Below are 57,547 nucleotides of genomic sequence, written 5' to 3'. Positions count from 1 at the left end.
ACTTTAAAGACATGATTCAGTTCCCTGCTGTGCTGCAAATCTCCTCTGTGATCCTGGACAAGGTGTTTCATGTAGTTTCAAGTAATAGTCAGCCTGTAATCTACCTGTAAGCAAGATGCCATGAAAACAAGGAGTCCCATTCCCTCATTTTCCCTTTCACCAGGGTTGGATCCAGCAACACAGAGCTATAAGTGCCTAGATTCATTTTGCTGATCTGATGGAAAGCCTTCCAGTTTTAGTTGCAGTAATAGTTTTCTGCTGGCTCAGCAGTCTGAACACACTCACCTGCTGGCTGCTGCCTCACTGAGCAGTGAGAACATGGCCAAGGACAAAAGTGGGCAGAACCACCTCTTTTGGCAGACTCAATGATCATTTTAGCTCCAGCACAGAGCCCCGGGCTGCTGCTGTCACAAATACATTCCCAGTTAACCACTCCAGTGACAGTAAACAGAGAACTACCCTGCACAGAAATTGTATTACACTCTGCGGTGATTGTTTCCTTCTAATGCACTAAAACATCCTCAGCTAATGCCCTAATAAGATTTTGCAGGTATAAAGTGTATGGATGGCTCAGAACTGGAGAGACATAATAATGGGAGAACATTATGGAAGACTGAAAACAAATCTATTGAATTTGTTATTCCTCAGAAACATTATGAAAGACAATGAAGCATTGCGAAATGCTTCTCAAAAGCCCAGGAGCTGCCAGTACTGTTTTCTCCCCCAGATAAAACCTTTCTCTGAGAATCTTCAGCATCAGGAATCAGAAGGACATTCAGGGGGTCTGCCACTGCATGGAACAGGCTGTACTGGAGGACAGTGGTGGCCTGTAAGGAAGGTGCTCCTTTGATCCCATGTTGCAGCTGTATGTTAAGGATGGGAGTTTCCCCTCTCTCAGTTAATGTGCAATTTGTCAGTGCTGTTGTCTCATCAGGACCACCCTGGGAGAGGCCTGGGGAACTGGTTGTGCTCACAGCACAGCTGCAGAGACATTGTACTCTCCAGTTATCTTACACAGGCTTGTTGCATGCCCGGCTCTCTCTGCATTCATCCTGACTCTCACGGAAAGGAAGAAAGAGTGGCTACTTCTTGCCAAGGTGCAAGGCAGCAAGATGAAGCTAAGGGGCTTGGATGAGCCCATGATGCTCAATAAATCAGGTGTGTTTGTCAGCTCAGAGAGTATGAATTTCCAACAGGATGCAGTTTTACAAGTGTTTACCTTTGTGCTGACCTTGGTGTGTTCTTTGAGAAAGCACAATCCAAGCTGTTTTTTCCATGTGACTTCATTAGTCTCCCATCTTTTCTGGAATAAGTCAAAATATGGACCAGTGCCCAGTGCAAAGTGGTCACTGTGGTTTCTGTTCCTGCCAAAAAGAGGACGTGGAGGACCCAGACCAGGTTGTCTTCATCATATTGCAGAGCTGGCGTTGCCTTTAATCTTCAGGCAAGAAAGGGGTGAATTTAGAGTACAGCCAACATTACAACATATACAGTCATCAACTCCAGATGACTTCAGCAAAAAATAGTTTGCAGAATCTCTGATTTTCCAAACAAAGTAAATGTGAAGAGCAGTAGAAAGTAGTAGTGTCTTATAAGTTTCTGTCTCCTCATGTCTGAAAAACCACTCTGTCTCATAGGCAGTGTTAAAAAGATTTAGATAGCAAAAGATCAAGCTGGAAGTTCTTCAATGGGAGATGTTTCTTCTAGAGATCTGCTGAATTAAGAACACGTCATGGGATTTTCTTATATCAGTAAAAGCTTTAGGACAAGTTCATAGAATCCCATTCCCCCACCACTGTCCTCCTGTGCCATCCTGCAGGACAGAGCTCTCGGTGACACCAGAAAATGCAGTAATTGTGTGTTCCTTCTTTACCAAAGAATGTGCAAAACATAAAAGCTCCTGACAACTGAAAACTTTCCTGTGAAAATCTCAACATATTGAAGTATCCAAGGTGTATTTTGGCTGCAAGATCTACTACTTAACTTTTCCAAGAGATATGTTTTGACACGATGATGATGGTTCTGTTTCAGGACGCTAATTGGCAGCATTTAGAAATACATGACTAAAGCACCATTCCCTCTGAGACTTAGAAGTTTCCCCTAAATCCACGCTTTTTGCCATGGACTCTGGCAGTGATGTTTGCTTTCACAGGAGTAAGCTACAGATACAGCATTAGTCCACATATAATATCTCTTATTTACATGGCATCTTTAGATTATTTCATCATTTATCTGCTAGCTACCTTAAATCCCCAAGTTGTATAACTTCCTGCAGATGTCATATTGGCTGTGGTGCTATCTGAAGCCAGCACAGCCTCTTTTCAGTGGTGAGGAGAGGAGGCTCTGGGGTCTCTGGTCTCCTTTTCTCAGCACAGCTGTGACACTGCTGCTGAGGAAATTAAAACAGGAGCTGCTGAATGCTGCCTTGACTCCTTGCTGCTCCCTGTCTGTCATCTGTGCTTATAAGGACAAAAGCTGAACTCCTTTTACACCAGCAATAGGAAAGAGTTTTTTCTACCTCCTATCATTTCACTTCACTCCTTGTAATTTTTCTTTTCTGGAACCTTCAGCAGGGCAGGGGCTGCTGAGATGAAATTTGTTTAATATATGACACTTTCCAACCAGCTATTTCTCACCTAGCACACTGTAGTCTCTCAGCTCCTACTGAGACTTCCCTCTTTCCCCGAGGGGGAAATTGTAAAAGCTATTTTGAATGGAAATTTCATCTAAATGATTCCCCTCAGTACATGAAGAAAGAGGAAGAAGAAATTTTAAAACCTTTTGATTCAATCTAAAAGATAGGGTTCATAGCTGCTGTGTTTTTTAAATCTGATTGCTTTATTTCCTGTGGATGTCTCTGAAGCAAGGAGAAATCCATAGTGAAACCCACATTTTTTTTATTCATTTCTGTAAGATATGTTTCCATGTGCGCATAAAGCCATTGATTTTCTCCAGCTAATATGAGCTCTGTGAAATCACCTTAACATATCATTCATACAGATTTATAGTGGCTCCTCAGAGCATCCTGGAGAATGACCCAGATAATTTAGGACTATTTTTCCTGTGTTTTATTGTGCCCACATTTGTCTGTGCTTTATTCTATGAATTATTTTCTACACTGTGTCTTCATTTTTATGTTCAGTCAGACCCATAAACCCCTTTTTTTTTTTTTTCTCTAAGACTTCTGCAAGGAGTTTAGAATAATTTTAAAATGTCACATTGCAAAGCATGTTCTACTTTTCAACTCTTCTTAATCAGCAGTGAGGATGATAAATCAAGTCAAGCCTAATGCTAGATCGCTTTGTACCATCCCTGCAAATATACCTTACCTCGTTCAGCGAGTTTCCAGACGTGGCTGTGAGTTTTACTGAGATCAATTGAAATTAATTTGCCACACGTGTACGGAATGTTACAAAATAGCCAACACACAGCTGGCCATAGCACTGAGCACAGTAAAGGAGGAGGATCTAGATGCCAGGAGGTGCTCTGAAAGCAGATTTCCCCCTCAGGCTGTGGTACAGCACCTTTTTAAGAACCAGCTACCCCATCTCCCTTCTCCTGCCAAATGTACATATAAACACTTAAACTTGAGCTGCCTGATATTCCTGCTGGGTGTGGAAGATGAATGAGATCAGAATTTTAAGGCTGCCCTATCAGAAGGATAAATGAAGATATAAAAATTGGCAGTTTGTTAATGGTTACACTGATAAGTGAGTTACATGAACCTTACCTCTTAGGATGTTCAGTGGTGGGACACCCAAATCCTGCATGCTGTCTTGTAATTAGTCTGCAGTCAGCCAGGAACTTTGTGTACCATGCAGCCAGTAATACGAGTGATGTTTTGGGGTACTTGGACCCCTAAATAAAGCTCCACTCCATCTTCTGACTGGTGTTTCTTGCCCTGAACAAGCTTCCTGCAACTGGCTAGCTGCCTGTGCATTGGGGGTCTTTGCTATACCCTCTTAACACCCACAGAATCATAAACTCAGCCCTTACTGTTCTTCCATAAATCATGACTGTGAACTAATTTGGACTCAATAAAAAAACCCACAACAACAAACAAGGAAAAACCCCTAAAAAAGCCCAAACCAACAAGCAAAAACTCTTGGCTTTGTAAGATTTGCTCTCAGAGAAAGCACTTTCTTGGTAGAACTGATTAGACCAGACCTCTGGTTATGAGTTACTGTTAAAAGTAAGGTGTAATTCACCTCAACAATTGAGAACCATTTCTAACAGTGTAATTTCAGTCTAGAGAGACATCTCAAAGGACTGGGGGACAAGGGTGAAATGAAACTTGCCCATGGATATTGGAAAAAAGTTAAAGAGCTGACCTTTTCCTAGTTACAAGTTTTATTTACAACTCTAACAACGTGACTTGCTGATTCAAATCATGGTTCTTATATCTCCCACCATTTGATTTACACACAAAACTGCCTTAGTCATGTTTTTAGTGAAATGGCAAAGCTGCTCTTCAGACCCCGTGTTTGACATCTCTTGTGCTCCAATCACTGTGTGACAAGGCTTTTCTCATCTGCCTGGCTTATATCACTGGCTGCCACAAACACCCAAAGTAAACACAGTATTCCTTATACAGTTCTACTTTCAAAAGGTTGCCCTTGTTTTATTCTGCAGGGCATATGCAGCCCTACACGTCTCTTTCTCTCTCTCTTCCACTGACTATTTGAGTTCACAGTGATTTTTGCAGGTACATCAACTGTATTTTGCACATGTTGAAACTCAACTGTCTACAAATACCCATAAATCTGTTCTTACGTGACCCTCAAGTTTGTTGTTACTTTCAATTTAATTCAGCTGCAAATGTTATTAATGTAACATTTCACAATTACAAATATAATGGAGATAATAATATAAATATAATGAAGATAAAAAATAAGTGAGAAGATAACAACATTTCAGCACAAAGATTTTATGAGGAGGGATTTCCTTGTCTTGGATTACCCACTGTTCCCAGTTCAAGGCTGCCCTTACAGCATGGACTTAAATGCAGATCTCATGCATGATGACAAATGGTTCTTTAACAACGTGGTAAAGGAAGTGTGTGTAACACCAATTCAACTAGCAAATTATCTGTCTTTTTTAAACATGAAATTTCATTTTAGTACTGAAGAAAATCAGATTTCCTGTTCACAGTGCATTTTTCTCACCTGAAGGCATTTGGCAAATGAATGAATTAAGCTCTGAAATATGCCAGAGGCAAAACTTTTAATCAAAAGGAAAGTGAATAGCATTTAGTGCATTTTGGCTCATACTCCAGGATTACAATTGCTTGGATGAGCATCTTTTCTAGTTTCCCAAGTTATGTCTCAGCAGGCACTTGGTCAAGGCCCTGTCTGAAAGTAAGATGAAGTTATTCAAATGGAAAATATAAGAGTGTGACATAATAATGACAATAAATGTTCAAGATGAAGATTAATATGAAACTATTTTAATTCTGTTATAGAACCCAAACACAGCCATGGTGTGTCAGGTGAAAGTTCAGCCAGGCTCATGTTCTGACAGCATGTGATTGCAAGTGCCTTAGAAAAGTTTGTAAGAACAGTACAAATGCCAAACACTGTATTGTTATTAAATAACCCTAAAGTAATTTTCCTGCTGAAGATATATCCAATTACTTTTTGAACAGAAAGAGATGTTTAGTACAAATCCTGTGATGAGGCTCAGATTACCAACACAGCACGTGCAATGCAACCCCCTCTGGCTCTTTTGACCCATCTCCCTTTTTGTTGCATTTGTTACCTGCCAGATCATCCACAGGAGAGACAGCAAAAATTTCCTGTTCTTTCACCTCCTGTTTGTCCAAGAGTTTCTAAACTTCCTCAAATACAGAAATAGTTTCCACAAATGCATAGGCTGGTGCAACAGATAATTTCTTTTCTCCAAAATGTAATCCTACAGATGTTAGGTTCCCACACTACACACCAATGATTCACTGGGTCATTCCATGAAGCCTCCACAGGGACAGTTTTGCCTGGGCCTTTGAAACAAAACAAAAACAACTTATTTGAACAGAAGTGAAAAAAAACAACCCTTGCTTTTAATTTCTGGATGGATGCAGAATCTACCAACTACTATACAAGGCTGTCTTTGTCTCCAGTGTCTGCTTTTTCCTTTTGCCAGGGTAAATAGCTTCCCTGAGACTGGCATTTGTCCTGCTTATGGCTGTGGCACTAATATTGCTACCCAGGAGAGGCCCATCATGAAAGAGAAAGAAAAGCACAAGAAAAACATTAGCAGAGGATCTGGGTGGCAGACAACTTGTCAGTGCTTTCCTGAACCGTAAATTAGCAGAGCTGAGCACCATAAAATTAGGCAGCTCTTTCATAGCCATCAAAGTTAAATATTTTAGGCTTTCTGGATTCACACACTCCTGCTATCCTGCAATTATAAAACAAAGCAGCCCTTCTGCAGTTCTGTGACATGAACTCACTTTTAGCTGAAGCAATCACAGTGGTTTAAAAAGTAACACACCCAGTTGCACATATTTCCCTGGAACAGACACCTGCAACCTGATTTCAAAACATAAACCGTATTATTACGGATGACAATTCTATCTTAACTCAGAGACCTGAGGCTGTGGCTGACACTTGTTATAAATTTTTTTAAAGAAAGATAAGGTGGAGGGTTAATCACAGCAATTAAAAGAAGTTACAGCACCACAGCCATCAGCAGCAGGGTGTGCACCTTCGGGCCTGACAGCTCTTTGGTGGCCTAAGGCAGACACGTGCCATGGGGCTGGAACCTGTGGGCAGCCAACTGATGACAGATGACAATCAGGAGGGAAAACTGCACTTGAAGGGGCCAGAAAGCAATGGGAAGAACTGGGGACAGGGGATTAGGGAAGTCAGTTGAGCCCACCAGAGATAAGTGTGCTGTCATCCTTCAGCATTGCCCTGGGATCACTTAAACTCTTTCCCCATAACTTGCAAATTTCTCCACTGCCAGAAGTCTGTCTCTCCAGGAGCTAGAAGTATACAACTGAACGATCTCTAGGTTGTTTTGTACACCAGAAGCCCTCCCAAGCTTCCCAAAGGAGTGGAGGTAAAGCAAAGTTAATTTTATCAGATTACCTGAGTTTGTTTGCCTTCCTCCATCATCCTATTTCAAATCTTTATGGAATACATGGGTGTAAAGTGGTGCTGTAAGTTTCCAGACACATGTTACTTGCCCAGTTTGGCTGCTTGACCCACATGGACTAATCCATACAGGAGGCTGCACACACCACACTGGCTCCCCTGCTCAGGAAAAGCAAAACTGTTGTGCAAGACTGTCTGGAAACTCAGTCTCCAAAAGGGAAAGCTGGGGGTCTCCTGCTATTCAGCCAAATTTTCAGCAGACTCTTTAAAAGCAAATGTGCTCCTTTGTACCACCTGGTAGGGGTTGGTGGTCAGGGTCCTGGAGTGGCTGGAATGGGCAGCACATTAGCAGTTCTTTCCACCTCATGCCACTCCTGAGACCTGCCTGGACATGGGGAAGCGATCCATCAGTGGGACTGAGCACAGAGACAATGGATTCACTGTTCCAGCCCTGGAGCACAACCAGCTGCACACAGATCTTATGATTGAGCCTCTTCAGCAAGTGGCAAGATGATGAGTGGACAAAGGCAGTGAGAGGCACCACCTGTAAAAGGGTGTTGGAGATTAGGATTTTTCCTTTTTTTTTTTTCTCCCAGGGAATTTTGCTCCCATTTGTTGCCTACTTGAGACAAAGTCATCACTTGTAGGGGCCCAATAAATGGTGCCACAAATGGCACCACAAAGTCCCTCCCAAGTAAAGCACAGAGGACCAATATCCTGTGATAGCCAGGGCAAGAATGATTTGTTTTCAAAATTCATAGACAGACATCATATCAGAGGTAACCTGCAATTGTACCAAATATTGATAGGATTTAAATGGAAGGTTTATATTAAAATAGACACTTCATTCTGTTCCAAAAGAGTTGGAGATGGGGTTGCATTAAAGTGGGGCTGGTGATGAGTAGATCAGAGATGATCACAGAGTAGATCACCAGAGATGATATAAAAGCAATGTAAAATAACAAAATAGTTCCTCTATCAAAGGACATTTTGATGGCTCCCTCCTGAAAAAACACTGGTGATTTTTTTGAGCTCAGCATGGAATCCTCTACTAATACTTGTGCAGGAAAAAAAAGGAGAGAGAAGCTTGATGTCATCACATCAAGGTAAATCCTGAAATGAGCTTATATGGATAAAGGGTAAGTGGGAGTAAGAACTGAAAGAGGGCAAGGGAGAGTTGAATGGAGACCAGGAAGTGTGGTGTGGGCTGTAATGAAAAAAGTAAAGATTACAGAGAAAATAGAGACTGAGTGTTCAGGTAGCCCCTCGAGACTGCCTTCCAAAGCTTCTACCTTCCTCTGTCATGGAGTTAGCAGTGAAACTCACATGCAAAGTGACTCTCTCATCTCACATTCAATGCCTCATCCAAGCAGGATTGATAATGGGTGTAATTCTACATCTTTCAAAATAAAACAAACAATAAAAAACTAACAAATTGACAATATAACTATAATCAGGCTGCAAATTAAAATTGATAGTATTCACATTGATAGTAAACACCAAATTAAAGTTTCTTTCTTCCACTTTAGAATGACTTTTTACCTAGTATATGGGAGATACTTAACATCAAATTCAAATGTGAAGGCACCCATACTCAAATGTATTTTCCTGGGATTTGGGTGTTGGTTTGTTTTGGCAACCTGTTGACAAATTAAAGTGGTTAAGTTCAGGACATTAAAACCAAAATAGAACTTTAAAAGTGTGCTTTCTGCCATCAAATTACTTGAGGTCATCTGGCTACTCACAGAAATGGCACCTACTTGCTGAAATACTCTGAATTTTCCTGAGGTTTGCCCAGGAAAACGAGCATGAGGATGATTTTGCTGGGCTAGGACAGGGGGACACAGCATGGCCTCAGCTGGGAGCCACAGCATCTGGCTTCAAGTGCTTTCAGATGGGAGAATACGGTCAAGATCCCTGTGAGAATATCCGTGACTTGGACAAAGAGCAGACCAAAAAAAATATTGTTAGTCTGGATCTTGGCTTGCATCCACTTTCTGAATAGCTCTGGGTAGACTAATATCAATAGCCAGAAGGAGATTTACACACTTGAGAGGAAATTCACGGAGGTAAAGGTGGCTGTCTCATGCTGGCCTGTGGCTGCTGCAGCCTAGCGTGGGATGGCACAGACCCTGTAGGGGTGGGGCTGCAGAGTGCCCCCAAAAATGGGCTCCGTGCTGATCTTGGTCACTCCCTCGGGGAGGCGGAAGGTGAACGCCCGCAGCAGGCTGGCAAAGAAAATGAAGAGCTCGGTCCTGGCTAAGTGCTCCCCCAAACACACCCGGTGCCCTGCAGAGGAAAGAGGGGAAGGACAGTTAGTGTCTAGGAATTTTTCAGTTTCATAATCACTTCGTTCATTCCTGTTGAAAGCAGGGGTGAGTTTTGTTTTTTGCTCAAGGAGAACAACTTGAAGGCCATAGAACTAAAACTATGTGAATTCCCTTTCAAAAAGTTCCCATCCAATGTCCTAGGTTAGGAGACACAAAATAAAAATTTCAATGAAAATCCATGAGGTGCCAACATAATTTCTTTCCTGACCTGACAGAAAAAAAACTATTTTGATTTTACAGAAGATATTGAATTTCAGGACCACACACAAAAAATCTGCCAGCTATTTGCACATGCTTTAGTGAGTTGGCATCAGCAGAGCAAAATTACTTAGTGGTGGCATTTGCAGTTGAATAGAGGCTTGGTCACTTAATAGGCAAAGCATGAGGCCTACTGTTCATTTCCCAGGATTCCCATTCCTTGGCACCAATGGTCTGAGTAGAAAAGGTGAATATTGCATACACAAATATAAGGGAAAAAAAAGCTGTTTGAATTAAGAAACCACTTTGGTGTGGACATTTAAGTGACTATCAACAAACTAAAACCTGTCAGCAGGAACTTTGCTGCTAGGTATAATTACTAACTGTCTGTGCATCGTTACCTTGTTTCCTCCTTTTGCAACTGAATTTTCAGTTCTGTAAGCAAGAACGTAATCCTGTGTTTATCAAGATGCTTTCTGCTTTTCTTTCAGCTTGTTTCTTTAGAAGGTATTGAAATTAACTCCAGTACAAACAGGACAAATTACTTCTCAGGAAGATAGCTAGGTGTAAAGAATACTACAGACAAAACTTGTGTATGACTGCAGCATGCAGCCAGCTTGAGAGGTTCAGGAGTTTGAGTGGGATTCCCACCACAGTGCCCTATGAACAGTTTGGAGTCTGACAGCACAGAAGCCTCTCCTTTGGCAGAAACAAGCCAGGAATGTTCTTTAAAAGCAGCAAACAGCAGAGACAAAAGATGTTATCTGAGGAAATACCATGATCTCATACTTCTGTATTCATCATCTCATCTGCTGGGTTAGTTCAAACTGTCAATGCATTTACCTGCTGAGAATGGTAAGAAAGCTTCTCGAGGTATAAAGTTTCCTTCTTTATCCAGAAAATGGCCAGGGTTGAACTGTCGAGGTGTCTCCCACTGCTCAGGGTCATACAGAACAGATGCTATATTTGGTATAACAATGGTGCCCTGCAAAGAAGAAACTGTTGTTTCAGTTCCTACTACTAGTGCCTGTCACCCATCAGTTTATGCTTGATGGATAAAACTGTTGCTTGTTGGCATTTGGGCGAGTGCCAAGTTGGTCAGGAATGTCTTAACCAACCCCAGTGCTTTGGCAATCCAGTTTCTCCTCTCAGTCCATCCCCTGCCAAGCAGAGCTGGTTTCTGCAGTTGTGATGGGCAGGAACTTGAGGTCTCCCTGGAAGAGGCCTTAACAGGTGTGTGAGCATCTACATGCTAAGTAAAAGACTTCTTTCATTCCTGGTGCCACAGATAGTAGCTTTTCCCCAGGCACCACATTCCTGAGTTTAATGGAGAGTAGTTTATAGATGGAACACTGGCTACAAAACTGAAATGCCTCTCTGCCAAAGAGAGAACAGAAGCTGAAAATGTGTCTGTACCTTTTTGACAGGGAATCCCAGTAGAGTTGTGTTCCTCACACACAATCTGGGGACACCAACAAAGACAATGTTGCTGAAGCGCTGAATCTCATGAACCACAGCATTTGTGTAGGGCAGTTTTCTGCGATCCTCATAACAAATTAACTTGGAAGGACCCAGAACAGCATCCAGCTCCTCCTGCACTTTTGCTGTGGAGAAATATTCACCACTTCAGAGGAGAAAAATGCATAAAATACTTCAGGTGGTCACTTTTCTTGGAGCAACAGAAAAATATTATTTCAGCATCGTAGATTAGGTTTTTACCCTGTGATTTAGTATTATTTAATGCCTGAGTTTAGTATAGGATAATAAAAATAAACAGGAAAACTCCACCACTCTCACCTTGGATATCTGGATTCACCACCATATAGAGCAGTCCCCAGTACAATGTAGTGCTTGAGGTCTCTGATCCACCAAGGAAAAGATCATTTATGACATATACCAAATTCTCTTCATCATACTTGGGCTTGGCCCCCTCTTTAGACTGTAGATGGCGATAAAAGTTGAAGTTAAAGCATGAAAATTTGGTTATCCTGTATGCCCTCTGTGTGAGAGCTGTGAGACTTCCACAGCTGGCATGTGCACGAAGAATAGTCAAATTTACAGCTTTTGATGCATTCTAAGAGTTCAGTAGTTTCCCAAATAGGCACAGTAAGTCTGCATTGCTGTCTTTCATGAGGTGGATTATTCTTTCATCACAAAAAGGCAATTCTATGCTTGATGACTTAATCACAAAAACTTCAAAGCACACTACAAGTTTGCAGTTGGCCTAGAGTGCACTTACAAGCAAGTGCCCTACAACATGTCACACCTTGGCCTTGGTATCAAATGGTGCCAGCAAATGCCAAAGGAAAACGTTCAGGATCAAAGGGTTTCAACAGATCATTTCAAGAGTCATTTCTTTTCTCAGTTCAGGATAAATGTGAACTGATGGGCAAAAAGTACTTATGTATTTCCTTCTGAGTAATGAGAGAGTAAAATAAAAATACAACTAGAGAAAATACATTAGGCAAAAACATTTTCAAACAAACAGATGGCAATAAATTGCACCACTGACACTAGAGAAAGCTGCATTTTTGCCTCTAAAATGCTTGTTTTAGTAAATCTTGTCATACTCACTCAGATACTGAGTGTGAAATGGTGTATCAGCTCCTTTCAGAGCCCATGAGCCAACACTGTGAGGACACAGCAGCCTGACTAGCTGAAAGCTTATGACCAGAAGTAGAAACTACATAAACTTCATCTACCCTAGGAAAGAGATGCTTCTTTTACCTCCTGAAAAGTTTGAAACAGAAGCTGAAGTGCTCTTGGCAGAGCTTCTCTGTCTCAGTGCTACTTCCTACTATGGAAAATAATAGCCTGGGCAGGGAAGAAGATTAATGCTGATTATGGCATTGTTTGTGAAATTGTTTTCTAGGCTTTCCAATTTGAGTATGGGGCCAAGCCAGCCATGCCCCAAACAGTGGGGAAATTAGAGGTAACATAGGGATGATGATTGCCTGCCAAGGGAGAAACCAGACAGTTATGTGGCACAAGGAGAGCCAGGGTTGGAGCACACATACTGGATCCCAAAGAAGCATGCCTGCTATTTCAGGGCAGTGATTTGTGCATATGTGTTTAATCCCACTGTAAACATGAGCCTTGCTGTAGAAGATGAGGTGGTCTACCAAAGTTATGTAGCCTGCAGGAATAAACTGTCTCATATTTATTACAGGATTGAAGTATACTTGTGGATATTTATGGAAAGTTGATAAGAGCTCATGGGTTCACCCCCTATCATACCTGATGGTAATTCATTCATGTAACCAAAATACAAAACCGGATGCCTTTCTGAGACTTGTGAGTTAGTAAATGCTAAGATATTGTATTAATATTAAGAAGCTTATGAAATGTAAGAAACTATGGTGGAAGGGTCACACTGAGTGATTTAATGGTCTGTTTGACCTTATGCTTCATAACAGCATGATCAGCCAGAATGAACACTTACTTTCTCAATCTCAGCCAGGTAAAAGTCAATGAAATCCTGTGGTTCAGCTGGTATCCCTCTCTCTACGTGTCTTCTGATCTCCTTCCTTGCAAAAGAACTCAGGACATCATAGCAAGCCAACACCTTCTTATGAGGCCCAGGGAGGCGACAGAGCAGCCAGGGCAGGATTTCGTACATCTGCAGGAATGACACACAAGAGGCACCATGGATTCTCTGTCACTGACAAAGCTGCTTTATACATACCAAAAGGCTGAATTGTTCCTTCCCAGAAATGTTTATAATGGAATAAACAAATTAGCATTGCTTTGAGCAGACTTTTGCCATCACGTGGGAAAGCTTTAATAGAAATTTGACACAATTCCAGGGATCAAGGCAATTCTGACAACACTCTGCTCATGCCTCTAAGTTTACTTGGCTAATGAAGATCACTTTGTGACCTCACTCCTGCACAGTTGGAGACCCCAGCTCCCACACACTCAGAATGTAAGGACATCCTTTCTGGATACCATGGGGCTGCTAAGATTAACAGGTCTGCAGCTTCAAGTAACTGCTGGAATTTTTGGAGCTCACAAAAGGAATTATGGTCTGGGTACCACTCTAAGATAAGGGCTAATTTAGTTTTCCTAGACAGAGTCTTCATGACTGCTAAGGAGCAATAATTGTTCTGGTGGTTAACAATATTGCATCCTCAGCTACTGCTTATATTTACACACACATTTGTCAGCTCTAAGTACTGTCCTCTGCCTTGGATAGTTCTGTCTGTGCAGCATCTGCCATTCCACTCTGCCCAGCAAAGAGCAGTTCTGTCTCCTCTCTTTGTTCTTTCAGACCCAACAAGCAAAATCTCTCTAATTTTAAGTGACAGTTTGTAGGTTACTTCATTACCACTTCTCCACCTTTGTTTCCCTTCAGAATCACAACAAAAGATGCCCAAGACCCTAGAATATGTCTCACAGATGATTACACTTCAGAACCTGCTGTAACACTTCATTGGCTCTAAAAGGAAAATAGTGGTGGAAATACCCTAAGATCCTGTTGGCTTTTTTCCTCCTGTTATCTGTTAGTTTACACCAATCCCTTTCCTCTTAACCTTTCACTGAAATGTTCTAAATTCATAGTAAGTGAGCTTAGAATAATTAACCATATTAATTAATCTCATTACTTCCTAGAATGTCTTGTAATTTCAGTTTGTACTATAACCATCTTTTCCATTCTCATAACTCCAATCCACAGTGCTTAGAAGCTCTTGCAGCAGGATATCCTGAACCTCCTCTGTATGTTAAGGTCTCCTGGTTTTGGTCATCCACAAATTTAATCTACTTTTGTATTTTTAACTATGGGAAATTTGTATAGTGCTAGTCTCATATGACAGATTTGTTGAATAGCTTTACTGCCACATCAGCATTTTAGTCTGCCTTTTCCTATAAAAATCAAATGCCAGTTAAATTTGCTATGCCATCAGCATTCCCCATTACACACAGTTTGTCCCTCTTTAAGGGTCTAAACCACAAAGTCTAATTCATAAGGAATACCTCAAATGCACTGCAAGATGCTTCAAGTGCAAAGTTGGTCTTTATGGTGTTTTGTATGAAGGAGCTACAAAAAAAATCTCTGACAGGACTTGAATTGTGAGACTGTCAGAGAATGTATCTATTTTTTTTGCAATGTGTGAATGGTGAGCTATAACACAGTAAGCAAAAGATTCATAATGAATATTTTATCATTTGTGAGGTAGGGGAAAAATTTTCAGCATATGATTTGCAGAGTGATAAAAAATAGAAGAATGAATCCAATTATATACATTTTTGGAGGAGAGAAGTAAATAGAAGTGGGAGGACCAGCACAGCAGAATTCAATTATATTACCAACTCCAGTCTCAAATTAAATTTAGAGGTTTCTGTTAATAGTTTCAGAAATACTAAAGGACTTAAAGCTCTTAAGCTTGCAAAAAACCCAAGAGAGTTCTTAAAAATGGCCTTAAAACCAAGGATGCAGCCATCATAAGGTCCCTCCCCAAGGACACTTCTTAGCTCCCAGCCTACATTTGCCTGTTGTTCTGTATTTAGTGAAGACCTATTTTTGTATTTGCTCTTTCACTTTTGACCTATTTCAGAAAAAAAAACCAGCATATGATTTACTCACCTGATGAACAAAGCTGCCTGCAAACCTGAATATTTTCTCTGTAGCATGGATCAGTTCATGGAAGGTTTTGTCCTCATCAGAGAAGTGATATCCAAAAACCACAGCACAAATTACATTTGAAATAGAATGGAAAAGAGGGAAAGAAGGATCCACAGGTCTTCCTGCAAACACAATAATTGGAATTCACTCTCAGTGTTTTTTTCAGGTGATCCTTATACAGATAGGACTTGATGTTAATAAATATTTAATAAAATGTTCTCTTTATCCAGCTGGAGTGTGAATGAGGACAGAGATGTAGCACTAACATGAATTAAGGAAAATAAAACATAGTCTTAAAATAAAGAACACAGTTAAACTGTTTTCTCATAGCTCTAAAACAATTTCACAGCCCTTCCTCTGAAATAATGTTGTAGAGCTAAGATCAGTTCTAGGGTATCACATCAAATCTGCTGTCTTCAGCTGTGAGGAGAGAATGTGAGAAGTAGTACCACTGGACATGAACTAAGGGAAGTCAGCAACAGATATGTTCAAAAATGTAATAAAATAATTATAATGAAAACCTGGAGGAATGAGGGAAGGTTTAAGAAGAAGAATAGACAGACAGGAACTGCAAAGTAAATATAATGAAACTATTACAGTCTCAGCTGTGAGCAGTAAATCATATCTCTGTCTGATGATTTCTTCTAAAGCTATGAAACAGATATTCATAAAAAGTGATTTGGATAGAAATCATCCTATCATGGACTCTAGGATTAACCTGTTAATCCACTGAAGTTCCCTCCCACCTCCTACTGTCTTTGTTTCTCTTGCCAGTAGTTACTTAGCCAGATAGACATTAAAATAAGCAGGGCACCCAATGTCATTAAAATTTAAGGAAATTACTAAGCTCTGCAATACTGCTCAGTTACCCAGGGCAGGCAGCCTGAGAATGGTTTAGCTGTGCAATTCAGCAGCATCATGTCATTGCACAATATATCACAGACAAATTATCTGCCCATGGAGGTGGAATTTCAGAAGTTTCCAGCTTCAGTAGATGTAGGAAGAGCTATATAAGAAGGAAATACTTGTGATTCTAGGCTCTATCTGCTCTTGTGCTTTGGTAAGTTTGGATACATCCCCTAGAAGGGGTAGGTAAGTTGGCATACTGAAGATATGGATCCATATCCAGACTGAAAAGCACCTGATTTCTTAGCAGGTAAAATACCTTTGAGGTTCACAAAAAACTCCACCAGGTGAGAGGCCTCCTCTTGCACTCGATGCTCCAGGCCTTTTTTCCCCATTCCCAAATTGCGTAGAGTCATTATTCCAAAACGTCTCTGCTGCTTCCAGGAGCGCCCACTTGCAAGTATAATACCTGAGGGTGTTCCCTGGCATGTTAATATTTGCCACAGACATGGAACAATTAATTTAAATACATATTATACAATACATGGAATAAATCAGGGAATAGATTGGGATACAAGTATCTTTAGTTGAAATTATTGGTAACAAAAAATCATAGCCAAACATACCCAAACTATAACTAGACAACTAGACCACATGTTCTTAACATTGAATGTAGTTAATAATTGAAAAGAGCAATCTAAGGATTTCCTGACTGCACCATTTCTTGATGTCTTAAAAAACTCTGAAACACCTTAAGATGCCTTTTTAGGAAATCTGCTTTAGCCATACTCAAGAAATCATTCTCAAGACAGGAATAGTTGGATGAATTTCCACAGAGTAGATTTCGGGACAGGGTATGTTTGTGGAGGTATCAATCAATTAATGTGATGGTTGTAGGTTGAGGTGATGAAGGTGAAAGATAAGTGCCATTTGGGCTCTGTTGCTACCCTGGAAGAGACAGCACTCCATTAATTGTTAGATTGCAGTCCTGGTCAGCTGAAGAGTTCTGAACTGCTTCTGTGAAGGTGAAGCTTCATCCAGCTTTAAACAATCTGTGTCTGCTTTGGTCTAGCAACTGCAGGGGCAGGAAAAAAAATACTGCAAACTGCTGGAATACTCTAAAAATAAGTGGGTTTTCCTGTGTTGGAGGCACTCTTGCAATCAAAAGGCATTCACAAAATGTCCCCAAGTACAGAAATGTGAATTAGGTAGGGATTTATGGGTCTCTTACTCATGATGGAAAGTGTTTGGCAACCATAATGTATACAGTTACCAAACAAGCATTGCATTCATGTGATGTACAGCAAAATCATGTGTGCCACAGTGGATTAGTCTGTGATGAGGGCAAGATTGCTGGGTTCTGGGTTGGATCACATACAAACATCTTGAATACAGCAAAAAGGTCACATAGAAACAACACGGAGTGTTTCCTAGGCTAGGGAATGCTCAGTGCAAAAGGCACCATGGCAAACAGTAAGATATTCTGAAAAGCCAGTGGAGGACTTGAACAGTATCTGATGGAAGATCGTTCTGAATGGGAGGGCAGAGTACTTTTCAAGTCAACATTCCTTTACGCTATTAATGGCAGGAAAATCTCACCTTTTCCTTTGGCCAGTGCTCTGAAGAAAGGTGACACCAGCCTCCCAGAAACATCTTCAGGGTGTGTGGTCACACCATCCTTCACTGCTTGAAATCCATTCAGTATAATCACTGGGACCCACCCAAACCACAGAGTGTACATGTTACCATGAGTTTTTGCCAGCTGTAAGTGGAAAAGTTGCCAGAAAAAGAACAGATGAATCCCCATATATAGATCTCAAACAGACACTGCACCTGCTATTTGCCAGCCCAGTGGACAGTTTTGTGCTGAAAACATCATCTCCATGCATATAATTGTAGCTAGAAGCAGGAAGAAGCTGTTGTTTTGCTGAGAATAAGGCTTTCAGCAGCCAGTTTTATTTACCCTGGGGAGAAGTTATTTTCTTTTCAAAGCACATTCTGCAGCAAAAGAAAGAAAACTTTGTACTTTATGTTGCTGCACTTTATATTGCATCGCTTCCAACCCCAGTATTTTGTACCTTGTTAATTGAGCAGCTACACTGTGCACCACCCTGGGGCTCTGTGCCTCCAGCGAGTCCTGCCTTTGCAAAATGAAACAAGCTGATAAAACCTGCACCATCTGTGTGCTCCAGGAGAGGACATGGATACAGAAATTAGCCAACAGCCATGAAGTACCAGGGGGCTGCATTTGAGTCCAGGGTTTCCTCATAGTACTGAGGAGAGCACTTACCATTGGACACAGCAGAGGTATCCAAGCAGGGATGGGTGTATGGCAAAGGAACTCCAATCATGCAGAAAAAAAGCTTTGTACAAGTATGGACTCTGCTCTAGCACACCCACAATGATACAGAAAAGGTGTCAGACAGTGTCGAAGGTGCCATGACAATTACATCCAGTTGATCACACCAGACACTTGCTTCTCCTCATATTTCTTTAGATTCTGGCTTTCCTCCCCCTGCTAGAGCATCACAGCCTGAGACTGCTCTGCACACATTGGCCCATGTGTACTCTCGGGCATCCACCTGAACTAGGGATCACCTGCAAACCATTAGAGGAATTACTGCAGCTGTCACTAACAACAAACACTTTTCAGGAGCTGTAGAAGGTGGAGAGTAAATGCCCCTCTTGTACTACAAACATACTTGCACCGTATTACCCACAAATTAGGCAATGCCAGTGAGAATTTTAAAAAGTATCATGTAGGCATAGCAGATATAGCTGTCACTATAGTGGATACAGCTTCACATAGCAGTGCAGAATCATCTTTTAGTTTATTGGTATTCTCCAACTTTAATAACAAGTCATAAACTCTCTCCCCAGGTTGACTTGATTCTTAAGGGCTTTAACTTTCTCACGAAGAAGACATATTCCACATAAGAAAGTGGGTCAAATGTAGGAATCAATTGATCTTTATATGTCCATACCTTGTCTGTAACTTTCACAGACTTAAAACCTTCAATTAATCACAATTCTTTAAGTCATGGCTAAAAATAACCAATTAAGAGTATATTAAAAGAAATACCTCCATCAGAAGATCCCGATGAAACTGAAAGTTCAAGTGCACCAAGTTTCCAAGCAATGGGAGAGGAGTTGGTCCAGGAGGAAATTGCTTGCAAGCTTTTCGCAGCCTGAAAAACTCAACAATTAACAAAAAAATGACCAGGACTATAAAACCTTGAGTTATTGTTAACATTTCTGAGCTGATTTGCCAGCTGATTTATAGCTGTCTCTATCAAAAAGGAGGTACTGGAGCTAGGAAAAAGTAATCTTGCTTCTTGTTCCACCAGTTTTGCCTGCAGACTGAGTTCTACAAAGTCTCAGCTCCTTTTCCTCCCTCTGTCCCTCCCTCTTCATCAATGCCTGCCCTTTTCCTGCACCCCATCTATTTGCCATACTGAGACGTATCAAACTGATCCCTGACCAAAAGCACATCTCTCTGCTTTCAGCAAGCCTCAGTATCGGAATGTGGAATCACTTGTACTCAAGGTATTTTTCCTGAAGCTTGTGTCAGGGAACTGCTGGTGTCTGTTGGGAGATCTGGATTGGAGTGACTCCAGGTGAGAGCCCTTGCTCACCACTGGACATGAGATGAGTGAAACTCACTTTCATCTGCTTTGGGAACTTTAACAACATACTTAGTGATTTGCTTTACAATGACTTAATTCAGATTAAGAGTGTTACATATAGGTTAGACTACACAGTTATGTAGAATATAGTTACAGTAGTATAGAGTATATATTTACAATAGGTGAGATTGGATATATGGTATGCACTTACACTAGGTAAGATACTCCAGGCATTTTAGTCACAAGCATTATTTAAATGTGGTTGTAAATTCAAATTTGTCTGCCAGTACACACAGTTTACACAGGCAAAAACAAGTGTAGTTACAGACTAAAGATGCAATTAGAAGATGAGATTGCTACATGTGATTTCTGAAAAATTGGCCTTGAGCGTTCAAACCTTTTTTTCCATTAAATGGAAAAAATAAGCATTTCACCAAGTAAGCACTAATGACACAGTGCTTAAAAATTCACATTTCAATTACATAATTAAGAAAATCACAACATTACAATTTTCATATTCAAAAATAAATTAAATATGAAATTCCAATTCTTTTTATACTTTTTTTTTAATATAACCTAATTGAAAGCTTCATGTACCTTTTTTTTCCCCTACATTTTAATGTCAGTTTCAGAATCCTGGCTATTATTACCAGTTCTCAATAAATTTACAGGACACATTAAAAATCTGCCCTCTGATAATGAAGGGATTCACACTGAGTTTGAAGCACAGACGGGGGGAAAGCTCTGTGTGCCAGCAACCAGAGGATTCGATCTTGCACTGCAAAGAGTCTTCACTAAAAATGAGTTCAAGTCTGAACAAGAAACTGCTGTGCCCTCCAACGCAGACATAAATGTGGTGTTTTGCAAAGCTGGCAGCATAAAGTGATGTGACTCAGTGATAGCCATCCATCTCCTTCAGCTGGCCAGGCTTTGCTGCTTCTGTGGGCACACACATGCCTGTGTTATACAAAGAAGGCAACATGAGAAAGCAACATCTTTTATCACCTTATCTGAGCATATAATGGGCAACATGGTGGGAATTAGGCTGAGGTGGGTCCTGTGGCTTTGCTAAAACCAGTGCAAATTAGGTACCATTGCCTGTTATAAGGCTGAAATCAGCAAAACATAAAATTGGAAAAATTTGTTTCTTCAAACCAAAATATCAGTTTCAAACTTTAAAAATTTTTTGAAAAAAAGGAAGAAAGACAGTTCTGTGTGCAGACAACTGAAGCCAGAAGAAATTACATAAATTTTATGAATAGACTAAATGCAACTTAATGTTCATCTCTTCTCTGTTTAGTCCAGATTCCATTGCTTAATTTTAGATGTTTCATATTGGTATTGTATTAGTATTTTGATATCAGTAAATGAATTGAGTTCTTTCAGAACATGGGTCAGGTTTAACTGGAATCAAATCACCAGTGTCAGAAGCAGGACAAAGCCAAATGAACCAGCCAGCAATTTATCCTGCCAGATGTTACTGTTAGCTTTCCTTTTCCAGTGTTTTTAAACTTCCCCAACTGTCTGAAGCCAGATGCATGAATAGTTACTTCCACCAGTACCTGATGTCACTGGATGAAAGAAAATAATGATCTTGTGTTCACATGGACCTGTTCCTATCTGACGCATCTTCTTCTTGACAGACTATCACCAATATTTGCTGGGTTTGTATTTTTGGCAGAAAACTCAGCTTACCTGAAAAATGGTAGCCAAAAAAAAAAGGGCAGTTCAAAGAAGTGAATGCAGAGGCAAAACCAGCAAGTTTTAATGAAAGTTATCAGGAAGCCAAAGATTTTTAGTGGAGTTAAAATCACAGTGTGAAGTCTCAGGAAGATCAGCACAGTGCTTGCAAAAGTAAAGCTGTGCAGATAATGCAACAATCAAACAAGCGTGGTCCTGAAACACTTGAGCAAGCAAAGGTTTAATTTTGGCTCTGGGACATCAATATTTCAATATAAAGAATAAACTGTAACATGTTTGTCAAGAGGGAATGTCATAATGGAATTAGGATCTCTGAAGCACAGGAACTATTCATACACTGGGCACAAAGAATCAGTCAAGTGCCTTGAGTGAGGCTTCAAATAAATAATATTTAGAAGTGGAAATTGCACAATACATTACTACACTTTTTAAATCTTTGCCCACAGTTGTCTTCAGGAACTTGCAAAATTCACAAGGTGGAATGAGCCTAAAACCTGGGAGCAATTCAGTGGCACAAAGAGTGGGGGGAAAATTACATAATTGATGTTAATATCCAAAATAAAAATGAGAAAAGCAACAGAAATGGGACTGGTACCCCTGGTCCTAGTTCCTGCATGACCTTTTGTCACAGAGAGTTTGCCTAAGAGAAGTGTAATTTAATGTTCTCTGGGTAGATTACTGGGAACTGCATAATACCTCTGTGTACAAAATAGCTGTATGAGATTCTCATAATGCTGGAAAATGCAAAGTACCTGGGATCATCTCCATAATTTCTGCATAACAAGCTTGAGGATGCACACAAAATCCCTCAAAGGGTTAAGAAAATCAACAGGAAAAGACAGTAAAAAGATGTTAGAGGATATATTTTTAAGCCTGACATAAAGAACTGGTTTCTGTTTTCACAAAAAGAGGCTGAAATTTTTACATTAGGAGACTTTTTGTAGGGCAACAGCATTGTGTTACTCCTGCTAGTGAGTAAGGGAGAATGTACAGGGGGTATAAAAATAGAAGTTCAAGGTCCACAAATACCGTCTTTTCAGAAACATCTGAGAGAAGCATCAGCAAAAATATGGCAAAAAAGTGTAAAATGCAATGCTGATGTTATGAGCTGGAGCAGTTTATCATCTCAATCTCTATTGGTGGTTTCCTCACAGCACAGCTGATGACTGCCAAGAAAAGGAAAACCACAATGACAGGACAATGATGGCAGAGCACTTTTAAGTCAATCTAAATAAACAAACTCCATGAGAGACTCCCACAAAATCTGACAGAAATTAAACACCCAGAAGTATGTGTCATAACAGTTTGTCACAAAAAATACATCCAATTCAAAATCCAGGGGAGTTGCAATCAAAGAGCAAATGGCTGAGAAAATACTGAAAACGAATGCTGAACATAGGTCAGGAACTGGTCAAGGCAAAGTTAAAGCAAGACCAGTAGCTGCCTGCCCATGTTTTTCACCCCAAGGATATCTAAATAAAGCACCATGTAGTCATTCCACAGTCTTAACATTTCACAGAATAGAGAAAACAATCTGTATGATAAAACAGATAAAAGTTACCTGGGTTTTTTAAACCTGAAAACATTACAAACTTGGTTGATAAAGCAATGGCACCAAAGTTACATTAATTTAAATGTTCCTCAATTACTTTAAACCATTTAAGAAAATCTAAAAATGCTGTTTGTCCCAAGGGAAATGGGAAGACAGAGTTAGATACAATCTCCTCGAGCTGTGCACTGAGAAGTGCAAAAGTCTTGGCACCAAACCTGCCTCAGCTACAAACTGGCCAAGGACTCAGGGGTGCCACCATCAGTCTTGCTGAGTGAAGGAGTAAAAGAGGGTCTGGAGGAAATTTATCTTGGCATGGGTCACCAGGAGATCACAAGTGTTTTCAGACACATCAGGGACAAACAAACTCTGAAGCAGAACAACGGGCATCCTCCAGAATAAAGATACAGACCTCAAAATAGCCTCAAATGCAGAGGATGGCTCTGAGGATGGTTTTCCACTTCCACTCAGGTCCCAGGAGTCTGAGATGACCTGGTCAATCTGCTGTTGTATTCAGAATGGACACATGGCAGAGAGTCATTCTCAACTGAAAACATCAGCTCTGGGGATTGACTCAATGTAGTTACATCTTTTTGTAGCTACAAAGAACACCAATCATATTTCAGCTAGATCTTGATTTACCTAGGATGGCAAATCAAGTTCCCAGCAGGGAACACTGCAAGTGAGTGTTTCTCTCTTGGCATGTTCTTCACCAGTTTGGTTGCAGATTGTGAGCGTGGCAATTATAAGCATGAGGAGAGAAACAGAGCTTTAAAGGGTTGCAGGTGTTTGTACCAGGGACTGCAAAATGAGAAGCAGCTTTTCAAACCAGAAAAGACTTGGAGACCAGGAAAGGCTGAGAAGGTTGCAGTAATGTACAACAGTGAACAAACAAGGTAGTAGATAAAGATCGAAATACCAATATGACCCCCACCCTGTCTTTGACTGTCATAAAAAGAATCCATAGGAACAGAACGTCAATATCCAGGAGCTTGCAATGTCTATTCTTGAAACCAGGGTTAAAAACATCCAGATATAAGCACTGACCGATGTCGCCCTGGTTATCAAGAGTTTTCTAAAGCCTTCTGAGTTTACATTCTTGTAGAGAACTTTCCCACACAACTTTCTGTAAACAACCTATTGTTTTGCATTCTTTCATAGAGGCGGAGAAATTTGATGTACAGGTAGTTTGTCCAGTGTCATTGGAGAGGTGGCATGTTCACCCTCCAATCCACTGGCATCTTTTGAGAACTATAAAAGATTGGAGTCAGAGAAAATAAATTAGTCTCTTCATCGTGACCAAGGCTGTGGTGCGTCGTTTTTGCTTGTGTCATTTGGTGACAGACCTAGAACTCCCATGTACTTTATATAATACTAAGAATAAGCAATAATTTCCCTTCTTTAGTTCACACTGCAGAAAATATCACAGGGTGCTTTATCATTACTAAATACATTTGAGATGCATCAAGGCAAAGATGTATATTGCTACATATGAAGGCAAGAAATTACACAGCACTAGAGAATTTTTTATAATTAAAATGTCTATCGGAGCAGGCTTTCTAATCAGGCAAGTATTAATACTCCTAAATTTGCATGGTAGGAATTTAAATGCAAAACATGAAAGGCAGAACCAGCACAACTCAATAATGTATTCTAATTACTACACTCAACTTGTAGCAATGCATTATCCCAGATTCATATAAATGGAGCTGTACCAACTCCATTACCTCTCTCCACCTCACACTTCCCATTGTAATCCTTTGCAGCCAGGTATTTTCAAGTCTTCAAAGTCTTTAATTAGGGTGTGGCAAAGAGTAAAGCTACAGGAGGCAGAAACCAAGTGAAGACTGAAACAGAAGCAGCCACATGGCCATTGTGGAGGGTCAGGATGGCTCATAATCCAGAGGAGGTAACACATCCTCTGGCCAAAACTGTCACTGGCAGCTCAGCCTTCAATTACTCCATCATTCCGCACAGGCTTTTCTCAGGCAGAGCTCTTTTCTGTAACATTTTAGATTCGAGAGGTTGATTTAGCAACCTAAACAAGCATCCAAAAATACTTTGGAGAAAGATTTAGGGGACATTTCTGTATTTGATTTTCTATAGCTTGAGTAGGACAGAAACCCCAAGCAGTAGCCCAGAAGGTCAATAAGCCTCCATCACACACTCCTCAATCTCCAGCATGGTGGCAGGGGCAGCAGCCCTTTGAAGTATTACACTAATTGCATTAAGCTGCTAACAGAGAACATCTGTTTTATTAAAGTGGCAAAGTGCCAATTAGCCATGCATAAAGTGCAGGGACCAGAAGTCTGATTTGTGCCTTTCTTCCCTGTCCAGGGAAGCTTTTTCTCCTCACTTCCAAGGAAAGCTGAATGATGGGGACTTGCACTGCAGTAGTGCTAATATGAAGGGAACAAGGGGATTTAGAGTTACTCACTGTGTGTGGCAAGAAATTCCTTTCAAAATTGAATTTGAAGCTGGGACTGTGCCCTGACAGGCCCCGTTATTCTGCCCTGTCTCAACATTTGCCTCTCTGCTGCTTCTTTGTTGCTTTTCTACCAGTTCCCTGAAGGAGGGAGGGACACATGTAACCAAGGCACCTCCGCATTTATCAGAGCCTCCTATGGAAGAAAGCACTGGGACAATGCTGCTCACAGCTCTGCCATCCAGCACCTCCCTCCAGGAAATAACTTCCAGCACCTATGGCAACTCTGCTAGTGTGACTTTCAGGAAAGATGGCAAGCACACTCAGCAGCTTTCAGCATTTGACAATTACCTACAGATTATATAATACTGCATAACAAATGAATATGCAGCCACTACCACCCTTGCCATCAAAGGGTGGCAGTGACTGCATATTCATTTATTATACAGTATCTAGGGATTAGCAGCTGGTACTGGCAAAGGCAATGCAGGCCTTTAGACACAAGCCTCCCAACTGATTGCACATGAAATAACTACAGTACCTAGACACATCCCCAAAGTTAAGCAAGAAAAATATATGAAAAAAAATTACCTAATTTTTATTGATTGTTCCAATTATGATGTTATTACTTGTGCAATGTAGTGCAATGTCCAGAAAGGTCCTTTTCTCCAAAAAATATTCCATGAGTGTTGTGATAAAAGAGATTGAGAAATACCACCTGAGGTCAAAACTGCTATTCCTCCTGTAGCTATTATGTTGCATGAAATTTTGTTCCTTGCATTAATATTCCTGAGAGAGACCTCTGAGTTTCTCACATAAACCGGGAAAGCCATCTTCTACCACAGAAAACAATCTGTATCCTCCAAAACATCCATCACTTTTACATATTGTCCCTGTCAGCTTCTCTGCATCCTCTGGTTATGTGTGACAGCTGGAGTGAGGATTTATGGAAGAGAGTGGGGATGTCAAACACACATGGGACAGCACAGGGTCACAGTTCTGGACCTGGAGACAGAGAATAAAAGAAGTGCCCTCAAAGGCTGCAGAACTTCTTGTACAATTGTCAAGAAAGATGTTGAGGTGCTGGACTGTGTCCAGAGAAGGGAAATGGAGCTGGTGACGTATCTGTAGCACAAATCTGGTGAGGAGCAGCTGAGGGAGCTGGAATTATTCAGCCTGGAGAAACAGAGGGACTGGAGGGACCTTATCCCTCTCTACAACTCCCTGAAAGGAGGGATAAGGTCCCTCCTGTCCTTCCTTTTCTCTCCCAAGTAACAAGCAGCAGGACAGGAGCAAATGGCCTCAGGTTATGCTAGGGATGTTTTAAATTGGACATTATGAAAAATTTCTGCACTTAAAAGGTTGCCAAGTCCTGGCACAGGCTGCTCAGGGAAGTGGTGGAGTCATCAGGCCTGGAGGTACGTAAAAGATGGTTGGATTCAATAGTCTAAGAGGTCTTTTCCAACCTGAACAAATCTATAATTCTAATTAGAGAAAAATAGGGACACATGTTGTACTGCTCAGATTCATGGAGTATAGGGCTTTCTTTCATCAGAGGATGGCATTCAAGGAGAATCTCTTTGGTCAGCTCTTTGTAAAACATCCTGTCAAACACATCATAAAGATAAAAGGCAATTTTAGTCCTAATTGACTCCCCTACTGCAGAAGCTCAACCTGGATAAACACCAACAACAAGCTAAAATTGATGGAGAATAGCCATAATTATTTTGTTCAATATTTCCTGGTTTGTTTCCATTTTGCCTTTTTTTTTTCTTTCTTTTTTTTTGTATGGGGTTGTTTGTTTTAATTATCTCAAAGTTTTCTCTTGGCAGTACTTAACAGAAAGGAAAGGAGAAAGGCAGAGCAAATTAAATAAATATTCTGCTTCTAAGCCTCATGGTTACAATTCCCACATTTCAAACTGTATAATTACTTTGTTTTTCCTATGTCTGGGCCTGGTCAAATGCCACTATCTCACCTGGAGAAAATAAAAGTTAGTGCAAGGCACACAGTAATTTGTTTGGAAGCTTCCCCGTGCACTGCAGTCCCTTTCATGGGAGAGATTGTGAGTACAGAGAAAATGATGAACTTTTTATCTTGATCAGAGAGCAGAAGAGCACAGTCACGGTGAATAATATCCATGTAATCAAAAAACCACACAGCTCAATGAAAAGGTCCGAGAAATCTTTTAAGGACACTGTATTGTATTAGATCTCATACTCAGCCAGTCCCATGCTGTCGGCAGATGAAGGCGTGATGGGCTCCAGCATCCCCTGCTAACACGGGTGTGTGGAAGGGCAGCTCCTGCTCAGACAGCCTCTGCTGCCCTCTGCCTGGTGCCTCGGAGCTGCTGAAATATCCACCCGGGATCACTTTGTGATCACCCTGCAATTCCCCCTTGATCCACGCTGAATTAGCCAGCACGCTTCCTGACAGCTCTTGGTGCTCTGCATGAGGACAGACAGTTTCCCTTAGCTGCAGCATCAGGCCCAACACAGGTCAGGACTAGATCCCCAAAGAGGGGAGATCCCTAAAGAGGGGAGATCCCCCAGAGCTGTGCCCGGTTCTGCCAGGACAGGCCAATGCCACAGTGGTGTCAGAGAGTGGCAAGCCTGAAATCCCATGTAGCTCTGCCTGCAGGTCCCCTAATGGCCTGCATTTCTCTAGGATTTTTGGTGCTGTCCATGAGTGCTGAAACTACTCTCAATATTAGGGGTGGATGGTCACATTTGTCCCTTCCCAAAACTACCCACAAGCAGGCTGAAGGAAGCTGCCTGTCTTACCTGAGAAACCAGAGTCACCCACAGTTTGTAGTTGTCAGTCCAACCTGAATTTACAAGGCAGAGTTGATGCTCAAAATAAGAATTTGTATAGTGACAAAAAAAAGTTACTTAAAAAAGAATGTAATATAAAACACTTAAATTGTTTTTTTTTTTCATTTTCTCTGTAATGCTCCTTAAAATGCAGCTTTGTAGAATGCCATCATATCATCAGTTGACCACAGAATATATTCATATTATTAGCTCATCTGTAGTCTCATCTGCTGTATCTCATAAACTGTTTGGGGAAAGGGCTGCAATTTTGTTATTGTTATTCCTTTAACATTAAAATCTCACACTGCAGGACAGCAAATAAATAGCTCCTGGAGAGTTTGGCTAAAAATAGCACAGGCTGTGATTTCTTTGCAGATATTAGGAGGAGTTCATAAGCTTTTCACTAAGCAAAAGATATCCCAAAGTCAGCTGAAATATTACTTCAAATAAATACAGTTAATTGGCATTTTTAGTCTAATTATTTAAATGTATTCATACAGTTTAAAATAGCCTGTCTCAGAAATTCCTAATGAAAACTTCCTATTTTTTCCACCAAGCCTTTTATTCAAGAATATCCAAAGAAAATATTTTGGTTCAGAACAGCAAACTTGAGTTTGAATTCTATAGTTTTTAGAGGCATTTTGAGTCACTGCAAAATTAAAATGTATCCTTCTGCTGCAGCTTACTGCTCTGTGGAAACCATAATGGTCAAGGAAAAAAAAATCCCAGAGAAATTTCCCAGGGAAAATTGTAACTCCAGTAAGAAAGGAAGGAGGGAATAATGAAAGATGCTGGGATAGGGTCACTCTCACCTCTTCAACTCCGTGACATTAAAACTACTAAGGAGAAGTATCCAGGTTATGGCACCTTCACACTTTCACAAAGGTAATAAATCCAAATAAAACTGTCCCACATTTAAGTTTCTTTGAATTTAGACAAGTTTGGGAATACCTCTTTCTTACCTTGCTGCAGACATCAGTTTGGATCTGGTGACATCAAGAAATGAGGCCTTACCCAGGTCTGGTGCTTTTACTGACTATCAAGGTCCTCAATTAAATATCCAACGGTACAAGATGCAGGACAGAATCCCATTCAGTGCTTCCTTCCAGTTTGACATGGTACTATTCATATGCATTTCCTGACTTTTCCATGAAGTCTTATCAAGCTTCAGATACCCCACATTTCCACAGAGTTTGTGAGATAGTGTCAAAGCCACATTAAAGAGCAGTAAATTACATGAATAGCTTCTCTCTTGAAAACAGACCTCTAGCAATGTCATCAAACAGAACTAAGTAACTTTGACGTTATTTGGTGAGTACTGACTCTGCTTTCTTTCCAGTGCTTACAATCTGATTATTTGTAGGACATTCTGAGAAGTGCAATCAGGCTGGCTGATTTATAGCCCTGCAACTTCTCTTACCTTCTGAAGACAAGGAAATGTTTGACATTTTCCCATCCTCCACAGGTTTTCATAGATAATTGCTAATAGCTCTGAGGCTGATACTGTTCCCCTAAGTGCCCTGGGATGAATCAGCTCAGCCAATTTGAAAATATCATGTTTATCTAGCTATTTTCTAACTTCTTCCTAGCCTAGACAGAAATCTTCCCTGAACACCAGTGGTGTTGAGTGCATTGACCATTTTCATTGACAATAAAAGCCAAAAAAAACATCAATTTTCCCATCTGCCAGAGAGCCTTCCTAATATACTGCAGTTCTGAGAAACCACCAGTTTCCTTTTTCCTCATTATACTACCAGAAAAACAAATTCTTTCTTTACTACTTATATTTGCTTTGTGTATAAACTTTAAGTGAAAAGGGTGTCAGATGAGCATCACAGATTCACAAGGCTCTGAGCCTCTCCAAGAGCTACACGAACCCAAAACCTTCAGCTTTGCCTCTCTACATTTTCTGTATTTTCCTTTATCGCCAGCTCTTCCCCTGTATGCTTGAGCAGGTGCAAGCAGCATTACAAAAATGGAGCCTGAGGAAGACATGAGAAATAACATAGAAGCAATGAAGAACATAAGAGAGAGGAATAAAGGACATGTGTGTGAGGGCATGTCTCCAAGACACCCCTTAAATCTCAGCAGCCTGACTGGAGGTGACACCACACAGGCAAAGCTGAGAGAGTTGGCACTTACTTCATGAGTGGGAGCTGGGCTTCTCTCAAATCTGCTCTCTTGGCCTTCTGTGGCAGCATCAGCCGGGCTTCAAAAAGGCTTTCAAAAGCTCAAAAAGACCAGGCTTTTTTAGAAGATGAGCTCAAGTGACTCACTTTTTAAAAAGATCAGGCAGGAACAGAAATGCAAAGGCTCTGAAAAGCCCAGCTCTCCCATCTTGGTGCTGTGAGCTTCCCTTTGACATCCTGCTGCTGCCACAGCTCACGTGCTGGGCTCTCATCCCTTGGACATTTCTGCACAATGGAATAGAAACCACCCACAAGCAGTTCCTGTCACAGGCAGGCCCCAATAACCTGCCCACATATGAGGTGCAGGGTGCTCTGGGGCACCCTGTGTGCCTCCTCTCGCACTCCGGCACGAGTGGTGTTTCTGCCCCTGGTTCTGGCTTGTGCCATTCCCATGGGTTCAGGCAACTCAGCCTGCTCCAGCTGCATAAGGGCTGTCCTGGCCATGATTCCAGCCCAGGCTCATTTATGAGCTTCCCGTCTGGAAGGATATCTGGGGAAGCACGTGGCCATCAAGAGTGACAGCATCACAAAGCAGAGATGTTAATGCTTGTAATGCTACTGATGTTTCCAGCTTCATTTCTAAGCAGCAATGACAGCTCCAACATCCCCAAATCACAGTGGTTTCAGCTTTGCCTTATCTCCCCATGCACACATGCAAATCCACACAGACTTTGACATCAGTTTCTACCAGGGCACAGTTTTCTGTCACATAAAATGTCAGGATGTGATCTGCCATATTTCACTAGTGCTATCCTGCCATTTAATTTAATAACAGCTAAATATCAAGTGGTTACTATTTTGATGCTGTGTTCCATCAGCCATTGAATTAGAAATAATGAGACAAATCTAAAATTGTGATTCATGGGGAACTGCCCAAACTAATCTCAATCACACAGTGGATGACATCGAGTGATAACTGATTTAATAGACAATCATCTGTTCAGCTGTCCTGTCCTCGCTCACAGAAACAGGAAACTTAATGAAGGACAAGTTCACTTATTCTTTACAAGACTTTCCCAAACAATATAAATACTTAACTTGGGAACCAATTTTTTCCTTTCCACTAATTATAGACTGTTTAATTGCATTTGACTGGTATTTGTGTATATGGCAACCCTTTGTGGCTTCAGGAAGCTGAGCTGCTGATTTGTTTAAAAAATATCTTTGGCATTTTCCATGAACATTTTTCAATTTTGCATTTCAAACCAAGCAGGCTCCTCACCCAAACTGGCCATTGGGAAGTTCCTTGCACCTGGTGTAGCAGCTGCCCATTGCTGATTCTAAAAGGAATCAGGCATGGGAGTAAAAAGTTGTTAGAAAAGACCTTCCAAAAATTGACTTGTCAGACTTTTAAAATGCTGAAAGTGTGTGACTCAAAAGAAATCTTCTCTCTGTATCTTCACTTTTCACCAGGTTTCAGCCTGCACCTTTTCACTGCTGGACTCGGGTATTCTCTGCCAGGTTTAAAGATGCCTTACACATGTTCTGCAGCATCAAATCTAGACATTCTCAGTAAGCTGTAAGTAATCTATTAATAAAATAAGTTGTTAATTTTTCCTTCATATCTTTTATTAGTGACCATCAACAAAAAGTTGACTGAAATGTTGCTATTGATGATAGTGACACCAAGAGGCAAAATTTTCCAGGTATGTTTTTCCAATTGGCTTTTGGAAACAGGATAATGAATTAATTCATTTTCAGAGACAATGAATGAATTTTTGAAGTCTGGCAGTCAATTTTGTCATTTGCTCACATATTTATACCTGCCAGGCCAGAGAGCAACTGCAAGATGCCTTTATGGCTGAGAATGATGGGGTCTTACAAATCAAAAGAATTTTTACCACAAAAAAAGGTCACGTTTGTGAGCAGGTAACAGGGTCTAAATAAAATTATCTACTGCAGACAAAAGGTGGCTTTTGAACTAGAAATTCAAATCCAATACAAAAATTATTATATGGTCTCAAGAGATACGTTCAGAAAAATCAGAAAGATGTTTCATAGATGGTCTGTGACACACTGCACATGTCCAGCCTAGCGTGGGATGGCACAGACCCTGTAGGGGTGGGGCTGCAGAGTGCCCCCAAAAATGGGCTCCGTGCTGATCTTGGTCACTCCCTCGGGGAGGCGGAAGGTGAACGCCCGCAGCAGGCTGGCAAAGAAAATGAAGAGCTCGGTCCTGGCTAAGTGCTCCCCCAAACACACCCGGTGCCCTGCAGAGGAAAGAGGGGAAGGACAGTGAGGAAATAAACCTGGCCTCCAACAGCAACTGTTTTCATCCTCACACAGTGCAAAGGTATTTTTGCCGAGTCCATAACTTCTGTCGGACTTAGTGCAATCAATGACACAAAGCTTCATTGATGTATTTCTTCCTTCAAAGAATGTTGTCTGCAGCTATGGATAACCATGTAACCCTTCTGCTCCTTTCAATTACCTCAAAAGCCTCATCTTCATTTGACTGACAACTTTAAAGGAATTCATTCCACCATGTAAATGAAGAATAAGGACCTACTTTTCCTGGAAGATGTTATGTTGTAGTGTTGAATGCATAAGGAATCAAGAGGACTGCTTGAAAGTGCTTTCCATACATATGTCTGGTATGAAATGAGTGCCTGAAATCAATAGCCACAATCATTAGCAGAGAATGTCCTTCCAAAAACAGGGCATGTTAGATATATATGTTTGTCAGGACACCTCTGATTTTTCATGTTATTATTTGTTCAGTAGAACATATGTTACTGAAAAGAATCATGTTGATTTAAGCACTACTTTCCACAAAAAGGTTTAGAATAGACAACCAATAGGTTTTTAATAGACATCTTCATTCTTCAGTCCCAATCCAAACTGCTGATGTTTGTGCTGTAGGCCACTTACCTATTGAGAATGGTAAGAAGGCTTCTTGGGCCACAAAGTTTCCATCCTTATCCAAGAAGTGACCAGGGTTGAACTGTCGAGGTGTTTCCCACCGCTCTGGGTCATACAAAGATGAAGCAATATTTGGAAGAACTATGGTGCCCTGAAAGGAGAAAAACATTCATTCTGTTCCTTGTTGGCATTCAGACCATGACCCAAAGGCATCCAGCCCCCCTCCAATTGAGGAGAGCGCCCTGGCACAAACAGATTTTAATCCACACCATGCTCTACTGATGCAGGAAAAGCCTGTAGCAACTGAGAAACTGTGTCTGTACCTTTTTGAGGGGAAAGCCAAGCAGGGTTGTGTTCCTCACACACACCCTGGGCATGCCAGTTGAAATAATGTTGCTGAAGCGTTGGATCTCATGAATCACAGCATTTGTGTAGGGCAGCTCCCTCCGATCCTCGTAGCAGATTAATTTGGAGGGACCCAGAACAGCATCCAGCTCCTTCTGCACTTTCTCTGTGGAAAGTGTTCAGTTTCAGGCAGAAAAACATATCAAGTATTTTCAGTAATTTCATTTTTGAAGACACTTCCAATTTAGAACTATGAGAACAACACCACAATTAATTTAGAAAAGTCAGTAACTTTTTATGAAGAAAAATGAAGTAGCTGGATGTTCCAACAGCTTAAAAATATGAGAACTCTGCTTCTGGGTCTGAAGTTATTTGACTGTAGATTAAGAAAAGACATTTGTTGCTCAAAAATTTAAAACTAAGTGTTGCCTTACTACCACAAATCCAACAGATAACAGATTTATCTTTGGGTTTTCTTTTGCCTAGGTGCCTCAAACACCTGCAGCCAGTTAGAACATTAAGCTCACAGCTCTCTGAAATTTCTGAGCCTTAAAAGTCTAATTCCTGTTAAAAGGACATGGTTCTTACACAGGGCATCTGTTAAGTAAAGCAATGCCAACTAGAACAAGGTCCAAATACCATTTAAAAAAACTGATCTACTGCTTGGCATCTGCTTTTTAATCAAGAACAGCACATTTTAAATTACTTATTGTATGGGAGTCCAGGAGGCATTAACAAAAATAAAACCTTTGATTTATGAATTTCAAGAGAGGCAGTACACACCTAATAAAAATACCTTAGAGTTTTAATAAACGATCCTGTCTTTTTTCAGGCTTTCTGAAGCAACAGTGAGATGCAGGGAAGTCCATTCTGCATTGATCAGTCTGTGCCCATTTACATCAAGCGTGCCCTGTGACTGCCAGCAGTCCTTCATTAAATTGACAACAGAGATTTGAGCACCTTAGAGAATTTAAAATGTACATTCAGAAATATTTTTAAGTTAACTTCCTTCTATGAAGAACTATCTTGCAGAAGCACTTAAGAATCCAGGTAGTTTGAAGTAATCAGTCACTGCATCATATAAACACACATTTCTATTCCTGATTCAGTGATGAGGCAAAAACTTCTCCTTATGGTACAGAGTGGAACACTGTCACTGGATGTCAACACAGGAAAAGTATGAATGGGTTCAAAAAGAAGCCACCAATTAATTGAATGAGGACAGACATGCTGGTGTCAGCTCATTCTGAGAGCCCTGATGCAATGTATTACTCAAGAAGCCCAGGAAGGATCACTCTGCACATACTCTGCTTTCCCAAACATGTGCAATACTTAGCTAAATAAAATTATACAGGTGAGTCAGTGCTTTCATAACCTTAATTAGAGTAAGTGATAGAAAAACATGTGATAACATGAGATTAGGCAGAATTTCTTGTCTGACAGCTACAACTTGACCAAATTTTTCTTATCTTTGTCTCTTTCATCCATTTAAAATCCTGTTCTCCTCTGGGTAGTTGCACATATTCTGCAACCTAACTGTGAGATTTCTGTTATCCAGCATAAGACATCTTTCTTCCTTTGGTTTTCATTCAGTGCTCTATGAAAGGGATTGGTGGTTATTTAAAAACTAGACTTTAAACCAAACTTCTTAAATGCACATAGAGATAACAGAGGAGCCACCTGTTTCCACTCCTGACTAGAATAATTTCTGTTACAAGAAACTCAGATACATCAAAGAGTTAATTTAATCCCTGGATCTACTGATGCTGCCTAGGGCAGACCTACAAGCACAAAAAGGTACATGTGGCACTAGACACATATCAGTATCTAGGAATAATCTCTGATCCATGAAAATGTTATGGAAATTGTTTTCTCTGTTGCATGGAAGATATCTGTGATGAGCTTATCTATTCACCTTGGATGTCTGGGTTTGCCACCATATAGAGAAGGCCCCAGTTCAATGTAGTGCTTGATGTCTCTGATCCACCCAAGAAAAGGTCATTTATAGAATAAACCATGTTGTCTTCATTGTATGTTGACCTGGGTTCATCTTTGGACTGCAAATGATAAGAAAAGTTAGAGGCTTATACATGAAAGTTAGAAAAAACAGAATCGGATTTAATGTGATTTTATAACTGGTTCCAAGCTGCAGTGTCTTCTCCTTATAGGACAATATAGAAAGACTGCTAAGGAATGTTAGACACCACAGATAGCTATCAACACAAAAATTAACATTTCACAAACAGACAAGCCATGTTTGTTCCATTCTTAATCACAAAGCTAAATCATGTTCTTTGGAAAAAAAAAAAAAAAAAGGATTACTGGTTTTATGTGCAAATGTTGGTTAATTTAGAGTGTTTCATAAGTAAATCTTCCTCTAAAGATGTGTACCAGTGTGTTATTCTTCCTATCTCAAGTCCACCACTCAGTTGTTCTACCAAGCAATACAGTGACCAGGCAATGAACACTGGGCTGAGTAAAGTTCTTAACTTGTGGCATTCAGATTTCTTCTACACAAGGGCACAATGACTCACATATAGCTGCTCTGAGGTTTTGCAGTTTTCAATTAGGAGTGTGAGCATGTGTATGTATACACTGAAATTATAAATAAACATGGCTATGGTTTGGGGGAATTCATTGTCTACATTTAGGGAGGTTTTGCTCAGGGGTGTTGAACATTTCTCTTGCCAGTGGAGCAATTGAAAAGAAGGAGAGATGCTTCTCCCTGCTGTAATATCATCTAATCTTTTTTTATTGCCCCTGTTCACCTATTACAGACAGTTCAATTTTTTTAATAAACAAACTTGGATGATTTCCACCCAGCAGAGTCCCAGAAGAGCTCACTGAAACAATTTCTGGTACACTGATGTTCAAATCTCATAAATCCTATAACAGCTTTAGAAATAGTCAAATGCTTTGGAAGGCCAGGTGTGTTACTGTGCTGATATTAAAAAAAAAAAAAAAAAAATTAAAACAAGATGATCCAAGGAGCTAGAAGCCATTTTGGTTGACATCCACAGTGTACATAAGAATATAGCAGCTGATGTGGGAATTAATCAATAAATAATTATCAGGCAGAGGTAGGTGAGTGCTGCAGCCCAATAGGTTGTGGCTGCCTCTGTTGCTGCTACCAGCACATGACAGTGGTGAAAGGGACACTGGCTGTCCCTGCAGGACAGCACTGCCACCAGGAAAAACAGTCACTGCCCCCTTCCCAGGGCCTTTGGCTCTCTGGGCCACTCTTGCCTTGCCACACCCAAGTCTCATCTGGCCAGTCTCATCTCGCCACTTCCTCCTCTTTCTCCTCTTTCTGTAACCAAGCAGAACAGGAAGAGGAAACTATCCTGCCACAGTGGAGGAGAGGAGAAAGGAAAAGTGACTTTAGTGGAGGTAGGAGTCACAGAGGGGAAGGGCAACTGACAGTCCAGGGATCAGGGCTGGGATCCAGTACCCAAGAGATTTGTACAAAGTGGTCCTGGTATGGTCTAGAAAAGGGAGAGATCTTGTGACCTCCTAGAGCCCTACAGATTCCCACCTACCTCTACTATGCCTGTCTGACCAAAATGCCCTTATTTGTCCCAGTTCCTTTGTCTGGTTGACACTTCACTGACCCTGGCACTCTCCTCCAGTCTTGTCTGAAACACTGCTGACTCCTAGGTTATTTCTCCATAACATGTTCTCAAAATCCGGCTGTCCTCTTGCAAATTCACTTGGCAAACCTTTACTGTAGAAATATCATAACCAGAGCGTCCCACTCTGTCTTCCAAAGGCCTTCCCAGCTCTCTCGTTGTTCTCTTAGTAATTCACCACACCACCTCTTTCCTGGAGACCTTCAATCACTTTACAACTTGTGCCAGTGGGAAAAAAAAAAAAAAAAAAGCAAAAGCAGTGTATTAACTTGCCCTTTAATGAAAGGATTGCAAGGTGCTGTGGCATATCAATGATCAGAAAGGATTTAGGAAGGTCCTGGTTATTGGATTCACATTACCATATCTAGAAAGGCAAGAGATTGTGATGATTCAATGGTCCATGTTGACCTTTTTCCCCCATGACTGTATGATTAGGCAGGAAAAAAACTTACTTTTTCAATGTGATCCAGGTAGAAGTCAATGAAATCCTGCGGCTCCTCTGGTGCCCCACGCTCTGTGTGCATTTGGATCTCTCTCCGTGTAAAGTTGCTCAGGACATCATAACAAGCCAACGCCTTCTTGTGAGGCCCTGGGAGACGACTCATCAGCCAGGGGAAGATTTCATAGAGCTGTGGGAGTGACACACAAGAGGTTCTGCAAAGTCTCTATCACGAGAAAACGCACCAGGAAGGCCTGCTACAAAGAGAGGTAATGCTCATGTTGGTTTGGGATTAGGGTCTCATTAGCAAAATATCCTGACAAAGATTGCTCTTGGGCTTTCAAGCTGTGAAACCTAAACTGTATAATTTCTAGTTTTGATGCTAAGATTCAGAGTTCCACAGGCATTCAGCTCAATCACAAGAAAAACTAGAATTACTCTAAATAAAATGAATGGTATTCATCTATGCAGTTACTGATATCTTCAATTGCTACGAACTGCATTCAGGCATTTTAAAAGTGAGCTCCTGCCCTCCAGTGGAGACTACAGGGAAGGGAGAAGCAAAAGTTGGCAACTCCTCACCAGGATGCTTGCCAGAGCCAGGACTGGCTCCCGGTGGCTGCTTTACAGGCTGGGTAACCCCCAAAGTACTCTCTACCAATCCACTTCTCCAGGTTCCTCTATGAAATTTCAAATATCTGAAACCCAGAAAAGCTAAAGAACAGGTACCTGATAATTTTGAGTACTCTCCTCTAGAAAGAAAGACAGGGTTAGCTGGCACAACTAGATTATTTTTTCCTTCTGTTTTACCATTTGGGAAAATCTGTCCTAAGAAATAAATGGTTTCGACCTATTCTGATAGCTAGAAAGTTAATTCTGGTTTCCAGCCTACATTTATGCCTGGGTAATCTGTCTATTCTTGTATCTCAGAGATACAATGTTCTTCTTAATAGTTCTTTTTCTGCTCAAAATATAATTCCTTTATTTAACAGCAGAATTTTTATCCTTTCTCAGGCTTCATTTTGCTGAGCTCTTCTTGTACTCTTTTAATCACACTACAGAAAGCACATTATTAGGTGTTCACTGGAGTGTGGTTGAATTAGATGGACTGTACTTGTATCTTCTTATGAAATCAGTTCTTACTGTCAGACATCCAATTATCCATTAATGATTGCCTTATCACAAAAAAAGTACTTGTCCAGTCCTTGATAAATTGACTTAGAACTTCATATCCTTTTTTGTTAGCTCCATCTCTGGTATTTTTTTATTTGCAAAACGTGTTCAGAAGCCTTAGACACAACTGTGGTCTGACTAATCACAAAGTTGCCAAGATTATAGTCATTCCTACTCTCAAATATCTGCCCTCTCTCCCACTATGGCATTCTAATTGTAAGTGGAATTCAGCTCTCAGTGTTCAAGACAAGAACTGCATCCATCCACCTTCCTGGGTACCTGCCAAAACTCCTCCTCCATTTATGGAGGGGCCCAATCCACAGTGTCCCCCTGTTCAGTGCCTGACAGCATGAGATCCAGATAAGAAATGGGGATGTGGATGCAGCAATATCCACTTTTCTGCATAGTACTGTGTACTCGTCACATGTGGGAGGTGGGGAGATGGTGGCCATCCCTCTGGGATGGTTTGAGCCCCTGTTCTTATTTCCCCAACAGTATCTTATTCACCAGACAAATCAAAGCCAGGATGGGAAGCAGAGAAGAAAAGGAGGCATGTTCTCTGTCCTAAAAGCAGGTGTCACCTGCCACCACTACACTCAGCTTTCAGGACCAAAGCTAAACTAAGCAAAAGGGAACTTAAGCATAACTCAGTGAGAAGAATGTACCATGGGATATGGGGAGACATCTGCATTCCAGGAATTGCTAATATATTCTATATTAAAAAGGTACTCATAAGATGTCTGAGACAACTTCAGCAGTGGAACCAGAACTCCCAGGAAATTTTTAATTACTTCTGTGTAATGCAGGCCTCTAGTGTCAGATGGATCATTGACTCCCAGATTGTTTAATTGCCAAGCTTGCAGTTATATTTGCTCTCTTAGCATTTGTTGCCTTCTGTTGCCTGTGCCTGGAGCTGCTCCTCACTCAGGGTGAAGGAGTAGAATTTCTCTGGGAAGTCTTCAAGTCTGTGTCTTCCGGAAGAAATGGAAATAAGTAACCACAGGCAAAACACTTTGGCATTTGACACATTCCACTCTCTATTGACTGTATATAAAACAGTGTCTAAACTTGGCATGTGAGTCACACTTTCAGACCTGACATTTAATATTTAGGAATCATGATGTCCAACACAGGAACCTGTGGTGTGCAGGGGTTGAGAAACCAAGTAACAGACGTGACCCAGGAGCAGTCCATGAACCTGTGCCGTATTGCAAAGATTTAGGGGCAAACTACCACAGTATCCAAACACAGGAGAATGATCACAAATGCACAAAGCTGGCATGTGGAGCTTCACCATCCCACTTTGAGAGAGTTCACTGCCCAGTAAAACTGCATGGAGCATCACTCACCCATTCCAAAACTTTGCCTGATAGCTCTTGAATCTGCATTTCTCACTCTCTGTCTTACTCAGAAAAAAACAACAGATCATTCACTTACATGATGAATAAAGCTGCCCCCAAACTTGAAGACATGTTCTGTAGCTTTTATCAGCTCATGAAAGGCCTCATCATCTCTGGAGAAACGATGTCCAAACACGATAGCACAAATTACATTTGAGACAGAATGGACAAGAGGGAAAGAAGGATTCACAGGTTTCCCTGCAACCATAATAATAAATATCACTGTTAATGTCTCCTGCTTTAGTGAAATGTGAGAATCCTCTAAGTTACCCACAGAACTTTCAAGAAGGCATTGCATTACACAGAGAAGCAGCAATGTTTTTTCAAAATTCTAGTATCAAACTGATTCCTCACAACCACATTGCAATCCTGTAAGCCCAGGAATGCGCGACACTCTAAAAAATGCCAAATATGTAAAATATTGCATCATACGATGGAGCAAATTTAGAGATAAAGGAAAAAAAAATCTATGCAAATTTGCTTTCTGGCAAAATCAAAATATGTGTCAAGCATGGGAATGACTGAGAACACTGTGGACAAAGGGAATCTGAGGGTAGAAGAGCAAGAAGAAAGGCAGTTTTATTCAGCAAGGACACAGAGGCATGCAAGGCTACTGTGTTTTGTCTGACCTTGCTAGAGACATACAACCTCCAGTAAGATAAAATGTTGTAAACTCCTTTCAACCAATTGTGTCAACAGTATAATAACTAATTTTAAAGCAGTTATTTTGAAACCTAATCCCAAGAAAACTATTTTGTGACTATGGAATATGACCATAAAAAGCTCTATTTGTGTATGTATTGATGCAACTGCCCAAGACCCAAGGCATGATTCTGATTAGCAACTTACTGTTCTGTGCTTTTTTCCTTGCACACATGGTTACATCTCAGTCTCTCCTAGCTGTTGAACCACAGGATTTGGCTCAATCTAATTATTTTTAGTTGATACAACATTGATAGCCACAGCATGTCCTGATTTATTGTGCCTTCACATAATGATCAGTATTGAGAAATCAAACTCACATGATCCTAACTGGGTTGATCAGGGTAGAATCTTATAATGAAGACAAGATTCTAGCCCTTGCTTTACCGAGTGTGTGCAAAAGGCATTAAAAAACTTAATTCATCAGCATTGATTTTGTCTCTTTATGCACCAGCCCCATAAAAGAGCCAAAAATGTGCCCTTGAGGCAAGGCCAACATAATCCTGGGCTGCATTAGGAAATGAATTGGTGGTAGGCCAAGGGAGGTGATCCTTCTCCTCTGATCAGCACTGGCAAAACCCAGCTGAAGTTCTGGGTCCAGCTCTGGACTCCCCAGTGTGAGGAACATCAGTGTATAAGAACAAGTTGAGCAAAGGGCTGTCGGCATTGGCACTTGGTACCAATGGCCAGTGGACGGGAGCTGACTGTCACTGTTAGTTTGTTATCTCACTGTAAAACTTTCATCCCTTCTCTCTGTGAGTTCTCAAGGGCAGCTCCTTGCAGCACTGACTCCTTTTCTCTTTCTTCTGCTTGGCTGGCTGATATCTTCCTGTCCCTGTCACACACACCTGACTCTTTCTGTCCCCTGTAGCACATACTAACCCTTACAGTCCCTAGCACAACCACTGACCCTTGCTCCTCACAGCAGCACAGCCAACTGACTCCAACCCTCTCACAACCAGTAACCCACTCTTTTATAACATCCATCCTTGTTGGACCATCCTTATTGGACATAGCTGTGACCTATTAAAGGCAAGGCTGTTCCTATTCTTTGGTAATTAGTACAGCTGCAACTCCTCAGGGGTAAGATTGCCTTCAGCACTATCTCTATTCTCCTACAATCCATCCTCCCTCAAAGGGCTATAAGGACAATAAAGGAATTGAAACATCTGACATGAGAGAGGCTGAGAGAGATAGACTATTTAGTCTGGAGAAGGGAAGACATAGGGAGATATCTAAATATGAATAAATATGTGGTGGAGGGGTATAAAGAACACAGAACCCGACTTTTCTCGGTGGTATCAAGTGGGGTAACAGGAAAAAAATGTAAATACATTAAATTTTGCATAAGCACAAGTATTTTTACCATAGCACTCACTGAACAGTGGAACTGTTACCCAGAGAGGTGGTGAAGTCTCCATTGCTGCAGATATTAACAACTCCGCCCTAAGAAACCTGCTCAGATTGACCCTTCTTTGAGTAGGGGTTAGGTTAGACCATCTTCAGGGATCCCTTTCCACTTAGGGTGCTCTATAATGTAAATAATAAATAAGCTCTGGTTTTTCTTCTCAATTTTAGTAGTTTTGTAAATAATTTTGAGCAAGAATAGTCTCCTTGAAAACACAAGATGGACTGGTGGCTTTGCATTTTCTGTCCATTCCACACAGGCAGTGTAAGACCCTGCACACTCTCTTGTGGAACAAAAGCTGCCCTCAGTTTCAGGACAGGACAGAGAAGTTCATACACTAAAGACATCAGACTAATGGCAAAAATGTATTGATATTTGTTGCAGAAATACCTTTCATACTTGCAAAGAAGTCTACCAGGTAGTGGGCTTCTTCTTGCACTCGGTACTCCAGTCCTCTTTTCCCCAGACCAAGGTTGCGTAAAGTCCTCAGAGCAAACCTTCTCTGCTGCTTCCAGGTGTGACCAGTCGCCAACATAATTCCTGCATCCATTAAAAGAAGAGCTCTTTATCGTGCTAATATTAATCATAGACAAAGATTACATCAAAGGATTTACTAAGCTACAGAACATAAATAAACTGTTGCCTTGCCTGTGAACACAAAGGCACCAAGGAACCACTGTGACCTGTAATCATGTTGGTAGGGCTGAAATGGGCAAATTCAGCTGGGAATAAGATGACTTGCAGGATTAAGTTTGATCCCAAACAATCAAGGACCTCAGGATATCTCAGCTGCTTCTCTAGATGCTCTTTGCAGTGCTTGTCTCACACTTCCTGCTATGCACAAAGCTCACTTGAATCAGAATAATGATTCTCATGAAGGGAAAATAGGAAAGAGTCAGAAGAATGTCCACAGTCAGAGAGAAAAGTTCCTGTCTGCAGGGCAGGAAAGTTCAGTATTTAAGCTTTGTGACAGGCTTTGGGAATTTCTAGTGTGGTTAGTGGTAGGAGACCTACAGCAAGATTGAAACAAAAGCACACTGAATTTCTAGGTGCAACTGTGCCAGCAGGAAAATATTCCCAAAAGGAAGGGAATGGGAAGAAGATTCCACTGTCAAACTCGCTCTTTATGGAAAATGTCATAGTGGGAGGCAGCTTGCCCAGGACAAGGAATTGGGTTGTTTCCTGCTTTTCCTCCACTTCTCTGTGACACAACTTACCACTGCCTCATCTCACCACCTCTGAATCTGTCCCAGTGGGTATTTCATAGAATATATTATGAATCCTTTTCTTATTGTTAGTATTTTCCCCCTGCTACTCTCCAAAAGCCATTTCACCTCTCTGTACCTTGCAGTCCACCTGGCAGTCATTCCTCACAGACAAACCCTGCCTCTCTGCTACCTTTGAAGGTGGCCACAAGCTACAAAAGATATTGCAATTTGTCAAGATTACATTTCTGTGTACTATTTATGCCAGGAATTTCTCACCTTTTCCTTTGGCCATTGCTCTGAAGAAAGGTGACACCAGCCTGCCAGAAACATCTTCAGGGTGTGTGGTCATACCATCCTTCACTGCTTGAAATCCATTCAATATAACCACTGGGGCCCATCCAAACCATAAGGTGAATATGTTGCCATAAGTTTTTGCCAGCTAGAGATGGGAGAGAAGCCAGAAAAGTACAGATGAAATCCCACACACTGCAAATAGAGGATGAACCTGTTTTTGCACTGATTACAGGACCAGCCCTAAGGTGGAGTGGTGTTCTCCATCTTTCCTACCAGACTACAATTATCACTAAGAAAGCATAAATGTCTTTTCCAACATTCACTGTTGGAAACATCTGTGTATTCCCACTTTTCAGAGCCACATGCCTAAGTCAAGAAACATTAAGTACCTTTTATTACTGTATATAAGCCAAGGTTCAGTTCACAATCAGTCATGGGATAAAGGGTATTTTCTACTTATTAATTTATTTCAAGAGAGTTTCTATCATTTGTACAAAGTAGCACAAAAGAACACAGAACTGTCAGAGGAGTAATTAGCTTAGAGACTGGACTTTTTTCTTTCCTCCCATCTACTTTTGATTCTGTCAATACAAACAAGCTCATACACACAGAGTGCAGGGAAGTATCTATTTACTGCTCGAGCTAGAGAGTGCCAGTGTTCAGAAAGCTACAAATCCATGCTGTGAAAGTAATTTTTTTAAAGTATTTTTTCTTTAACTCCAAATCTGATATATAATCCCTAAAGATATTTAATCCTAAATTATATCAATTTTCACATGAATTCGTAAAATTTAGTGGCAAGGGGCGATGAAAAGATATCAAGTTTCACACAAATTTTAGTGAAAACCAGTGTTAAAAAGGGATAGGTTTAAACACCAGAATGACCTCCACACATTCAGAAATTCCAATACCAGGTTTCTTAGCTTGGCAAACTACTTTACACTGCAATATCTTTTTCTTATTTTGCAAACCAAACCAGCAGTTCTGAACCAAACCAAGTGTGATATCACAGTGGCCAGTTAACAGCTGCAGTACTACTAAATGTAGTGTTGGGAGAGGATGTTTTCATATAGCAAGCAACTTGAGAAAGGAGAAATCACAAAGACTTTTAGACAATTAGGAGTATCCGAAAATAAGTACCTGCATGAGAAGATCACGATCAAACTGAAATTTCAGCTGTATCAGTGTCCCAAAGACTGGGAGAGGGACTGGTCCAGGAGGAAACCGTCTCCGCACTTGCTGCAACTTTAAAAACTGCGTAATTAGAAGAAATACAGCCACAGCTACAAGAGCTTGAGTTATGCTCAACATTTTAGTATCTGCTTTACCAGCTTGCCTTTATTCAAAATTGTCTTCTGAGACTATTAAGGCTGGTTGCTAAACCAGTTTTTTCATAAGAGCTTGAATTCACATAATAAATATTCCCCGCCCCTAACCCTACCTCTTTATTATCAACCACTCCCTTTTTGTTCCACTCATTACATTCTCGTGCTTCAGCATATTAATAGATGCACACCCTTCTTCTTCTTCTTCTCATCCAGATTATACTTATTCAATATGGATCACAGGATTTGTAGGAATGGTATCTTAAAAGACTAGGGCCAAGATTTTCTAGGCAACGGAGATGCACGTAAATTCTCCATCTAGTTTTTCTGAGCCAATTTTGAATGGTATGTGTTCCTACAAATACTCCAGGAATGCTTTTAGAAAACCAATAGCCATACATACAAATTAAGCAGGCAAACGTAAGTGGATATTAAATCTTGGAGTTTTTAAATTGGTTTGTATATATTCCATGTACACGTTATATCTAGTAATGGTAAGGCTGATAGAAGTTAAAAGCCCACATTTATCTTAAGATGCATATAAAACTATCTAATGCTTAATACAAAAAGCAAAATTTGTTACACTCTTGAATGTAATTGAAAACATAATTGGATTAATGTATGACCTCACTTTTTTTTCCTAATGTGTTAGCACTAGGTAAACTCACAGAAGGTTTTTTCTGGTTCTGCATTTCCCCATTCAGTCTTAACATAAGGTGGGTACCCCATATGTTTTGAGAAATCATCAGAAAGTATGTGAGATAAACAATGCATATTCATAGAGAAAGTATATCTAGTGTTAAATATACAGATTTAAAAGAAAAAAATCTAAAAACATGGGAAAAACCTAGTAGGGATCTTGAGCTACCACCAGAACGAAGGGCCTCAGCAAGAACTAGTCATGACATGAGTGTGGAAAAAACAGAGTCTGTAGGCAGGGCTCTTTGCCAAGCCTCAACACCAGCAGGAACCACAAACACAGCACCAGGGGAGTTCAAATGTTGCAATCAGACCATGGAAACCTCACAAGAGGGGTTCTGGGTCCACAGGATCATTGCAGTCCTGTATTACAGATCCAGACTGAAATGCTTCCCTCTCAAAATTGTCCATCCCTTGAGAGCAAAGCACTTGTAAAAGAAACATGTTTTCACTAATCTTCTGAGGAAACTGCCAAGACTTGTTCACCAGCTCACTTCTTGCAAGCTGACTTTGGGACAGAAACTATTTCCAGATTTCGTGGCTCTGGAACACAGAAGATCATTATCCAGAAAGAACAGCCTGGAGTCTGCCAGCACACAGTTTACAAACTTCCAGATCAATTAGCCTTCAACCACAGCTCTTTGTTACCACTAATGCATAACTGATTAATGTGTATTAACCAAGGGATGTTTATAGGTTTCCACATAAGCTTTGTTTGTGTACACTAAAAAGGTGGTTTTTCAAGACAATCATTTCTAATTTATCTCTCTCCTTCAACAGGGAAAGTAAAATTCTCTTTAAAAAGAAATTTGTTAAGTTTTTGGCTTCTCTGTCTCCAGTGTATTCTCACAAACTCTGCTTCAAATTCCCCAATTTATCAGAACTTTTAATTTTGAATCAATATAATACATTCCCTTTTCTTTTAGATATTACAAGATTTTCCATCTAAATGATTTTTCATCAGGAAAACTAATTTTTGTCCACTGGAATTTAAGCCCTAGTGCCTTCACCCCACAAGGGCTGCAGTCTCACACCTTTAACCAGTCTTCAGCTGGAGCCAGCCTGGAATACAGTTCTCTCACACTGGAAAAGCAAGATGACTATGGATTGGTTCGGATCTGAAGCATGGGATTTATCTTACTTTATTTCATGCAAAATGTATTTATGAGATAGCCAAGGCTCCATTTTTTTAATAATTACTAAATGCAGTCAGCAGCACCACTTCTTCAGCACCATCTACCAGCTATTCTTTAGGATTAGTGATTTTTAACTTGCCAAAGGCAAGCAACTGCTGCCTCCCCTCCTGGATCCAGATGGATAAAAATTAATCATTCTCTTATCAGTTTGGAGCTGGAGCAGGGGGATGTTTGTAGGTCCACCATGAGGGAACTTCATACCAACCACCTACATGCCAGGACATGCTGGACATGGGTAGAACCATCCCATAAAGATAATCCTGTGGGGAACAAACTGCCAACCCAGGTTTCATCCTGTATGCACACCCCTGCCTGTTAGACTGGGGTGCTTTAAAACACAAGGTGGGCAGAGGCACCTGAAACAAATACAGCTGTGATAATGATGTCAGTCCTGGAGATGGCACTGTCAGCTAATCAGAGTATAAAAATAATCCTTCCTGTGTTGGCATGCAGTATCCCATTTGTACCTCATACAAGAAGAATGTGTCTCAATGCCAGAAAAGAAAATCCCTTGTTAACTGCCAGTAAGCAAACCAGCAAAAAACCTCCACTTCTGCCAAGTCCTTAGGCACCTGGCTCATGAAGACTTCCAGAATTCTTCAGTAGTGCCAAATCTGCTCTTGGTCATGGTGTGCTAAGTGAAGTCATCTAACTGTGATAAAGAATCCATTTTAAAAAATGAAATAATAAATTAAGCTGAATAAATTTTTGGATGACCTAGAGCAATCATCAGAAGAAGACAACCTGGCATGAGGTTCCCATGTCGCTGGCAACCAGTGGGCTCATAAAAAAAGATAAATTATCAACACTCTGTGACTGCTCACTGTTTTCATTTGTCTTCCAGTCCTTGCTCTTTGCTTGTGATATGAAAAGCTCCCCACAGCTGCCTGATGAAGCCACTCTTCTATTTTCACCAGAAGGGTTGAAATGCTACCTGGTTTAGTGGGTGAAACCTTGAACTGTCTTCCCAAGTGACAATGATAGAGCTGTATACAACAGGCTTGCCCAACAGCAAACCATATCAGTCTAAGGGAATATGTTATCACAGATCATACTATCTGCCTCTAGAAAGCTTCCTCCAAGAGCTTCTTTTACCTCCTGCACCCACTAATATCCCAAGACAGACTGGAAGACCTCTAAGCCTCTCTCCACAAATGCAACTGTGGCTTATGAGAAAGAATCTTCATTCATGAGACTTCCAATTCATAGACCACTCTTCAAGATCATTTTCTGCAAAACCTCTTTCCAGATGGTAATATATAAGTCCAAATTCTAATTCTTCCCTTAATGTCTTTATTTGTTACACATCAGGAGAAGTTTACCAATATTTTCCAAAAAAAAACCAAAGTGTGAACCCTTTATAATTATAGCTCAGGATGCAACTGTCTGTCAAGAATCTTTCAGGGTAGTGATTAACCAAATGAAGATGAAAGCAAAAATCTTAGGACATGCAAAAAGGAATTCACATGCAGAAGCAGTTTTACAGAGTGACTCTTCCCTGAATCTGCCATTTCCTATCGAGGAATGGCACAGAGCTGGTAGGGAGGTGGCTTCATCGTGCTCCCAAAAATAAACTTGGTGTTGACTTCCTTCACTCCTTCTGGCAGGGTGAATGTGAATGCTTGCAGCAGGGTGCAAAAGACAATAAAGAGCTCTGTCCTTGCCAACAGCTCCCCCATGCACACACGGTGCCCTGTGAAGAAATAGAAAAGGCACTTCAGCCAAAGGATTTCTATCCCACCTCCCCTTCTAAACTGCCTGGGATTTTCTTTGCTTGTTTTCTGCAGATTTCATTCTTTTAAGAAAAGACATTCTTTTTGTCATTTAGTGATTCATTTTGTATTTCTGCAAAAAGTTTAGATATACATTTACATAAAATTGTCATTATAGAAATTGTCACCAGGGTGGCATAATTCACATTTACAGTCTTCCCAGCACCATGCATTTTTCTGCTACTGCTTCAATAGCTGGATCTCTTCTCAGAGAGAAACTGGATCTGTCTTCCAAGAAAGACTTTTCTATGCGTCATTCCTTCTCTTCCAATCTTTTCCACATACAACTGGACTTCTCTCTTCTTGGAGATCTTTAAAACAGTTTGTATATGCCCATTTGTAGGTGCCTTCCCAGTTATTTTGGGGAATGAATGGATCTGAAGTTGTTACCACAAGGAGTAAATAAATCCCTGTTCAGTGCACTTACCTATAGCAAATGGCAAGAATGCTTCTCTGTTTACAAAGTTTCCATCTTTATCCAGAAAGTGGCCTGGGTTGAACTGATCAGGTGTCTCCCATTTTCCAGGATCAGCCAGAACAGAGTCAATATTTGCTAAAACTACTGTGTTCTGGAAAAAAGGAGCAGTGGCTTCAACAAAAACTGTGATTGTATCTAGGACAAAGCTTTGTGAAAAGCTATCCACAGAGACAGTCAAACCTTAGAGGCACTGCTAGAACAAGAGTTCATGCCCCCAGTCAGGAAAAACCTCAAAAACCTTTCTAAAAGCATCAAATGGACCAAAGATCAAGTTCATTCAAATATGCAGCACATTTGTACCTTTGGAATACGATATCCCAGCAGCTCCGTGTCCTTCACACTCAGTCTGGGCAGTGCAATTAAGAGTATGTTACTGTATCGCTGGATCTCGTGAATTACAGCATTTGTGTAGGGCAACCTTTTCCTGTCCTCATAGCAAAACACATGGGAACAGCCCACAACAGCATCCAGCTCCTTCTGGACTTTCTCTAAGGAGGAATATTATATTCAGCTTTAAATATACAGCAAACAATCTATAAACTCTATAGTCATAATTTTTCCTGTTGCCTTCTACAGCCAGAATGGCATCCAACCAGATGAAAAAGATACTTTATAAAAAATAATGCCTTCAAATTCCCATACAGATGACCTGAAAAAATTTGACATTGAGGTTGTTTATAAGTTGCATATATACTTCTAAAATAAAATAGTAGATGAGGTCATTCTATAATAATATGTGGGTTCCTGTTACATTTACTGCTCTAAGGTAATTTATAAAAAGACTTTTATTAATATTTATTTCTACAGGCAGGGAGTCAACTGGGAAAAAATATTAATTGTGTGCTAGGGGAACAGTTTAGTAATTGATCAAGGATTGTTCTTCATTAAGAAACACATAGATTTTGCTTGTCATCTACAGATTCCCAACTGCTGTTCTGCAATTACTTGCCTTGGGAGGCACTTACACAAATTAATTTTTCCCAAGGACTTCTTTTTTTTTACCTACAATCTGAGCTGAAATGGTAATTTCTGATTATTTTTTTAATTAATACTAGAGACTCTATCATTGCAATTAGAACTACCCCCACAAAACATAAGAATATGTTAATATATCCTGAGAAGATGAAAAATCATGTGAAAATTCAGTATGTGCAACCCAGTCTCATGTTTTAAGTCTTTTGAAGGTAACAAAAATGGGACACCCTTTCTCCTTAACACTTCTTCTTGCCAGGCTCCTGCTGTGCCTGGTACTCAGCTTAAACTCTCAAATATGAGGCTTTTAAAGTCAGTTTTGTGCCTTCTAATCCTTTCTATCCCATATACTCTGGCTCTTTGTTTTCAGCCATTTTACTCCACCAACCTGTAACTTTCTTCTGTGAATATCATTATTAAAAGCACATATTTTCAAGCTACTCACCCCAATATTAGCAACCCCACACTGTATTTAAGTTATTTCTGCTGCAAGAGGCCAAGAGCAAATCAAAGTATAGGAGTCAGGGATTTAAAAGAATGAACCAAAGACTTCTCAGTGGAAATCTAAGCATTACTCTCTGTGGAAGGGTAATGGTGCAATTTATCTCATCTGACACTAAATTCCTGCAGCTGATTAAATTAATCACACCCTGTATTCTGTTTAGATCTGTTAACAAAAAAAAAAAAAAAAAAAAAAAAAAAAAAAAAAAAAAAAGCTGGAATGATTTACCTGTATGTGAGAAAGGATACAGCAAGAAACAATTAATGCAGTTCACCTGATTCATACTTCAATAATTAGTTCCTCTACTTTTCTTTGAACAGCCACAACCACTATTTGAACTTATATCATTGCTAGAGTTGCAGACCTCTTTGGATGTGCTTACCTTGAATGTCAGGATAAATCACCATATAGAGCAATGCCCACAGTAAAGTGGTGGCTGTAGTTTCTGTGCCTGCTATAAAGAGGTCAGCAACAGTCTGGATCAAGTTTCCTTCATCATAAGTAGCATCAGCATCTCCTTTAGTCTGCAGATATGAATTGAAAAGAAAGTTATGGCACACAAAAGAAGAAGTAAACCACCGGAGAAATCATACACTTCTAAATCTATATTAGACATCATTATAATCAAAGAAACACTTAAAATCCCTTGTTGTTAGTGAAGTGTGAGAGAAGTTCAGAAGTACTCACTTTATCTATCTCATCCAAATAGTAATCAATATAATGTCGATTTTCATCACGTTTCCTGTTTACTTTGTGACTTTCAAGTTCCTTTGCTAACAGACCATTCACAAAATCTACACAGGACTTCATCTTTTTAACTGATGGCAGAAAATGACCAGCAAGCCAGGGAGACAACTCATATATCTGTAAAAGAGATATTTTAGATATATGATACTACATATAAATATGTGGCATCTAGCAAACTAAATTTTAATCCTAATACAGGCTTCTGGATAGTGGAAAAAGCAAGTGAAAGACTGATGATTGAATCAGCACTATATTGAAGGGACAGTGCCTATTCCATGATTCATTAAAGCCTTTCTTAATTCTATTTTTCCCTGGAGCAAAATCAAAATTTCTCTCAGTTTTATACTATAAAGTTTTATATATATATATATGGGGGGGGGCAGGGAGAGATTATATAAATATAAATATGATGTAGAAAGAATAAATCAAATTCCTTTCTACCCCAATTCTTTTCTAGGCTGAACTTGGGTCAGCTGAACCAAGGATCTCACATTAAACCTGTCCTTAGTCTCACTTTATCCAACACATATATAATTTCTGTTTCATCACTGACAAAACCAGATTCAGGCTGACTTCCTTGACACAGCTGAAAACAGAACTATCCAAACCCAGGTTTGTTTTCTTACAGTAGGCTATTCAATGGATGGGGATTTTACTCACATTCATGTTCTCATAGATAAGAAGCAAGTAGATCACATCTGTGTGATGGGCAAAGCAACTCAATGACCCAGAAATACTGAGCTGTGTGGATTCCCTCCCATTTATTTGTTGTTCTAAACATATTTACCTTCTTGTCTTCTAAACATATTCACCTTTTTGTCCTTCTACTTTTATAAAGCCATATATCAGCAGAAAAAAAGTAAAACACTTCTTAAATCCATTCTGTTCTTCTACTTCATTTCACTTTCTTTTCCCCCTTTTTACAGACTGCATCATGTCCTTCCATTTACAGAACTACTGCAGTTTAAATTACCCATTAGGCCATAACTTCTGGGCTCACCTATTTAAGTGGCAGAAACATTACAAAGATTTATCTCCCCACAAGCCTATTCAGATTCCCAACCCTATTTCTTCTTTGCCCTACTGCATAATTTTCCTTAGCACTTCCTGTCCACTTACCAGGAAAACAGGTAAGTACAGCCAGTCATTAAGGGATTGTACATTCTTTTGAAAACACTGTGGAGAGCAGGACACAATGAAATGTTGGACTAGAATGTTGGCTCTGGACACACTCTTAAGGTGTTTTGAAAACAACTTATACCTGCTGAGAGCAGTTTAGGAATAGCTGAATCTGTGTCTACACTGATTAGAAGGGTAGCTTAGGAATCATTTCACTGGCATCTTCTGGGATAGTTACTAATAAGTAATTTTATTTTAGCTTATCTAGCCAAAGTATCAAAATAGTCCTTAAATCCTCTAGGACCCTGCTTACAGCAATTTCCAGTTACTCAGAGATGGTGGAAATCATACAAGACACAAAACTGCATACAAGACAACGAGTTCTGCAGAAGCAGCTGCCTCATGCATGGGTAAATTCACTTTTTGACTATACACAGTCCTGTGGTTCCCCATCATAAATGATTCATAACAAAACTGCCCCAGTCTCAGGCCACCTGTTCTGCTGCTTTGGCAGCTGCAGCACAGATGCACATACAGAATCAAGAGAGAATTTTTCTCTCCAGTGGACCAGATGTGACGTTAGGAGTTTGTGCCTTGAATGGAGACAGATGTCATCCAGCAGCTAAAGGAGGGTGACTTGCAGTGTCACTGTACTCTTGTAAGGATGTGCAGGTACAGGTGTTGCTGCCAAAAACTGTAGGGAAAAGCTGCCATTGAGCAATTTCATGCCATGTTACCTTTGCAGAAAACAGTTGCTCTACTCCAGTTTCTATGAGGTTGGCTGGCAGTAGAGAAGGAAGCAGTAAAAATCCATTTACTCTTGACATTTTTTGACAACCGTGTAATGTAATAGAGTGAAGAAAGCCAGTTTGCCAGACAGAAATTAAGATGAGCCTATTTCAGAGCTCTTTAGATAATTTAACCCATATTTTACTACTGATTTCAGATATAGTTTCAAACACTGGAATTGTACAGGTAATACTTTTAAAAAGAAAGTCCTTTGTACATCTCTCTGCCATGTAACAAATCTTTGCATTTTCATCCCTGTCCTCCATACACAGGAAATTTCTGATTTCTGCGCTATGATGAAGCATAAACAATTGAAACAAGTTTTGAACTAGGCATCTTGAAGCACTGTTCTGATGTGCTCTCCAGAAATTCCAGGTACTTTTTTTCACTGTCTATCTATAGAGACCAAACAAACAAACAAAATTGATTTTCCTCACAAAAAAGGAGATGCTGTTCAAAAATGCTGCCAGGGTGTCAAAGGACTCAATCAGGTGGTGAAAATTCTCGTCATCCCTGGAGAAACGATGTCCAAAAATGATAGAACAAATTACATTTGAGACCATATGAACAACAGGCATAGTGGGGTCCAGAGGTTTTCCTGTAAAAACAAGGGACTGCAGTCACCATTAACACTTACTGTAACTTCCTGGTTTTCCCACTGACAGGTGAGCTGATAAAATTTCATCAATGTTTCTGACATTAATTAGATCACTGGATAGCAAATTGTAATTTATTGGTAAAAGGCCTGAGTAAAAAAGTTACTTCAGACATCTAAAAAACTCTTATGGTTAAAAAAAGGAAAAACTGCTGGTGGGAATGGAATTAGTGGTATTAATTATACAAATACTCAGATTTCATCAAACCTTGGCATCAGCAGGTCTCACGTTTGGCAATAACCGGGGTACAAAACCAGCTGAGACATTAAATACACAGATGAGTTGAGAAGAGAACCACCTTCTATTCTTTGCTCATATCATTTTGTATTAGAATATTTCAACCTACCCTGTGTATCCCTGGTCAAAGCTTTGCATGTTTTATGCTTTTTCTTTTCTACACAGGAATAGCAGGCTCTGTGACACTGATGTTTTTACTGTTTGCTGTTATCCTGATGCTGTTACCATAAGTAACATAGAACTGACTCAGAAGTAATAACACTGATAGGGACCAGTATATATATATATATATACACTGGTATATTATAAATATATAACTAGACATGAATATAACAAGACAGGAATCTCTAATTCTGTTATCTTGTTGTGGGGTTTCACATTTCCACAAGTAAGTATCTCATGCAGGTAGCATATACAGACTTTTGAGACTCAGCTCTGCACATACCCTTTGAATCCATTTTTGTAACCAAATAGTTTCAAAAGCTACCAGTGCCCCATTCTCCCACTGCACAGACTGCCCTGCCCACCCTCACATACCGTTTGTTTTCTGTAAGTATTCCACCAAGTGAGCAGCCTCCTCTTGCAGTAGATAATCCTGGTCTTTTTTCCCTACTCCCATTTTTCTCATTGTTGCCATTCCAAAACGCCTCTGCTGCTTCCAGAGATGACCATTAGAGAACATAACACCTAGGATCATAGTGAATACCTAAATTAATGGATTGGTAAGGTTGATACATCCAGCTTCTCTTTTCTTCTAATTTTTTACGCAGTCTGGCAACATTCCTCTTTTCTTTCTTTTTGTATTTTAGCCATTTATCTTCTGTATAGAAGCTCTTACATTAACTCTATGCTGTCATTACTGTTCTGACAGAATATAGAACTGCTTTAAAAACATATGAAAATAAAAACTTTTTTCCTGATGTAAATTAAGGACTTTGAGACTCTAAATCAGTATTCAAACTAGGGATAGAACACATTAAAAATTTTCTGAGAATAGTAATTACCATTTCCATGTGTCAGAATGTGAAAGATTCTGCTTTCAGGCCTTCCAGCAACATCTTCAGCACGGGCAGTCAGACCTTCCTTCACTGCCTGAAACCCTTGCAGGACAACTGCAGGAGTGTTTGAAAACCATAAGGTGAAGATATTGCCATGAATTTTGGCCATCTGTAGAACAAAGCAGAATCAGAGTAACAGGAGTGAGAACTGGTACTTTTAAATCAAACAAGATGAACCAGATCTTCCTGGGCAGATGCCTTAATGGTGACTGACTTTGAGAACAGAGCATCAGGTATGTTCTTACATACAGTATAGTTTGAAGTCAGGTTTCTATCTAAAGTCTCATTTATTAAAGATCATGATGTTTCTAAAATGTCAGCCAATATTGCCAAAGTCTGTGATGTCATTTATTATGTCTTACAATTCCAACTCATTGTAGATGAACTTGTCCATCCTCACCACTTGCTACAAGACAGTAGTAGCACATGAATTTGATGTGAACCATCTACAGATTCCCCTTTGTGTGTCAAGTGTAGCAAAAGCAGTGGAGGAGCTGAGTAATGCAGGAATCACCCTTTCCTTTCCAGCTCAGCTGTGACAGCCTTGTCTTCAGCTGCCATGCACGCAGGCATCCCTGGCAGTGGGCAGGACAGCCCTTCCCCTGCCTGCTGAATCAGGAACTAGAAAAGTAGCAAAATAGGCTGGAAAGAGTGGTGTGTTGCCAAGACATCTCAAGAAATGCAGGACCAGAGGATAACAAAATTTTGCTGCCTGGGAGCAAACAAGAGGGTATACTTGCGTACAGTGAGCAAAAATGTATGTGCTTGTACTTGCACATTTGTGTTTAATTTCATTTTTGTAAGGACCAGTCCACGGCTTTTGAAACCTTGGGATGACCAGTACTGCTCTTCATGTCTGGGATGTCAGAAATAGAAGAAAACACAGCAGATAGACACTAGCTACTCTTTAGTGTTATGGAATAACAACACTTTGCCTTGAAATATGCAGCTCAGGAGGACAGAACTGGCAGGACATGGAAAAGCCAGAGAAAGGGAAGGTTAAGAATTAAGAGGGAGAGTGAGGTGCTATTACTTACATATTTAAATGTTAAATATTTAATATAGATGTATGAGAACTATAAAACAACAGTTACAAACTTTAGAAGTGGACATACATTACAAGTGGACATAGAAAAAGGTTTGAGAATACTATGAATTATTTTAGCCATGAAAATAGCCGTGAAAGCTCAGTCTTGCTAAGTAGACTGAAATCTCTTGTGAAAATCTGACCAAATGGTATGTCAGAAAAAAATTGATCCTAAGATCTTTCAAAAAATCCATTGAATAAATATCTTTTAAAATCATCCTTTCTGTACTGGAAACACACACGTCCTCAGTAGCTATTCCATGGGATACTTAGAAAATATCAGTACAACAATAGTCAAAACACAGACATCCAAAACACTGTACAGAATTAGTGAGTCTACTTTAAAATACAGCTTCTTCCTATGTGTAAGACAGGACTATTACCATCATTATGGTTTTGTTCATATGCACATAAAGTACTAAATATGTATTTAATAGTAAGTGCAAATTTTCACACAAAGAAACAGATATTTTAATGATCTCCACCTATTTCCACATTTATGCAATTTATAATAAATCCCTCCCTAGCATTCAGAATAAGACTATGTTAAATACATTTACTTTTCAATCAGCTTATAAGTCCATTAATAAATTGCCAGGAAATACATACTTTTTTAAGATGCTCATGATGAATTTTGAAGTTCATCTGCAGCAGATTTCCAAAGAAGGGATATGGAGTTGGTCCAGGAGGAAATTGTCTTCTCATCCATTGCAACTTCAGAAACTGTATCAACAGCAGAGACGCCACAAAAAATACCAGCACCTCACTCACTGTTAACATTTTACTTCTGATTTACACAGCTACCTTTTCTCTGTACAACTGCTGTGTAGACAGAGGAGACATCAGTTTATCTTGCTTTTGGGGCACCTCCCTGAAAAGAGAAAAAACCCTTGACACTCCTGTAACTCGCTGTCTTTCCCTCTTTATCACTTTTACTTCCCCATCCCAGAGAATTAAGTGTTCTTATTTTTAAACATATATAATATCATTATATTGCAGCTACACATCTGTCAATCATTGCCTCTTCAAGGGACACAAAAGGTTAATTATAGGTTA

General features: G+C 40.2%; 3 protein-coding genes across 6 annotated transcripts; all 3 read right to left on the bottom strand.

Moving 5' to 3' along the window:
- Positions 1–4,665: 4,665 nt before the first annotated feature.
- LOC128792705 (cytochrome P450 2J6-like) lies at positions 4,666–19,362 on the bottom strand. Of its 3 annotated transcripts, XM_053951330.1 has the most exons (11): positions 19,174–19,344; positions 17,691–17,853; positions 16,411–16,560; positions 15,207–15,367; positions 13,065–13,241; positions 11,420–11,561; positions 11,039–11,226; positions 10,466–10,607; positions 9,144–9,383; positions 5,758–5,995; positions 4,666–5,351 (listed from the first exon to the last, which is right to left on the bottom strand). In XM_053951330.1, exons 1-9 carry the CDS (start codon positions 19,342–19,344, stop codon positions 9,205–9,207), a joined length of 1,473 nt encoding a protein of 490 aa, XP_053807305.1. In that variant the 3' UTR covers positions 4,666–5,351; positions 5,758–5,995; positions 9,144–9,204. The 3 variants fall into 3 exon arrangements, with proteins under 3 accessions (XP_053807305.1, XP_053807307.1, XP_053807306.1); XM_053951332.1 differs by lacking the exon at positions 4,666–5,351 and having other exon boundaries at positions 5,425–5,995; positions 19,174–19,362; XM_053951331.1 differs by lacking the exons at positions 4,666–5,351; positions 16,411–16,560 and having other exon boundaries at positions 5,425–5,995.
- Positions 19,363–31,945: 12,583 nt separating this feature from the next.
- On the bottom strand, positions 31,946–45,165 carry LOC128792704 (cytochrome P450 2J4-like). Its single transcript, XM_053951329.1, has 9 exons — positions 44,995–45,165; positions 43,837–43,999; positions 42,743–42,892; positions 40,280–40,440; positions 37,683–37,859; positions 35,517–35,658; positions 33,580–33,767; positions 33,266–33,407; positions 31,946–32,604 (listed from the first exon to the last, which is right to left on the bottom strand). Exons 1-9 carry the CDS (start codon positions 45,163–45,165, stop codon positions 32,426–32,428), a joined length of 1,473 nt encoding a protein of 490 aa, XP_053807304.1. The 3' UTR covers positions 31,946–32,425.
- Positions 45,166–48,386: 3,221 nt separating this feature from the next.
- LOC128792816 (cytochrome P450 2J6-like) lies at positions 48,387–57,288 on the bottom strand. Of its 2 annotated transcripts, none has more exons than XM_053951613.1 (9): positions 57,101–57,288; positions 55,351–55,513; positions 54,884–55,033; positions 53,891–54,051; positions 51,486–51,662; positions 51,181–51,322; positions 49,625–49,812; positions 49,274–49,415; positions 48,387–48,767 (listed from the first exon to the last, which is right to left on the bottom strand). In XM_053951613.1, exons 1-9 carry the CDS (start codon positions 57,269–57,271, stop codon positions 48,589–48,591), a joined length of 1,473 nt encoding a protein of 490 aa, XP_053807588.1. In that variant the 5' UTR covers positions 57,272–57,288; the 3' UTR covers positions 48,387–48,588. The 2 variants fall into 2 exon arrangements, with proteins under 2 accessions (XP_053807588.1, XP_053807589.1); XM_053951614.1 differs by lacking the exon at positions 48,387–48,767 and adding an exon at positions 49,087–49,157.
- Between the last annotated feature and the right edge of the window lie 259 nt (positions 57,289–57,547).

Source organism: Vidua chalybeata, chromosome 10, assembly GCF_026979565.1.
Source record: "Vidua chalybeata isolate OUT-0048 chromosome 10, bVidCha1 merged haplotype, whole genome shotgun sequence".
Lineage (NCBI taxonomy): Eukaryota > Metazoa > Chordata > Aves > Passeriformes > Viduidae > Vidua > Vidua chalybeata.
The sequence above is the reverse complement of the archived record's forward strand: the minus strand, read 5'-3'. Positions and strand labels throughout refer to the sequence as shown.

Coding starts and splice junctions, on each gene's coding strand:
- LOC128792705 (XM_053951332.1), bottom strand. CDS start 19,344: ATGTTAACAATAACTCAAGGTTTTATAGTCCTGGTCATTTTTTTGTTA. Junction 15,368..16,410: donor GTTTTTTGTGAACCTCAAAG/GTATTTTACCTG, acceptor TTGTGTTTGCAG/GAAGACCTGTGGATCCTTCT. Junction 10,608..11,038: donor TGGGATTCCCTGTCAAAAAG/GTACAGACACAT, acceptor TCTTCTTTGCAG/GGCACCATTGTTATACCAAA.
- LOC128792704 (XM_053951329.1), bottom strand. CDS start 45,165: ATGTTGAGCATAACTCAAGCTCTTGTAGCTGTGGCTGTATTTCTTCTA. Junction 40,441..42,742: donor CTTCTTTGCAAGTATGAAAG/GTATTTCTGCAA, acceptor TTATGGTTGCAG/GGAAACCTGTGAATCCTTCT. Junction 32,605..33,265: donor CTTCTTACCATTCTCAATAG/GTAAGTGGCCTA, acceptor TTTCCTCTGCAG/GGCACCGGGTGTGTTTGGGG.
- LOC128792816 (XM_053951613.1), bottom strand. CDS start 57,271: ATGTTAACAGTGAGTGAGGTGCTGGTATTTTTTGTGGCGTCTCTGCTG. Junction 51,663..53,890: donor TGAACAGCATCTCCTTTTTT/GTGAGGAAAATC, acceptor TCTCTTTTACAG/ATATATGAGTTGTCTCCCTG. Junction 49,813..51,180: donor GATTTATCCTGACATTCAAG/GTAAGCACATCC, acceptor ATTCCTCCTTAG/AGAAAGTCCAGAAGGAGCTG.